At 37.4% G+C, this 56869-nt stretch overlaps 5 protein-coding genes across 5 annotated transcripts; 3 read left to right on the top strand and 2 right to left on the bottom strand.

The window, feature by feature from the left end:
• Positions 1–1682: 1682 nt before the first annotated feature.
• Positions 1683–3509, top strand: LOC128739800 (probable cytochrome P450 313a4). The gene is made up of 6 exons (XM_053835303.1): positions 1683–1971; positions 2036–2369; positions 2433–2559; positions 2613–2804; positions 2867–3287; positions 3343–3509. Exons 1-6 carry the CDS (start codon positions 1683–1685, stop codon positions 3507–3509), a joined length of 1530 nt encoding a protein of 509 aa, XP_053691278.1.
• A 2611-nt stretch (positions 3510–6120) lies between these two features.
• Positions 6121–7236, top strand: LOC128742421 (uncharacterized protein DDB_G0271670-like; the record flags this gene model as incomplete). The annotated part of the gene is made up of 1 exon (XM_053838777.1): positions 6121–7236. A coding segment is annotated over one exon (1116 nt), but the record flags the coding sequence as incomplete, so codon positions are not given.
• Positions 7237–9588: 2352 nt separating this feature from the next.
• On the bottom strand, positions 9589–12104 carry LOC128739801 (probable cytochrome P450 313a4). Its single transcript, XM_053835304.1, has 6 exons — positions 11927–12104; positions 11613–11865; positions 10583–10712; positions 10319–10507; positions 9833–10256; positions 9589–9771 (listed from the first exon to the last, which is right to left on the bottom strand). Exons 1-6 carry the CDS (start codon positions 12102–12104, stop codon positions 9593–9595), a joined length of 1353 nt encoding a protein of 450 aa, XP_053691279.1. The 3' UTR covers positions 9589–9592.
• A 9185-nt stretch (positions 12105–21289) lies between these two features.
• On the bottom strand, positions 21290–30078 carry LOC128739802 (probable cytochrome P450 313a2). The gene is made up of 5 exons (XM_053835305.1): positions 29730–30078; positions 29421–29673; positions 29235–29361; positions 21937–22125; positions 21290–21874 (listed from the first exon to the last, which is right to left on the bottom strand). Exons 1-5 carry the CDS (start codon positions 30076–30078, stop codon positions 21290–21292), a joined length of 1503 nt encoding a protein of 500 aa, XP_053691280.1.
• Positions 30079–44563: 14485 nt separating this feature from the next.
• On the top strand, positions 44564–54670 carry LOC128739803 (cytochrome P450 4c21-like). Its single transcript, XM_053835306.1, has 7 exons — positions 44564–44843; positions 44909–45161; positions 45216–45342; positions 45399–45572; positions 45633–46056; positions 46122–46293; positions 54457–54670. The coding sequence occupies exons 1-7, from the start codon at positions 44564–44566 to the stop codon at positions 54668–54670; spliced, it is 1644 nt and encodes a 547-aa protein (XP_053691281.1).
• The last annotated feature ends 2199 nt before the right edge of the window (positions 54671–56869 follow it).

The following is a 56869-nucleotide window of genomic DNA, read 5'->3' on the forward strand; positions in this document are numbered from 1 at the left end:
TTATCACGGAAGAACTCAAAAATTCCCCTCTGATATGTAAATATAAATCAATTTTCATTCACTAGCCGTTAGCAGCATTTTGTTTTTAATTCCAGCGTATGGTGCGTTACTTGCACTACTACCAATATATGTGCTGACATATCTGGTATTTGAGTAACAACTGGCGCTAGTGTATATGACCGATTCAGTGATACACTAGCGCCAGCAGCAAGCTGTTGTCAATGCAAAACTAATTATCTTCAATGAGCCCGGAATGTAGGCAATAGCGAGGAGTTATTTTTCGGTCTCTCTTTTCTTGTATCTTTTGGTCTGTTTTTGAAAAGCATTTAATCGCTGTGCTAGCTATTTCGGCCTGTCGGATTTAAAAAACACAGACACCACTATAGAAAATGGGCTCAATTTAGCCGCAGCGACTTCATCATTTTTCGCGACTATAACTCAAATTCAGTAGCGTTTTATTAAGACCAAAATACACGCCGATATTCAGTAAATATTATTCTATCAACTGGTATAAAAATCTTGTCTCGAATAAATATAGTTTCAACGTAGTTCTTGAATATTGTTCAGGCTACCGCTTAATGGGCTGGAAATACTCACCCGTACCCTAAGTCAAATCAGCATAAGAACTTTTGGAGTATTTATTAAATCCATCCAACAAATGATGAAAATTAGAATAGCTTTACTTATTACGACGCGAATTAGAAAAAAACCCTATCTCAAAATTTTCCATAACTGTTTACTGTTATTTTCGTGTTGATCACACAAAAATTTTGTGTCTTGTGTTGAATATGATCACATCGAGTCTTTTTTAGGGTGCGTGAATATGCGTTACGTGAGGCTGTATAGTCCAGTCACCTCCATTGTTAGTTATACAAAACTTCTAGCACCTTTTCTTTTTCACGTTAGATAACATTAGGTAACATTTTGAAGCTGTTTACAAAATTCTTTTGTTAATACACTATTTACGAATTATTATTTCACTAAGCGCTGTTAGAATGGACTCATTTAGCAGTTGCTTGGTTTGATCAACAGTTTCAGAATCATCGTCGTAAAAAGGGTTATTGCAAAGATGAATTGATCCGTCTTTTCAATTTGCATTTTGCTTTTTCTTCAGGAAATTTGCGCAAACCGAAAAAGCACTTTAAATTGAAGTATGAAACTACAAAATGGCATATGTCCCAACGAAAACAAAGCGAGTAAGAGTTTATTCTTCTTCGCTTCGTTTTCGTTTGCATATTTGCGCTTTTGTTGGATGATCAATCAACAAGAAAACGATTAAATGCAGCGCCGTTCACAATACTGGTTGCAGTTACGAGAAATAAGCTCTAAACTGAATGTGTAATCCATGGCTGCAATATTTCAAAAGCTGCAATGCTTTAAAAGCCTCGAAATTACCGCGAATTCAAATCTTACTAACAATTAGTACTAAAGTTGGCATCTAAACTAGGTTCTTAAGTGCATTTTTTAGAAACCTAAAATTATGCTAAATTATTTTTAAACAGTACAAGAGTTATAGTATTGGCAATAACGCACCATTTGGTGCCATAGTGCACCGCGTATGTTTTAATTAAAGCTCTAATTAGCAACTGTGGACCAAATCGCAACATTAGGCAATAACTTGGTTACGACCTACGACAAATTTAGTTGTCCGGTGTCGGTGGTTGAAATAGTTTGGTGGTGCAATGTGGCTTCTTCTGCTTTTGGTGATAATTTTGTTCGTTGCAATAGTCGCTATCATCGGCGGAGAATATTGGTCATTGTACGGCAAAAATGAAATTCGACGGTTCGGTGCAGTGGTCGGAATGTTCCGAAACTGCAGTCGGATGTTCCGGATCTGGCTTGGACCGTTTAGCGTTTTGTGTACGAACCATCCTGAAGTCATTCGACAAATACTTTCTAATCCAGACTGTATGGAAAAGCCGTTCTTTTATCGTTTTACTGGGCTGGAAAGTGGATTACTTAGTGCTGAACGTACGGATCAAACTATGCTTGATAAACCCCAAAAAATGATTTATGCAGGATCTTATTTTTATAGATCACGTATGGAGAAGTCAGAGAAAACTTTTAAACTCTACGTTCAACTTGAAGATTCTCAATAGTTTTATTCCTATATTCGAAACCTGCTGCAAGAAAATGATTCAGAATATAAACCAACTGGAAAATGGGTCCACAATTAACATTTTGAACTACGCTTCTAAATGCACGCTGGAGATGGTGTGCGGCACAACTATCGGAATGGATGATGGGTCCACAATTAACATTTTGAACTACGCTTCTAAATGCACGCTGGAGATGGTGTGCGGCACAACTATCGGAATGGATGTATTAGAAAGCAACAACAAAGAAGTGATGCTTGGTTATATTCAACGGTGGGTTTTAAAACCAATTAGCATATTGTGTAACATGAAGTATCCACTTTGATCATATTTCAGCCTATTTAATCTAGTCTCAAAAAGAATGTTAAATGTGCATTTGTATTTCGATTGGATCTATTGTTTTACCAGAAATTATTGGGAAGAGCGAATGCTTAGATCAGTTTGCATGCAGACAGCTGACCAGGTACGAATCGTTAGGGGCCCATAGTTTCAGTTTTTCCATTCCATTAATTTTAGTTGATCATCGAAAAAAGGCGATTCATTTCCGGCAGCACAAATTTGAACAAAAATATGACTAACAACATGTACCTAGAGATCCAACCCAAAATACCCAAAATATTTATTGAACAACTGTTGGAAGATTCGTTTAGCAGCAGAAAGTTTACCAGCAAGGAAATCTATCACAACGCATACACAATCATACTTGCGGTAACTATTTTCGGTATTCACCATGCCATTCCCAGTAATAAGTGCATAATTCACATCTCAAGGGCAATGATACATCAGCACTATCAGTAGCTTATGCTTGTCTTTTCTTAGCCATGTACCCTCACATTCAGGACAGAATTCACGCCGAAATTCAACACTTTTTGCCAAGTGAAGATACACCAATTACCCCCGAAAATCTAAAGCAATTGGAATATATGGATATGTTCGTCAAAGAAACATTACGACATTGTCCGGCTATTCCGGTAATTGCGAGGAAAGCCATCAAAAATGTTTCAATCGACAATCAAGTGATTCCGAAAAATAGTATTATTATAATGTCGCTCTACACGCTGCACCGGCGAAAGGATATCTGGGGTCCAAATGCAACTAACTTTGATCCGGAGAATTTCCATCCCGATCGGATAAAACTCCGTGATCAGTATGCTTATCTGCCGTTCAGCGGAGGTCCTCGTAATTGCATAGGTAACAGTTAAGATGGACACTGGTAATACAAACCATGATTGATCTTACTTTTCAGGTTGGCGATATGCGCTGATGAACATAAAAGTGATGCTTGTTTATTTGGTGCGCAATTTTAGTCTTCGTACCGACATAAAGCAAACGGATCTGCGTTTTAGGTTTGATCTAACGCTTAAATTGGCGTTTGAGCACCGGATTCAACTTGAAAAGCGACGAGTAGACTGACAGCTGGAAGAGTTGGTAAAATATTTGAATGAAAGTGCAAGATAAAAATCGATGATTATTGGCCGGGCCACGTGGGAAGCCAAGGTTGTGCCACCATAATTTTTAGTGCAAAAGTGTAATATTTGCTTGAGAACGTCAGTTACAGTAATACGCTTAGGAAATGGTGATCGCAGTAATATGTTTTTTCAAGATCTTCAAAATTTCGCAAAAATGTTATTAAAAATAAAATATTTGTACTTACACTGGCCAATTTTTTGGGGAATTCATTCCTTTCATGTCTCTATATAGCATTTTAATATACATTTCATCGACTTTCCGTGGAGGCCCAACTTGTACAACATGGCCCGACTCTGACTACATTTTGCTCTTCTTTATCATTTTTCAAGCAACAAGATCGAGAATTTTCAGAAATATACTTGCTTTATTCTTAGACCTTTACAACGACTTATCTAGATTTCCGAAATTCCTTTTGATACGGGAATTAAGGGTGAATGCCAAAAGATGGGCCAACCACAGCGTCATTCCGCTATTGTATTGGGTAGAAATAATTTGGTGACGTGCCAATGTATAATGCGGACCGGCGGAGAAGCCATTAAAATTTTTTAAGTCTTTCTTGTCAGCTTGCTATTGAAATATTTCACTCTAAGGAAATAATTGACAAAATTTTAATATAAACCGAATCTCCTCAAATAATGAATTTTGTTGAATGAATGAATTGTTATAGACTTGAAGCTCCAAGCGAACTGCAATGCAAGTGCAAGAGATTGATCTATTCGAGAGTGCTCTCGAAACGCGCACGTAGTGCATCACTCTCTCCAGCATATCTTTATTTAACCGCGTCAGTTTGTCCGGAAAACCGTCCACATGCATAGCTGTTCGCGCTCGACTGTATCGTATGCTGCCCTGAAATCCACGAAAATATGCTGCATGAGCACGTTGTACTTGCGATATTGCTGGAAGATTTGGCGAAGTGTGAAAATTTGATCCGTAATGGCACGGGCTGGCTGGTGGAGTACCTGGCAGGCGGCGGTGATCAGCGGAATGCCGAAGTAATTACAGCAACCGAGCTAATCGCCCTGTTGACGTAGCACTACGTCTTTGATTTCTGTATTGGGGTGCACTCTAGAAAAACGAAAAGTGGTCAGTCATCCCTCAATAGATTCTAGAGATATTGGTCAATCGTCAATCGATTGGAAATTTTTCTAAGAATCCATCACAATGCAGCAGATTATATTTCCCCGATAAACTTTCAAATAAATGAAAAATGGTAGGCATTGTCTAACTAAAAATCCACGCTCTGTGATTGGTCGGAATAAGTTGTGCTTATTTGCCGTAGCGATAATGATGTTTCCATAATACAAGCAGTATGGTTGTATACAACCTAACTTAAATTCACACTCATTCCAGTTTTTACGCTTGCATTTTATGGTTCTCGTTACATTTTTCCTTAATTTTTATGAAAAACAACGACAAAGCCCCTTCGCCCCACTGGTCGAAGATTTATTATGACATACCGACTTGTTTTAACTTGATATCTGTGCTTGGGAAGTGCGCCAGAAAGAGTGATAAAGTCCTCTCGTCCTAACAAAACTTCTTAGGACCGCTATAAACCTAGACCGATTTGATGTCTGTGTTAGTGAAGTGCTCCAGAAAAAGTGATAAGTCTCCTCATCCCAGCGAGAATTCTTCGGATCGCGATAAATCTGGTCCAATTTGATGTCCTGAAAGTACAAAGCTTCAAAAAGTGAATGACCAACCCTTCCTTTCGCCCGATTGTATCCATATACGGAAAGAATTTATTCAAAACGTGACGTGATGCAGCAATTTTCAGACTGAGGAAGAATCAGCGACTGTCTGATCCGAAAATGAGGTTTGGACGTTTAATGTGTTGCTTTAATTGATGTTATTTTAACTTGGCTTCTTGTATCAAATTTATAAGAATATTATAGTGCATTTATTACAATATAGTAAATGAAAAATTTGCGAGACAAGCATTTGCAAAATGCTGAGCCTGTGAGCCTCTCGTTCGTGGCTCTAGGCACAGACCCTCCTAATTTTTGTAGATGGGGTCTTATCTTCCGTTCACTCCTCTGGTAGTTTCTCCTACAGTAGTAGTAGTAGTAGTAGTAGTAGTAGTAGTAGTAGTAGTAGTAGTAGTAGTAGTAGTAGTAGTAGTAGTAGTAGTAGTAGTAGTAGTAGTAGTAGTAGTAGTAGTAGTAGTAGTAGTAGTAGTAGTAGTAGTAGTAGTAGTAGTAGTAGTAGTAGTAGTAGTAGTAGTAGTAGTAGTAGTAGTAGTAGTAGTAGTAGTAGTAGTAGTAGTAGTAGTAGTAGTAGTAGTAGTAGTAGTAGTAGTAGTAGTAGTAGTAGTAGTAGTAGTAGTAGTAGTAGTAGTAGTAGTAGTAGTAGTAGTAGTAGTAGTAGTAGTAGTAGTAGTAGTAGTAGTAGTAGTAGTAGTAGTAGTAGTAGTAGTAGTAGTAGTAGTAGTAGTAGTAGTAGTAGTAGTAGTAGTAGTAGTAGTAGTAGTAGTAGTAGTAGTAGTAGTAGTAGTAGTAGTAGTAGTAGTAGTAGTAGTAGTAGTAGTAGTAGTAGTAGTAGTAGTAGTAGTAGTAGTAGTAGTAGTAGTAGTAGTAGTAGTAGTAGTAGTAGTAGTAGTAGTAGTAGTAGTAGTAGTAGTAGTAGTAGTAGTAGTAGTAGTAGTAGTAGTAGTAGTAGTAGTAGTAGTAGTAGTAGTAGTAGTAGTAGTAGTAGTAGTAGTAGTAGTAGTAGTAGTAGTAGTAGTAGTAGTAGTAGTAGTAGTAGTAGTAGTAGTAGTAGTAGTAGTAGTAGTAGTAGTAGTAGTAGTAGTAGTAGTAGTAGTAGTAGTAGTAGTAGTAGTAGTAGTAGTAGTAGTAGTAGTAGTAGTAGTAGTAGTAGTAGTAGTAGTAGTAGTAGTAGTAGTAGTAGTAGTAGTAGTAGTAGTAGTAGTAGTAGTAGTAGTAGTAGTAGTAGTAGTAGTAGTAGTAGTAGTAGTAGTAGTAGTAGTAGTAGTAGTAGTAGTAGTAGTAGTAGTAGTAGTAGTAGTAGTAGTAGTAGTAGTAGTAGTAGTAGTAGTAGTAGTAGTAGTAGTAGTAGTAGTAGTAGTAGTAGTAGTAGTAGTAGTAGTAGTAGTAGTAGTAGTAGTAGTAGTAGTAGTAGTAGTAGTAGTAGTAGTAGTAGTAGTAGTAGTAGTAGTAGTAGTAGTAGTAGTAGTAGTAGTAGTAGTAGTAGTAGTAGTAGTAGTAGTAGTAGTAGTAGTAGTAGTAGTAGTAGTAGTAGTAGTAGTAGTAGTAGTAGTAGTAGTAGTAGTAGTAGTAGTAGTAGTAGTAGTAGTAGTAGTAGTAGTAGTAGTAGTAGTAGTAGTAGTAGTAGTAGTAGTAGTAGTAGTAGTAGTAGTAGTAGTAGTAGTAGTAGTAGTAGTAGTAGTAGTAGTAGTAGTAGTAGTAGTAGTAGTAGTAGTAGTAGTAGTAGTAGTAGTAGTAGTAGTAGTAGTAGTAGTAGTAGTAGTAGTAGTAGTAGTAGTAGTAGTAGTAGTAGTAGTAGTAGTAGTAGTAGTAGTAGTAGTAGTAGTAGTAGTAGTAGTAGTAGTAGTAGTAGTAGTAGTAGTAGTAGTAGTAGTAGTAGTAGTAGTAGTAGTAGTAGTAGTAGTAGTAGTAGTAGTAGTAGTAGTAGTAGTAGTAGTAGTAGTAGTAGTAGTAGTAGTAGTAGTAGTAGTAGTAGTAGTAGTAGTAGTAGTAGTAGTAGTAGTAGTAGTAGTAGTAGTAGTAGTAGTAGTAGTAGTAGTAGTAGTAGTAGTAGTAGTAGTAGTAGTAGTAGTAGTAGTAGTAGTATGTAATAATCAATTTCGCTGTACCAACTTTAACCCACGTGATGACTTGTTTATTTTGAAGGGTGGCAAACTACTCCATCATCCAGCCTTCCACATTTATATTATCAATAATAATATTATTAATAATTAAGATGAAGATGAAATATGATATATTTGGGTAAAAATAGTATAATCTCACCAGCAGTCCTTCGTATAATAGAGTAGCGTCCTTTGAGGCTCCATAGGTGCTTCTAATGATTAATTTTTTTTTTCATGTGCAGTAGGTAGATATTAAAACGAACGGTAGATATTAAGATATTGTTTTTTCAAGCCCTCTTTTCCTCTGCATTGCCTACTGGCATTGAAACCTCATTGACGGCATCCATCCGTCTTCACGTTTCGAAGCTCCTGGCTCCACAGAGGAATTTAATTTTTATTTAAGTTTCCATTCAAAGTGCATCTTGATCTACTTGTGTTATTTTTTGCTTAAAGTTTTGGCAATTTTTCGAATATGCTTCCGAAAACTGTAATTCGTGGTTGTTCAGCTTACTGTGCGGTTATGTATTAATTAGCACTTTTACCACTTCTCAGCAAGTAAATTAGGGAAAGCGGATTTTATAATGCAAATGTCCATGTAGATCAGTGGTGCCCAGACATAGGCGTGGTGCGGGCTAAATCAGCCCAAGTAACAATTCCAAGTTTTATTACGTTCATATAGCGGTTTTCATGACCAATTTCATAAAACCGCTAATAAAACTATGAGCTCCACCAGAACTTTCTGATGACCGATATAAAACTGCTTCCTGACCAAGTGGCCCACTCCTCAGAATGTTTTCATAACCGCTATAAGAATCAGGTTATAAACTCAAGTAGTCGTATCACGCTCTGCTAAAAGCAGCAATAAAACCGATTAAGCTTTCGCTGCTTGACAGCCATCGCCATAATTTAAAAAAGCTTTTCGTTTTTTGCTTTTCGCTTTTCTAGCAAACGCCTGATAAGTTCGCTAGCTTTGTCAACTTGAAAATATATCCGTGAGCAGAAAAGTTTTCGTTTTACTGACAGATCATTCTGAACGATTTGGTTTATAGCGACCAGAATAAAATATCCCATAGAATATTTATTAATTTTTAAGCAATTTCATTGGTTTGCACTATGTACGTATTTAATTTCATCGTGCATTTTGATATGATAGGTCGATAAAATCAGCACGCCACTGAAATTTTGCAATTTTCGAAAACTGGTTGTTTTAACAAATTGAAAATATTCAGTTAGTCAATCTCAATTTCTAGCAAAATCGTTTTAGTTGCTTCCTCTGACAGGAAACCCGATTGATAATAACCTTCTTTCTGCAAAATACTTTGCTTTGATGAATTTTTGTTTGCGAGCTAAAACAAAATACTACAATATGGCAATATGGCTTCGCATAAAAAAATGATTTTGGTGTTGAACTTTGGTATTCTTCATAATAGCTGCAAAAAAACTGTTTAGTTAGGGTGTTACCGTTTTAATAACTTTATAAAACTAACAGATTTATTGCGGTTTGACAAGTAACCGCGATAAGATCAATTTTGATTGGTGCGCCATTTTGTATTGCCACGCCACACTTATGGTAAGTATATAAGAGACGTGATGCAGCCAACAAGTTTTAACGTGGTAATATAAGCAACCTCAATAAATTTGCTTTATTAGCAGTTTTATTATGGTTTTCTAGCTAGCTATAAGTGTGTTTGGACTTGTATCCTCTTGGTATTGCGCAATACCACAATAAATCCAGAGGTAATGATTAATACCGCAATAAAACCTTTATAAAATTCAAGTAAAACCAAGTGACTTTAGAATTGTTACTTGGGAGATCGCCCCATGAGTACGCGGGCCGCAATGACCTCTGGCGATAGGCGGCAGCAAAAGTCGATTTTTAGGAATCGCCACAAGATTTTAACTGGAAAGCAATCAGATCTATAATATGCACGAGGTATTACGACTGATCTGAGTGACCTCTGTGTCACCAACAAAATTATTCATAAGTTTTCCATCCCTCAAACCAGTCCGCGGGCCGCAGTTTGCCCATCACTGATGTAGATTAACAGGCAACAAATAGTGCTGCACAATATGTTCACTATTACAGCTTGCTCAATTTCTAAACATCCACAGTTACTAGAATGAATGGATTTGATTTTATTTCAAGCACACTCATTATATCACTACAACAAATACTGTATGTTGACGATTTCAGATTATATTTACTGCGTACTAACATGTTTCAAGAATTATTCTCAATGGTGGTTCTTCGTTCTAGATTGATTGCCGGTTCGTTCGAAAGTTTGAGAAGACAATCAAATTTGAAAAGGACATCCTCGTATCTTAAATGTGTTTTCAGCTTAAAATTTCTCACCATATGAAGCACTATAACTTTCAAACTAATCATAGCGTACCGATATCCTAGGGTAGAACAAAAAATTAGTACAATTGGTGTTGCACTTCAACAAAACCGGGAGCTTACCAAGGCAATTACGGGCACCGGCACTGAATGGCATGAACGCGAACGGATGTCTTCCTTCGCTTCGTTCCGCAGAAAAATTTTCCGGATCAAACTTGTCGGCATTCGGACCCCAAATATCCTTTCTTCGGTGGGCGTTGTACATGCTAATGCACAGCATGGTGCCCTTCGGTATGTGCTTACCATCCAGTTCGACATCCTTCATTGGTGTTCGGAAAATGTGTGGAGCGACCGGGAAATGTCGGAGACACTCTTTCACAAACATTTCCGTGTACACTAACTGGCGCAGCGTTTCCGGATTGAGATCCATATCGGTTCCTGCAGGAAAGACCGACATAATTTCTTCGTAGATTTTTTCCTGCATCTCCGAGTGTATCGCAAGCATCAACGATATTATACCCAACTCCGTTCCAGACGTATCGCTACCCTAGAAAAATTGTAAAATTGAATGGAATTGAATAGCTATCCGTTTAGAGCTTTCAATCATACCGCCACTATAATCGTGTACACATTGTGAAGAATTTCGATGGTTTCCAGTTTGCTTCCGTCAAGCTCTTCCAGCAGCTGGTCAACGAAGTTATGTGATTTGCGGTAGCCGTCCTCGTCTTTGGCACTGCCTCCAGCGGCAGATTCTCGTGCTTGTCGAGCAGTTTTTCGATTGATGGCTTCTTGCAGAACCTGGAGAAATGGAAGGAAAGCAATAAAGAGGAACATTATTCACTATTAACGCAAAGGTTGCATTAAATAATTGACCTCATTTCCTATTTGGTAGGCTTCCTTTCTGAGCCTGCTATCCTCTCTGTATTCCTTCGAAAATAATCGATAAACCATTTCCGAGTGATAATGGATGCGAACGATTCTCCTCGAACACAAATGAACCAAACTGTTGGTATAACAAAAAGTTACAATTATTTCATTTCAACATTGGAAGATTTCAACAAATGTGGTCATCCTCTGCCTGACTGATCATTTACGTACGATAGAAATTTTATACGACTTATCAGTTGTCAAATTTGCTAAAATAAAAATGAAATCATTTTTCCTGACCGGTCCGAGAGTTTATTATTATTTTTTTTATTGGCAATACAAAGTTCATTTGAAGCAGCTTGCAGCACACTTTTCGCACTTATAGTTGCATAAACTTATTTATGACTGAAATCAGTAATGAATCGGTTGCCACAACTGGTTTGTAACAACTGTGCTAGTAGGGTTGTATGTATTGTAGTGGGCTTACCCTTCCTTCAAAGGGTACTATCTCCTGTTACAGCTGTTCCTGGCGAGTTCTGAGATTCCCTTATAATCATAACCCTTGTAACTATAAGAGTGACCCTTTTTGTACTGTCAAGAGGCTCTAACGAGGTAGGTTAGAATTCGGCTTGAAGGCAGGGCAATTGAAACCCCCCAATTATTAGAATTACCCCATGATTGAGTCACTTGACTTCGAATAGTATTGACCCTACTTCAGATTCAAACTCACAACGATTTGCTCGTCAATACAGACTCTGTAGCCATGCGGCTATGGAGCCCCCATAAAGCAGTTTTGAAGATATCTAAATTTAAATTTTATCGTTTTATCATTGCAGCGAGGCGTTGTTTTCGAATAAATTACAGAGCATAGCTTTCAATGGTTTGATAAATATTTGACTTCAATTAAAGAATAAATAGGTTACGATAACCACGGCGTTTTCAACTCATGCGTTCCAGAACAATTCAAATAAACTTAACTGACTGTAGTAAAATGCAAATAGTTAATTCAGATTATTCTTAAGATTTTGAAACTCACGTCATAATTAAGCCTATAAGTTTGTCCACGCTCGGATTTTGATTAACATCCACCCCAAGGGTAGTGGCACAAACCATTTCCAGTGTGCACCGTAACATGAAGAATGTCATTTGCACAGGTTCCTTGTCTGCGAAGACCGACAGTTTTCGAACTAAGTTTTGGGCACACCTGTCGAAGTCTGGAATATAGCTATCCAAAATTTTTTTGTTAAACGTTGGATTCAATGCCTTTCGCTGGTTTTTCCATATATGATCTGGAACGGAACGGTAGTACTTTAATCCACATGACTTATCCGCCTCTACCTGGATATTTACATTTTGCTGAAAAAAGTCCATAATCCAATTTAAAAAAATCGTACATGTATGGCTTATGCAAAAATTCCGGTTGAGTGCATATTTTCTGAATCATATTCGGATCGCTGGTGGAAACCACCGGAACTGGCCCAAACCACATTATGAAAAGTGTTGCAGGATGACTTAGAGCTTTAGCCATATTGGTAAATTGTTCCTCCTCACTTTTACCAAGAAACAACATTCCATTGCCAACAATCGGGTAGCAGGGCTCAACGAATGGTATGTTTTTAGCAAATATCAAACTTTGCTTATATTTAACAAATTTCATTATTGCTAATGCCAGCAACAACGGGATGAGCACAAGAACCAACATTACGAACACGGCAATGAAACTTGTAACACCTTTGAAAGTCACTGGATCTATGTGCGATCTAGAAACAAACTTGGCTGGTAAATCAACTCAGAGCACACATCTGATCGAAACGAAACTAGTTTGCAACCCGATTAGAATGTGATTGGCAGTTACACCAACCTTTGATCTATTTAGCAGCAATACAAATTACCTTAGCATTGGTATGGAAATATTCACAATTCGTGAGAAGAGAAAATAACCTGTTTACGACCAATTGTTACTTCCCTTACTGACGCAAGTCGTGAAAGCTTTTGTTCCGAATGAAATGTTACATCAGATAGTTACGCTGGCTTATTGCCAATTAGAATTTACGTCACATTCGTAGTGAAACCACAAATCTACACTTGTTTGTGTATAATGATTTATTTCAGCTATATATTTTCGAAACTATAATATTATTCCTTTCAAATCATTTTGCAATAATTTGCAGCACCGGTAGGTAATCGTTATTTGAAGGTTATGTACGGTTATGGTACAAATGTACCACAGATGATTATCCACTTAGGATGCCAAACGGAAGCCGATAGAATAAATCAATCCAGCTTGGTGCGCTGCTAGTAGCGTTATATAACATTTTCTTCCACATTGTTCGTAGCACTATTGATAATAATGGCCAATAACGTATCGTAGTACCTATACCTGCTCCACGCTCAGAACGCCTCAAATATTCAACACTATGCGATGAAATGATTAATGCAAATTATCGGTTGTAGTCGCCAATGGGTTCAGGTTCCGTTCATTTAGCTGGTAATGAATAATTTTTCAGTGGAAAGCGCGTACGCATAACGTTCCGGTTTCGACCGATTACAGGTCCCGAACATAAGAACCGAGTAAACCAAGTCTTAATTTAACCCATTAAACGCTAACGAAGCTTTTAGTAGGAGAATATTCCCATCACGCTACTAATTTCGGCATACATTACCTTTTATGGCTACACTTTCCCAAATAAAAACTTTGCCGCTATATAACAATACTGAAACGAATGTAGCACTCATAGGCTTTAATGTGTTATAACTATTTTCATAAAAATGTAAGTAGTTTGCTTAATTTTATTGAATAAATATCAAAACCACTGTTTTTCCACAAGTACATAACCAGGCTGAAAAAACTAGCAGCAATCGCTTACGGGTATCCGCTCTTGATGATGGTTTGGAAAACACACTATTGTGATCACGTTTACTTATTGTAGAAACTAAACAGCTGGGAATATGCTATCACAGAACAATTCTACTTCTTTTTATCACGGAAGAACACAAAAATTCCCCTCTGACATGAAAATATAAATCAATTTTCATTCACTAGCCATTAGCAGCATATTGTTTTTAATTCCAGCCTATGGTGCGTTATTTACACTACTACCAATATATGTGCTGACATATCTGGTATTTGAGTGACAACTGGCGCTAGTGTATATGAACGGTTCAGTGATACACTAGCGCCAGCAGCAAGCTGTTGTCACTGCAAAACTAATTATCTTCAATGAGCCCGGAATGTAGACAATAGCGAGAAGTTATCGATCGGTCTCTCTTTTCTTGTCTCTTTTGATCTGTTTTTGAAAAGCATTCAATCGCTGTGCTAGCTATTTCGGCCTGTTGGATTTAAAAAACACAGACACCACTATAGAAAATGGGCTCAATTTAGCCGCAGCGACTTCATCATTTCTCGCGACTATAACTCAAATTCAGTAGCGTTTTATTAAAACCAGAATTCACGCCGATATTCAGCAAATATTATTCTATCAACTGGTATAAAAATCTTGTCTCGAATAAATATAGTTTCAGCGTAGTTCCTGAATATTGTTCAGGCTACCGCTTAATGGGCTGGAAATACCCACGCGTACCCTATATCAACTGATAATTCCTCTAAAAAATACGACTGTAAAAAATAAAGACAGGGTTTTGGGCCGCAGGGTTTTGAAATTTCTAAAATATTTGTACAGCGTCGGTCATGCAAACGATATTGATATTTGAAAAATATTAAAGAGTTTCTATTGTTCCAGAAAACTCCAAGCGAAATTTTAAGATTTTCTCGGGCTTGCTTATTTAAGAACTCTTGAATCAAATCAAATTAGAATAATTTTCTTTATAAAAATATTAGCAAATTTTTCCAGCAATCCAGAAAAATATTATCTGGTAAAAGTTTTTACCATTTTTACCTTTGTTATACTATAACAAAGGTTTAAAAATTGGTCGAAAAACACGAAATTGATCCGAGGCCCGGAGGGCCAAGTCACATATACCAATCGATAGGGTTCGACGATTTGAGCAATGTCTGTGTGTGTGTGTGTGTGTGTGTGTATGTAATGATTTTTTCTATCGCCTGTTTCTCAGAGATGGCTGAACCGAATCGTTCGCTATTACTTTTGTTTGAAAGGTATTATTGTCTAGTAGATCACTATTGAGTTGTTTCGTGATACGAAGTTTCGTTTAAAAGTTATAAGCAAAAATGTGAAAAATACGTGACACGGGTTTCTCCGGAACTACATGACCGATTCCAACGATCTTAGTATCAAATGAAAGCCCTTATTAAATCAAAATTGTTCAGGATTTTTTTATTGAAAACAAACAAGTAGTTTAGAAGTTAGCCTTAAAAAACCTGTTTTGACAAGGTAATAATTATCGCCTGTTTCTTAGAGATGGCCAAACCGATTTATGCGCTATTAGTCTCATTTGAAAGGTAATATATCCTAATAGATCACTATTGAATGATTTTTTGATTGGACGTTTAATTTGAAAGTTATGAGCAACCGTATACACCACACCAAAATTAACAATAATTTAGAATGATTTTAACGAAGAAAATTTACCTAATTTCAATTATTTTAATATCAAACGAGAGGTTTTCACATTACGAATATATATGCAAAATTTCATAAGAATTGGTTTTACCGGTCAAAAGATATTAACCCTCGAACACTCGCGCCAACTTTTGTAATACAGTTACTCGCGCGCAAAATAGTCCCAAACCAAAGAAAACGTGTGCAAGGGAGTTTTGACTGGGAAAACTTGGTTTTAAGTTTATTAAACCATTGTAAGAGTTTCTTGAAATTGAAAGCTCTATCGTCTGGTAGAATTTAAATTTTGATTAATCCCCCTAAAAGTGAAATAAAAAATTTATTTTTCTTCAGTGTCAATATAACACATTGATGTGTTCTGCAAAGTTATAGAACATATTATTACAAGAAATTTTGTTGAAGACTGTAACCTTCTATCTCTGCAGCGAAGATAGAAAAATTTTATTTATTGTATGTGAATTTGTAAAATCAGTTTTTCTATTTTTGCTCTTTTTGTAATTGTTGTATAACTTTTATATGTACTACAAAATTGTACAAATAATAAAAATACACAACTTTGCTAAAACTAGTATACCTGTATGTTTGCTTGTTTAGGAACTGTAGAACTTTGATTATAAAGAATGCCCCAATTTTGACTCCGAATTACTCGACTACCAGCAGACGGATACATTTTAAACATTTTACATTTGCTGATAGTTTTGCTGCATACATTTTCCCAACAGTTTAAATTATTAATGCATTGAATAATTATGACATTTTGCGCACAATAAGTTTGTTGAAGAATATACGTTAGTTAAACATCGTTTTGTAACTTTATAACAATATGGCGTTGGAAAACCTACACGTGTTGTATCAAATACAACAGCGTGAGTAACCGAAGGTTAATAAAAATTGATTACAATTATACAAGAAAACTCTACTGATGTGATTCAAATAGAATAGCCACAGAGAACAGACATCCAAGCAAAAGGTCCCCACTTGGATAAAACTTATGTCAAATTAGTTGGGAAACTATAGTGATGATGTCGCTGAAGGCGCATAAAATTCTACACTAAACTCACAACAGCTAGCTTCTGGCGCTAGCATAACGCGTATAGTCCATATAAACTAGCGCCAGAGGAGCCAAAGGTTGTCAGTGTGCAAATCAAAAGAATCATTTAGTTGGGAAACTATAGTGGTGGTGACGCTAGCATATTAGGTGATTTTAATTTGAAATTTTATCCAACAATTCCCAAAAAATTTGTTCGTGAATGGATGTCTGTTCTCTGTGGAATAGCATTACAGGAAACTATGCATAGTTCAAAAACCTATAAACTAGACCTTTACTAAACAATGTGTATGTTAAAGAATAAGATTTCCTCTTACAACTTACTTTTATTTGCACTTACTCAGATTAATAACAACAGATTAATAATAACTTACTTATCCTTACTCAGCAATTTCATGAAAAAAGGATCTATCAAAATTTAAGTGTTCTTATTTTGATCAAATTTTGTAAACTTATTCAATTTTCAAAAATTTTATGTAAACCAACGCACTGCGTAACGATAACCAATAGATGAATTATGTTCCGAAGCCGTGTCGATTTCTATCTCAAATAGCAAGTAAGACCGTATAACAAAGGTTCCTTTCACCACTAGGTGGATTAAATCGGGTTTTATCTTTATTTTCACCTTTATCTTTATCTTTATCTCTATCTTTATCTTTATTTTCACCTTTATCTTTATCTTTATCTCTATCTCTATCTCTATCTCTATCTCTATCTCTATCTCTATCTCTATCTCTATCTCTATCTCTATCTCTATCTCTATCTCTATCTCTATCTCTATCTCTATCTCTATCTCTATCTCTATCTCTATCTTTATCTTTATCTCTATCTCTATCTCTATCTCTATCTCTATCTTTATCATCTTTATCTTTATCTTTATCTTTATCTTTATCTTTAGCTTTATCTTTATCTTTATCTTTATCTTTATCTTTATCTTTATCTTTATCTTTATCTTTATCTTTATCTTTATCTTTATCTTTATCTTTATCTTTATCTTTATCTTTATCTTTATCTTTATCTTTATCTTTATCTTTATCTTTATCTTTATCTTTATCTTTATCTTTATCTTTATCTTTATCTTTATCTTTATCTTTATCTTTATCTTTATCTTTATCTTTATCTTTATCTTTATCTTTATCTTTATCTTTATCTTTATCTTTATCTTTATCTTTATCTTTATCTTTATCTTTATCTTTATCTTTATCTTTATCTTTATCTTTATCTTTATCTTTATCTTTATCTTTATCTTTATCTTTATCTTTATCTTTATCTTTATCTTTATCTTTATCTTTATCTTTATCTTTATCTTTATCTTTATCTTTATCTTTATCTTTACCTTTATCTTTATCTTTATCTTTATCTTTATCTTTATCTTTATCTTTATCTTTATCTTTATCTTTATCTTTATCTTTATCTTTATCTTTATCTTTATCTTTATCTTTATCTTTATCTTTATCTTTATCTTTATCTTTATCTTTATCTTTATCTTTATCTTTATCTTTATCTTTATCTTTATCTTTATCTTTATCTTTATCTTTATCTTTATCTTTATCTTTATCTTTATCTTTATCTTTATCTTTATCTTTATCTTTATCTTTATCTTTATCTTTATCTTTATCTTTATCTTTATCTTTATCTTTATCTTTATCTTTATCTTTATCTTTATCTTTATCTTTATCTTTATCTTTATCTTTATCTTTATCTTTATCTTTATCTTTATCTTTATCTTTATCTTTATCTTTATCTTTATCTTTATCTTTATCTTTATCTTTATCTTTATCTTTATCTTTATCTTTATCTTTATCTTTATCTTTATCTGTCCCCATAATGAGGGGAGGCTTCCATACAAATGAAATACAAATTTCCTCATAACCCGAGAACTAATCAAGCAAATGGAAGCAAATTGGGCATGTGAGGGATTTTGGAGTCTTGAATTTATTTTATGATGGTTAGAGACCTCTCACCCCTGTGTTAGGGGGATAAGGACTCTCATACAAATAAAACAAAATTTTTTACGTAACTCAAAAACTAATCGAACTCGAGAAATTCAAGTCCATAAGTTCAAGTCCTCTATAAAAGTTCAGTTGTGTCCGAACGAGCGACAGCGAGTAAGGAGAGGATCACCCCTGCGCAATGGTGTTTTCCACGAAAAAGTTTTCCATGAAATGGTACATTCCGCTTAAGATTTTTCGCGAAATGGTATTCGGCGAAATGTTGTACAACCATGGCGAATATTGCTATCCGCTTTCTGGCTAAGCAATGAAGGGAGTTGTTTCTTACTTTACTGTGAGGAAAAAATGCAAATTTGTATATTAAACTACCCATCCCAGGTAACCAATAAGTATGAACATAAGCAGCAAATCAGCATAACTGGCATTTTATACTGCACGTTGTTGTATATTAGCTTTTTGACTAAAGGTGTTGTAAATTGGCATCCAAAATTCTATTCAAATTCTTCGTGTCGGTAATTAGCTGTAAATTAGTATTGTCTGCACTATAAGAAGGTTAGCAGTAAAGTAGCTGTATACTTTGCCGAAATAGCATTTAAGTAGCATTTAAGGCGACTTACTAATAGCTCAAACAATAATAAATAGTTCAAAAAACGTAAACACGTAAATTTTTTTTGAAAAAAACATGTTTCGATATAAGACAACTTCCATATAAGACAACTCTTTAAAATTAGAATTTTTTTTATATCGAGGTATCTCTGTAGTTGCCTTTTGGACAGCATAGTCTAGGCGAGCAGTCCAGTTCAGTTCATGATCCCAGAAAACACCCAGATATTTAACTTCATTGCTGAGGAGTAGTCTGACGCTACTCAGTGTAGGGAGATTCAGAGTATGTCTCCTCCGCTTAGTAAATGGTATCACGACTGTTTTGGTGGGATTTGTATTAAACCTGTATCGTAAACACCACGAAATACTGGTATTTAGAGCTCATTGCATACGAGATACGACTAGACAGCACTGCGTCAAATTGAGCTCTGATAATAAGTACTACGTCGTCGGTTTACGCAATGAACTCATAAACATGCTGTGATAGCTTGTGCAGGGGTGCGTCGACTACCAGTGACCATTGGCGTAGCTAGGAAATTTCCCTGGAGGGGGCCTAGGGGGTGCCTTCCAAAAAATTTTCATATGATCTTGTTACTCCGGCTGTCACCGATAGTACAAAGTTTTGTAGAGAAATACCAGGCGGGTTTCATGAAGGCCAGCGCAATTACGGACCACATGTTTACCATCCGACAGATCTTGCAGAAATGTCGGGAGTAGAACGTGTCCACGTATCACATCTTTATTGATTTCAAAGCAACAGACGATACAGTCGATCGAGACTAGCTATGGCAGATAATGCACGAACACGGTTTTCCTCTACTGATCAGAGCTACACTGGTTTGAGTGATATGTTACGTGTGCATCTCGGGGACACTTTCGAGGTTCTTTGAGACGCGGCGAAAGTTGAGACACGGTTGAGACATCGCTCTTGAGGGGGTGATCCGACGAAAGCGGAGTCAAGGAAAATTGCGCTAAACATAAATGCATCGAAGGCCAAATACATAAAAGAAACAAACTCAGGAAACAAACGCGTGCCTACCGCGGACGGTAACTGTTGACGGCGACGAACTTGCAGTAGCAGATGAGTTTGTGTATTTGGGAACGCTGGAGACCCTGGACATCAACACTAGGGGAAGGGGATCCAGCGGCGCATTTAAGCTGGAAATCGGGCCTACTTTGCCCTTCGCAAAACGCTACGATCCAGAAGCATACGCCACTACGCCGATATTTGGCGGAGTACAAACTTAAAGCGGAGAGTGGTGGAGACGTATGAATCACGAGCTACAAGCACTGTTTGGAGAGATTGCCATCGTCATCTACGAAAGTCAATATGCTATTGTGCGACGAAAACAGTTCTCTTCAACAACTCCACCAGCATCAGGAACAGGGAGGCTCCACGTACAAGATGGCTCGACCAGGTCGAAAGTGATTTGCGACTTCTGAGACCGCGAAATTGGCGACGAGTGGCTCAAGATGGTGTAGAATGGAGAAGACTGCTTGAAACAGCATGAACCGGGGCGGCTACTAGGCTACTGACGACTACAACTACTTGTTTGCGATGCCTAGTGAAAAAGAAAATATCTACGCAGCGGGAACATATGCACTGATTTTTTACCAGTTTTTAAATTCCAATGGGGAAAATTTCTGGAGGGAGCCTGTAGAATTCTGGAGGGGGCCTGGTACTCCAGGCACCCCCTCTAGCTACGCCAATGCCAGTGACCAAAGCAAGGGGAGAGATATTCTTCTTGAGGACATCCTTGGATCGCTGAGATCGTGATCGACAAAGCTAACTGGGCGGCTTTAGGTCGTCAACGTTTTGTATAATGTGATACAGTTTGAAGTCATCAGCATAAGATAATTCCTGACACTTGAGTGGTAAATGAATATCATTGAGGTATAGCAGAAATAAGAAAGGACCTAGATGGCTTCGTCGTGGAACTCCAGATGTTGCTGCAAAAAATGTCGATTGCGAGTCGGCAATTTTTACTGCCATCTTGCGGTCATCCAGGTAGGAGTGTAACCAATTCAGTAAGGAACCAGAGAATCCAAGACATTCAAGTTTGGCAATTGTAATTTTATGCTTTAGTTTTGGGCAGCGAAAGTAAATATAAAACGACAGACAAAAGACTAATTTAACTTTGTGATCAAAATACAATTTATACTGAATGAATGTTTTAATAAAATACTACACCATAATATGATTTAGACGACAATTTATTTATTATATGGGGTTATAAATACTATTAAGAAAAATGGTTAATGTAACATGATAATTTATAACTCATAACAAACGTTCCTAGGTGAATTCCATTGCGATCGTATAAGCTATATAATGTGCATTATAATAAACTATATACATATGTATAATATGTATGTTAACAGAACAACTCAACTATGGAGTTGTATACAATGGCAATAAATAACTAGCTCACTTATTAGAAGTGATGCAAATTGATCTTTTGATCCTACAGCTTTGAGCCGTAATAAAGAGATGCAGAACGCATGCAATGAAAGGTATATAGTTAATTATTCAGTTAGAAGTTTGAATTTCCGCTTATGATTCATGAAAGTCGCATTATATTCTACGTTCCAAACAAAACTCCGGCTCACCAGCAAGCTTGAGCAGAGAATCAAACTCGAACCGAATGTCCTCAAGTGTCCAGTTTGTTTTAAATCGGAAATTCCGTAGCAGATGCACCAGCATAACCTTTATGCTCATCATCGCGTACCGGCTGCCGATGCAATTACGAGGTCCTCCGCTGAACGGAAGAAATGCAAACGGATGTCGTCCTTCGCTACGTTCCGGGGAGAAATTTTCCGGATCAAACTTATCAGCATTTGGACCCCAAACATCCTTTCTTCGATGAATCTGATATATGCTTACGCACAGCATAGTACCTTTGGGTATAGTTGTACCGTCCAATTCTATGTCCTGCATAGACTCTCGAAAGAGATGCGGTCCTATTGGGAAATGTCGAAGACACTCTTTGATAAACATTTCGGTGTACTGCAGCTGCCGCAGAGTTTCTGGGTTAAGTGTTAATTCCGTCTCCGTTGGGAATACGCTCATAATTTCATTGTACACTTTCTGCTGTAGCTCCGGATATATGGCTAACATCAGACAAATGTAGCCCATCTGGGTCCCGGAAGTATCACTTCCCTGTGAAAATATATATGGTTTTCAGGTCGTGTGAGAATTCCAAGTATCGAGATTATACCTACAGCCACGATCATTGTGTACACGTTGTGCAGAATCTCAATGCGTTCGAATTTTTTACCATTCTTTTGGTCAATCAGCTGATCGATGAAGATTTGTGGCTTACGAAAGCAATCGCTTTCCGGAGCGTTGTTTGCGGGAACTGTTCCCGGAGTGGTTTCTTTGGCGTTACGTTCGATGGCACCTTGAAGAATCTGATAGAAAAATTGGTTGAAAATTCAGTTTAAGGACGTTCTCAAGCATTTTTATCAAAGGTAATAGTGTAATTATACTGGTATGAACAGTAAGTGGTAAGTATCGTACGGTAAAAGTATAGTTTAGCTATTAAGTGCACACGTAACAGAAGCCAAAGCATTATATTTACAAAATTATTCTATATACATTTCGAGGAGTATATTTGAGTTACTTTCGTAAATGTATGAAAAATAAATATTTAAAGATCGGAAAGCAATCGATTTTTTTTTAGCAAACACAAAGTAATTGCTGACGACAAGTTGGTAAGTATGTGAATTGTTGGATTTCCCAGTACCTATTCACTTTTAAATATACGTTACTAGAAGATAAATATGCAGTAGCGCCGTTTATGGCGACTTAACTGTACAGAAGCACACGTGGAGATTTCGAACAAAAGTTAAAATTTAAAGTAGGTGTAATCTGTGCAACAATGTTGACATTAAAATAAATTGTCGGATTCGTTACTGAAAGTAACATTGTTTTTCATGATACTCATTTGAATTCCGAAGCTCGGCTCTGTTAATAAATCCGATCAAGTCTTACAATATGAATTTTATTTTGAATATTTTGTTCTAGCGAAAGAAAAACAGATAATTTACTTATTTGTGCAACTTTTTGTAACAATAGAAATTATTTTTTTATATGGATTCGCACGTGCTTCTGTTTTGCCATTATAAAAGACAAATATGTTAAATACTTGTGGTGTGGTATCTCAATTCTTTGAAATTGAACAAATTATATGTTTACAGTGCAGTACGTTCATTAATCAGCACATTATTATTCAACATTGAAAGTTGCTTGATGCTTGATATATAAAAAATAATCACAGCTGACTCTCCCGATTGGAAATTTTAAACCTGTTTGTCACAAAGTGTTCCATGAGTAAGATAAGTAAAAAACGCAAGTTGGAAGTATTTTTTTTTTGTAAACAGTCATTTTGCTGGCATGGAATATCAAGTCAAAATTGCAGTTTAAGTGCTCGTATTTATTACTTGCTAAGAAGGAATTTATAATCTCAAACACAGGAAACTATGACTGAAGTTTTTGAAGCGTCTTAGTAGAATACGAAACCTAAAAATAAAAAATAAGAAAACTTATCCCATTTAATTCTACTATATGTATTTTATTCACAACAGATACGTATTTCGCCTACGACTTGCAGGCTTCCTCAGTGTCTCAGTTCGAAAACAGACACTGAGGAAGCCTGCAAGTCGTAGGCGAAATACATATCTGTCGTGAATAAAATACACATAGTAGAATTAAATTGGATAAGTTTTCTTATTTTTCATTTTTAGGTACAGGAAACTATATTGTTTGGATTTTCGTATTTAGAATTTTATACCAGTTGATAGAATAATATTTACTGAATATCGGCGTGTATTTTGATCTTAGTGAAACGCAACTGAATTTGAGTTATAGTCGCGAGAAATGATGAAGTCGCTGCGACTAAATTAAGCCCATTTTCTATAGTGGTGTCTGTGTTTTTTTAAATCCAACCGGCCGAAATAGCCAGCATAGGGATTAAATGCTTTTCAAAAACAGATCAAAAGAGAGACCGATGGATAACGTTTCGGTATTGCCTATATACCGGTTCTTCGAAGATAACTAGTTTTGCAGTGACAACAGCTTGCTGCTGGCGCTAGTGTATCATTGAATCGTGTATATACATTAGCACCAGAAGCAAGTGGTTGTCACTCAAATACTAGCTATGTCAACACGATAGAATAATTTCACACACATTGGTAGTAGTGTAAATAGAGCACCATATGCTGAAATTGAAAACAAAATGCTGCAAGTGCTAGTGAATGAAAATTGCTCTATATCTTCATATCAGAAGGGAATTTTTGTGTTCTTCCGTGATAAAAAGAAGTAGAATTGTTCTGTGATACCATATCACATCAGTTTAGTTGCTAGTATAAGTAAACGTGATCATAAAAAAAAGCAAAGTCATGGGCTTAAACCGTCATTAGACATTACCCTTCTTTATCGACAGACTTCGCAGCCGGCTGTTTTAGAGTACAGGAAAATTACGAGGCCAGTGTAACGATCCTACTGACTCTATCAAGCAAGCACCGTCTAACCGAGATTCGAACATGCGACGACTGGCTTGTTAGACCAGCATCGTACCTCGAAGCTAAGTAGGCGGTGCAAACGTGATCATAATTGTGTGTTTTCCAAACCATCATCAAGAGCGGATACGCGTAAGCGGTTGCTGCTGGTTTTTTCAGCTTGATTACGTGAAATGGGGAAATTAAGGCTGAGGCAGCGCGAACGAGAAAGATAGCATTTGGAGAATCTTGATTATTTCTTAAATAACGCTACAGAATAGTTTTTCGAATACACCATTGTGTGTAAAACCTGTATCTGATATGATATGTCATTACAGTTGAGTATTCAAAACCATCTAATAAAAGCGCACTCTCATTGAAAGTTTTGCTTCGTCTTTTTTTCTCTCTCTAGTGCGCTGGCTTGGCCTTAAAGCAGACAAAAGTGATTGAGAATTGTAAAATACAGATTAGTAAACAGATTAAAATAGATTAAAATAGAACTTTGAAAATTAGATTCGAAAATATATACATAATAGTATGTAGCAATAGAATATGACTGCCAGTAAAAGTCAACTGACAAACGGCAAATGTAAAATGAGTTCGAAAACTAAAGAACAGGAACTAGAAAAAAGCAGCAGGAGGAAGCGAAAAATACAAAACAAAAATATGAAACAAAAAACATGAAACCAGACATAGAAAATAGAAAATAGAAAATAGAAAATAGAAAATAGAAAATAGAAAATAGAAAATAGAAAATAGAAAATAGAAAATAGAAAATAGAAAATAGAAAATAGAAAATAGAAAATAGAAAATAGAAAATAGAAAATAGAAAATAGAAAATAGAAAATAGAAAATAGAAAATAGAAAATAGAAAATAGAAAATAGAAAATAGAAAATAGAAAATAGAAAATAGAAAATAGAAAATAGAAAATAGAAAATAAAAAATAGAAAATCGAAAATAGAAAATAGAAAATAGAAAATGGAAAATAGAAAATAGAAAATAGAAAATAGAAAATAGAAAATAGAATTTATTATATACGTTAGGCCATTGCAAATCATTTCAAAAGTTTTTGAGTTTACGCTTCTAGCATGAAATAGAAATGGAAATTCAAACAGCGGAATTTCCGAAAATCGGCCAAAAAAATTTTCTATCGTTTTTGTCTGTTTTTCGTAGATTTTTGCATGGAAATTAACAAAGTATATATTAAAAGCAAGAATAGATTTGGTTTTCACGTTTAAACTTAAAATAAAAATGCCTTAATTCCATATTTTTTTGCTCGATTAAAAAATTCTCTTTGTTTTTCTTTTGCCCCCCCCCCCCCTTCAGTGGCCCAACACCGGAGGGACAAAAACTTTTTTAAATATTTGTAATGGCCTTATTATTTTCCATGCAAAAATCTACAAAAAGAGACAAAAACGGAAGAAAATTTTTTTGGTCAATTTTCGGAAATTTCACTGTTTGAATTTTCATTTCTATTTTGTGTCAACTCGTACACTCATTTCTCGAGTTTTTCAGGCTGTAGAGCCCACAGACAATTGATTTCATAAAAAAAATTTAACTCGTATCCTAAAAATTATTTTTTAATCAAGCCAATTTCCAAGGGGGGTAACAAAAATTTTGAAAATAATTTGCAATGGCCTTATTATTTTTATAAAATCAATTGCCTGAAACAGCCTGAAAAAACACGAAACAGAAATGGAAATTCATGCATTGGAATTTCTGAGAATCGGCAAAATAATTTTCTTTCATTTTTGACTTTTTTTTTCGTAGGTTTTTGCATGGAAAATAATAACTTGTATATAAACAGAAAGAATAGGTTTGGGTTTCACGTTTAAACTTTAAGTAGAAACGCTTAAAACACTTTTTCGCTCGATTAAAAAAATCTCTTTGTTTTTTTCGCTCCCCCTTCAGTAGCTCAACACCGGAAGGACAAAAACTTTATAAAATATTTGTATTAGGCCATTAAAAAGACAAAATCAGAAATAGGAAACAACTCAACAAACAATACAAAATGGCGGATGGGTAACATATAGTAAAGAGTCATTAACAACAGTAAAAGATTATTTAATTAAAAATTACTTGTGCTGTCATGGACAATTCATGACTTTTTTTTCAGAAAAAGAAATCTATATATATAAAAGTGAACGTAAGTTAATGCATTTGAATGTTTGTATTCACATTAGGGTTATTTGTATGTTTGTATTTATATTAGGGTCCACACCGTCCGTTTGGTGGTGGAATACGAACGCTATGAACACAACCAGCAGTTCACTCCGTCATACCTCCGATTGTACAGCAGAACGAATGCGTTCCGACCTGTTTTTACGTTTTCGTTTCGATCAAGTTTCTTTTACTGTTTGGAGCAGCGAATGACTTTAAAACAGTCAATTGGCTAGCAGTCACCACACTAACGAAAAGTAACCGCACTAACAAATGACTCAATACCATAAAAAACAATCACTACATGTGCATGGAAGAAGTCGGTCGGACGCCGTGCAACACTAACGAACATTTTGCTTGCGTCGGACCGACTCCGGGCGACAAACTTTTGCTGTGGATAGTGGCGGCAGTGGCGCAAGCGATTGATTGGCTGGATTCAAAAGTCAGTCATCTAATCGTCTTCAAAGCGTAAGTTTAATGCAGAAAGCGTACGCATTCACGCACTCACAGTCAACTTGCGATCCTTTTTCAAGCTGTTGTCACGGGTTGCTTTCAAAAATATTTATTTTAGGTTTACAACCGACGCTTCGAAAAATATTCGTTCATCTTCAGGGCACTAAATAAACGAAAAAGAAATATTTGTGTACGTTTTGTCCTGAACATGAAGGGGTATTTTTTGTAAACCAACAATAAATATTTTTGAACGCAACCCGTGACCAAAAGCCAATCCAAACTTGAAGCAAAAACAAGCGGTCGTTTTTCTCTATCATGCATGTTTGTATGTATGTATGTTCCACCATAACTCCAGAACGCTTTGATCGTTGTCCATCAAACTTGACACATATATTCTTTAACGTAAGGCTAATAGCACTGGAGGGTTGACAAAATGGGGGTAGTTCGTAATAAGCGGGGGAATTCCAATATACAAAATAGGTTGCGTTTCTCTTGCATTTAGACACCTCTCTGGCACTCTGACAAATCGCGATGAATGACGGTCGTAAGTTTTATGTTGTACTTTGTACATGTGCTATCACTCTACCATCACAGCCATACTAACATCATTGTATGACATCGTACATCAACATCACACGCATACATTCTTTCAGATGGGTACGATCACTAACACTTATAAGCAGTAGCAGTGGGATAAGGGATGGCGTTAGTAGTGTCATCCTTTGCTGTGTATATGAGAACCTCCTTCTATGCCCAGTCTTGAGTTCTGGAGTCTTCGATTTAAACCAATTGCAGTTGCGCAAGTGGCTTCGCGACAAGAAGGGGGAGTAGGTAAAATAAAAAAGGTTTTTTTCTCTCCGTTGTAGGGATTTTCTGAGAGCAAACGGATGCATAATCGCCTACGTGACGGAACGGTGTGCTAATTGGGAGAGAGCCAACCATTGGCTTAGCTAGGAAATTTCCCTGGAGGGGGCCTAGGGGGTGCATTCCAAAAAATTTTTGTTTATGATCTTGTTAGTCTGGCAGTCACCGATAGGACAAGGTTTTGTAGGGAAATGCCAGGCGGGCTTGATGAGGGTCCGCGCAATTACCATAAATGTCGGGAGTACAATCTGTCCGCGCACGAACACGGTTTTCCGAATAAACTGACGCAACTGAGCAGTGATACATTGGAGAGAGTGTTGTGTTTCGTGTGCATCTCGGGGATACTTTCGAGTTACTTTGAGACGCGGCGAAAGTTGGGGCAAGGTGACGTCTTATTTTGCATGCTATTCAACATCGCACTTGAAGGGGTTATCCGACGAAATCGGAATCTAGGACGAATGTTCTTAACATAAATGCGGCCAAGACTAAATACTCAAAGGAAACAAACGCGTGCCTCTCGCGGACGGTAACTGTTGATGGCGACGAACTAGAAGTGGCAGATGGGTTCATGTATTTGGGATTGCTGGTGCACGCAGACAACAACACTAGTAAGGGGATCTAGTTGCGCATTTAAGCGGGAAATTAGGCTTCCTTTGCCCTTCGCAAAACGCTAGACATACGCTATGTTCGGGCGGAAGGTACTGGGGACGATATTTGGCAAAGTACAAACTGAAAGCGGAGAGTAACGGAGACGTATGAATCATGAGCTTCAAGCACTGTTTGGAAGATTGCCATCGTCATCTGGCGAAAGTCAGTAAGCTACAGTGCGACGAAAACAGTTCTCTTTAACAACTGCACCAGCATCAGGAACAGGGAGGCTCAACGTGCAAGATGGCTTGACCAGGTCGAAAGCGATTTGCGACTTCTGTGACTGGGAGATTTGCGACGAGTGGCCCAAGATGTAGTTGAATGGAGGCGAATGCTTGAAACAGCATGAGCCGGGGTGGCTACTAAGCTACTGACGACGACGACAACTACGCTTTTGCGATTCCTAGTGAAAAAGAAAATATCTACACAGCGGGAACATATACACTGAGTTTTTTCCCGGTTTCCAATTTCAACGAGGAAAATTTCGGGAGGGGGCCTGGTACCCCAGGCACCCCCTCTAGCTACGCCAATGGAGCCAACAGGCGGAAAGGGGGGAGGGGCGGTATGACAAGGAATGTGAGCAAGAAAACGGGTGGCCATTGACAAGGGGGAGGTTCAAAAACGTAAAAATGGTTTTGCCTCACTTTATAGGGATTATCGAACTGAAGACAGATTTACAAGTGGCTAGTGTACAACCGGAGAGGAGAGCTGATAAAGGAAGTAGACACATTCAAATGAAGAGAAAGGGTTTTGTTTCTTGCGTTCCGAGAATTTTTGTTGCAATAACAGATGTACAAGTGACTTAGAAACAAAGGGGCCGCGAGTTAGCTCGGGTAATTAGCTAGTGACTAATAATTTTGAGCGAAACTTTAAAAATGGTTGAGTATCAACTTACCGCATTTGCAATTGAGTAGGCTTCCTCTCTCAACTTGGTTTCCTCTCGGTAATTTTTTGAAAATCTGTACACCAAATCCGAATGATAGTGCAATTTAAGAATCCGCTGAGATGATAAATGAAATATTCTTCCGAAGTAATCATTGATGTGTTAGTTATATTGTAAATGTTTTGTCTACTTTCTTACCTTTGGATCATATTCATAATCGCTGCCCATTCAGGGTTCTTTTCCATATCCACCCCGAAGGTAGTTCCACATACCATTTCCAAAGTGCATTGAAGAAAACATGGAATGATTTTTATTGATTTGCCGTCAGCTGCAGTGAACAGTTTTCTTACTAAACTCCGGGAACACCTATCAAATATTGGAATAAATTCGTTTAAAATCTTCACGTTGAAGGTTGGATTCAAAGCTTTCCGTTGTCCTTTCCAAATACAATCTAAAATAAAATACATTTTAGAGGTGGTGGCTTTCACCGTTTGGTGGTAATCTCACGTCTTGATGAAAATAAACCGTAATCTAGTTTGAAGAACTTATACATATATGACTTTTCCTGGCATTCTGGGTGGCTCAAAATCTTCTGTGCCATATCTGGATCATTTGTTGCAACAATCGGTAGAACCGCGAGCCACACCAAAAACAGTCTGGCCGGCTTCCTAGTGGCCTCGACAAAGTTGATAAACTGTTGTTCTTTACTTTTTCCGAGAAACATTAGACCATTACCGATGATCGGATAACATGGTAAAACTGATGGCAAAAGGTTCGTAAAGGAGAGCTGCTGCCTGTACTTCACATATTTTACCACTGCTAACATTAGCACGATTGTTAACAACACAGAAATCATTATCAACTAGCAGCAGTAGTAACGTGGATCGAATTTGCGCGGATTATCCGAATCTGCTTCTCAAACTGATCGACTGAATATGTGCTCTCAGCGACTTTTATTGTGTTCCATCCTAATCATAGTGATCACTTAGGCAAGGGCGTGTTAGTACCACTTTGCAGGAAGGAACTTAAGCTGGTTTCATAACTGAAATGTACAGTAGATTGATGGTACAAATTACGATTATAGTAATAATTCGGTAATTCTTATGTGAAAGATATTTTTTCTTATAGTCACTGAACATACAATTGCCTATTTGTGAGACGAGTTCTAATACCTCTGTACCAGCTAGCGCCCATTGCTTGCGCAGGGTGTAATTAAGGAAGCCTATGGTGTTGCATTAACTGCCACAGTTCTGTCACCAGCTTAAGCCTGGTAGGCGGTTCCAGCTTGGGACACTGGGTTTCTTAGAATCATTTCGCCAGTGACTGGAAAATGCATTACACGTTTGTGGTACGCTGATTGTGAAAATTAATAAGTTCTTAGAAAAAAAAACTCCTAAGCCAAAAAATCCTCTTACTGGCTTTTTAATTTAAACTGTTAAACTTTAGTTTAACTCTAATTCTGGATCATCGTAATAAATAAATAAATAAATAAATAAATTAAGTATAACTGTGTTGTAAAGTTATATAATAAGTTATTAACTGTGCCAAAAACATGGCATATGTTTTGTTTGATTAATTGATTTGATTAATAAACAAAAGTTGATAACAGTAAATAACAACTTTACTTTACTAACTTTTCTATTGAAACTAAATTAAAAAATTACGTAAAAGCTCTTAGCTAGGAGCGATACTTTGCATCCCACTTATTCTGCACACGCGCATTCACCGATTTGTAGCAGCACGTATAAGCTAATAAGTAGTTTCCACTCCAGGCTCTTGGATAATCGGAACACGTCGTTATACCAGAGGTTAAATGCTATACATCGATTAGAATAGAGAACAGAAATGAGTAACCATAGAAGTATTCCATTGTTTATTTATGTGCATTTTAAAATATATTTACGTATTTTGCTAGCGATACACGCACTCTGGCTAGCACAATCGAGTTTATGGACTATTTTCAAAAACTGGGATCTCGCTTCAAAACTACTATTACATACAGCATTTTAGGAGGATCGACCAATCGTGTAGATTCACGTGTCAGTAATGGGATTGTAATACCATATAACTATTCTGCACACGAGAAAACGGTTACAAAATTGACCTTACGGATTCATCACGTAATAAGTATTTTACACAACGATCCAAATACGGGCTCCGAATTAGAACGGCAACTGTAGTAAGTTGATAAAATAAATATATACTATCCTACGCCACTCTTTCATACATCTCACGTTAATGAACATAATGAAGTACTCTAATTTGGTTTAGTTCAACAATTCTCTAAATAATTGTTTTATACATTAATAATGTTGAATAAATATTTACGTCAAAAGTTAAAATTAGAAAAGTTTGATTAATAAGTACAGGTCTATTCCAATCGCATCATCAATAGCACTTGAATTAGAACGACTATTAGCAGATCTCCAATACATAAGACACAATTCTGCACTGGTTACAACAGTTAAAATGGAAACTAACGCTAGACTTGTAATTTTCAGAGCGGCTGGCTAGACCTTTATACTTCTTTTACCGATAGTTGAATGTTTTTCTTCGATTAAATTACCACTCACAATTTTGTTTTTACTAGTCAAACGCAAAATTTCCTAATACACAAGATTTATTAATTCAATTAAACACTGTATAGAAGAATATAACGCATTCACAGTCAACGGATTATTGCTACTGAACGTTGAAGACAGTTTTACTTTGATCGATTTCGATATTTTTATAGCAATTGGCTGCTATTGTTATCGGTTATCGGCTATCAACTACTTGGATCGACTGTCAGCTCCCGCATTCTTATGATGAAGCCATGATGAGATCGATTATTCATATATTATTGCGAGTATTCTATTACCATAATTAATACTAGAATTAATAGTTATGTACAAAACGCTTTAGATTAGACATTTTACAAAACCATATAAATAAAATGTTTTGATGTGCTTTGTCCCATGTAAATCTCGTAGGAGAAACGCCACATAGGGTAAATTGTCCATTGTTGCACTGCTAACTCGTTTATAGCAATTTGATGATTTTGAACAAATAAAGCAGATTTTTTTTTTGCAAAACCACTTACTATGCCGATTGAATAATATAAAATAGGTTCCTATAGCCATCTGTGTACAATTCCTAAAAACCGCATAAAATACGTTTTTTGCATAGCAACTCTGCACCGAATTATTGCACACCAAAATAACATTCAAATCTTATCATTGCATACCTAACGCTCAATTGTTGCACAGCTTTTGTTTTTACTTTTCCTCATTAGGCCATTGCAAATCATTTTCAAAGTTTTTGTCACCCACCCTTGGAAATTGGCTTGAAAAATGGGGGGACAAAAAAAAAATTTGTAGGATATGAGTTAAATTTTATTTATAAAATCAATTGTCTGTGGGTTCTACAGCCTGAAAAACTCGAAAAATGAGTGTACGAGTTGAGTTAACGCTTCTAGCACGAAATAGAAATGGAAGTTCAAACAGTGGAATTTCCGAAAATCGGCCAAAAAAATTTTCTTTCGTTTTTGTCTTTTTGTTCGTAGATTTTTGGATAAAAATAACAACGTATTTATTCAATGCAAGAATAGCTTTGGTTTTCACGTTTAAACTTTAAGTAAAAATGCCTAAAATTCATATTTTTTTGTTCGATTAAAAAAATCTCTTTGTTTTTTCTCGACCCCCCCCCCCCCTTCAGTGACCTAACTCCGGAGAGACGAAAACTTTTTTGTTATTAGGGTGAAGTGGTGCAGAACATACCGCTTAAGCAAAACATCATTTGGCAGAGCAACGGTGTGTTTGTTCCACGTTTTTCAACTTCAAGAAGACTGTGGAATCTTTTTTACACTTACTCCTGGTGAAATTTCCTAATAAAAACCGGTATTTTTTGTTATTTTTGACGATTTTTAGCAAGAGTCAAAATCATTATGTGGGGCAAAACGCCAAAACCCGTGGGCAAAACGCACCAAGTTTGCACAGCCAGGCGTTAAACGCAACCAGCAAATTTACATATAATCACGTGTTGTATAAACTCCTAAAACTAGGCTTCCAAAATGGCGGAAGCGTTTGTTATAGCGTTTGTCCATACGTTTGTTTGCTGGGATATAATGGGTTCATATCTCAACATAATTGGCAATAAAATGTATTCATTTATTTTTCTCCAACTGATGTGTGATGAAATACTGTAAGTTAAACAAAGTACAATTAGGTTTAAGGCAAATTCTAAGTCCTATACAATATATAATATTGCTACATTTTTAATGAATAATCTGAAACAAAACATGTACTGCAAATTAAAAATATTTTATAACTGTTCGATCCCGCTGTGGTGCATTCTACCCCTGTTCTGTATTTTGAAGTTTTTTGCAAATAATGTGAAAAACATGCCTAGTTAATGCCGTTTTTGTGATGAATCATCGAGTATGACAGTACATCCATAGACTAACAGACGTAACACTGAAGCCTCATTCCATCTCCAATAAAAACGATCATTTCAAATGTTCACTTAAGCCAAGACTTAAACAACAGTCGCTACGCGAGAACGCCGCTCTCTTGCGCTAGCGCTGTTGTCCGATAATATACAAGTAAATTTATAGCATTGCAAAATTTATAGCAAGCTGCTTTGCATAGCGCGAAGACTGTACCAGGAGCTGCTAGTGTTTTTTCTAAGTTTTAGGGATGTCATTGAAACGACGTTTTGTTAGAAAATTTTTTCGAAGTGTTAGTCTGTGGTACATCAATTAGATCGACTGTATTTATTATGAAATTTGCATACCGACTAGTGGAGAAAGCTTAAGAGAAAACCGTGATTTCTTACATGTGGAATGAGATCGCGGATAATCGCTTTATTTTATGGGTTGTGACTATGTTTGATGCTTTTACATGCTACACAATTATGAATTAGCTTGTTTTACACCAAAATAAAATGCGCATTCATAATTTTACAAAATAGTTTCCGCGTTTTGAAACAATTAATAGCATGGGCAATTCGGGAAAAATCGCGATACAAAAAACTACGGCTCCCACTGCTTGCGTTGATAAACAAAAAGCAAAACCTCAGAGAAGTGAACTGTCAAACGTGCGTTGCAGAAAAACAGTGGTTAGGACAAAAAAACAGGTGCGCAATAAAACTGGAAGGAGAGTAGTATGTTGTTCCAATTATTGAATTTATCGGCAATTTGTGTTATAAAGATTCAATTTTATTTACTTGAGTATAGTAAATTTCTATCAATGCTGCGAAACCCATAGAACATGTTTATTTACATCTAACGTTCGGTGAAAGCTTATTTTGTAAATCAACTTTCTTAATGATTTTGACAAGAAAATCGTTTGGTGAAGGCGAAACTGGGACACACGGCAGAAAATTTATTATTACGCTTAAAAATCATGAAGATTTACAGGAAAAAATCGTAACATTTGATGGATGATGAAATTGTATAGCCGATGTTGTTGCTAAATTACATTTAACATATTACAATAAACCGTCGAGAAAAGGTGCAAACACTACGAAGCGCGCAAAAATTGGGTGGTGTGCAATTAGGCCATTGCATTAGGCCATTTCCATTAGGCCTAAATTTTTATTATAAAATCAATTGTCTGTGAGCTCAACAGCCTGAAAAAACTGAACAGCCTGAAATGACTGTACGAGTTGAGTTATCGATTCTAGCACGAAACACACTGAGAAAACTTTTCGTATAGTTTCTATGTGTTTCACACATAGATTTTTTCCATGTGCCCAGTAAATGAACTTTATGTGCCAAACAGTTACCATTTATGTGTTTTTAAAATTTACGTTTAAAATTTGCACATACTATTCATATGCATAATTTTCATGTGTACTACTGGGCGGATTGTGTTTATATGTGGCACATAATATGGAAATTTTCCATTAGTTATGTGCGGATTAATTTCAGGGTGTCGACTCAAATCCAAAAATAAAATTCCCTGACTTTCCCTGATTTTCCCTGATGCTTTAAATATTTTTCCCTGACCCTCAAAACTCGAATATCAAGCTTATTTGGGCGATTTCTGGCTTAAGTTTTTAACCCTTTAGCATGGTTTATGCGAGCTGCTGAAAACTAAAGCTAGATTTCTTCATGTTTTAAGAACACATATCAAAGATTCTTAACCTATTTCTTACCAGCGTTTCGAAAACGCCCTCTTCTATCGAGTCAGTTATGTTTGACGTATCAACTTGAATCCAAAGAAACAAAGATTGAGAAACAAACTAATCGACCTGTTTTTGCACAAAGCTTAGATGTTACATACAACAAAATTCCAGCCCTGTAAACATAACAAATCTTGCTAATTTTCAGTCAGCTCAAACTAGTAACTTTACCGCTGGAAGGTGGACACATGTCTGCGGGTTTTCAGTTAAACTAAAACAAAACTTTCCTGGAAGTTTCAGCTTGTTATCTTTGCTGCAAAATGTATGGGGTTAAAGAGATGATTCCTCAAAGATTGGTACAAAAATGTGCGTTTTGCTGGCTTCGAGGTACGGCAAAACTTTAGCTAGATGTATTGTTAGAAAATGTCGAAATGGCAAATATTTCAACCCTCAATGGTGGACAGTATGCGAAGTTAAGACTAAAGCTGTGTGTCATGATTTCGGATTGCAACTATCGAGGCTTGAGAGCTTGTTGACTCGAAGGTAGTTCGGTGGCCGGCCGTTCGGTTCGATGACCGTATATGGGTATTGAGAATTAAGGCAAATTCTTCAACTACAGCTTAATCAACGTATAGTCACCAACAAATCATAAATTCGATGATACCAGGGACGAATTGAACCGCCCAGTTAGCTTCGAGGTACGATGCTGATCTAACAAGCCAGTTGTGTTCGACTCTCGGCTAGCCGGTTTTTGTTAGATAGAATCAGTAGGATCGTTGCACTGACCCCGTAATTTTCCTGTACTCTAACAGCCGGCTTCGAAGTCTGTCGATAAAGAAGGATAATGTCTAGTGACGGTTAATGCTCAAGAATTTGCTTTGCTTTGCTAGGGACGATTTCTATGACAGGTTCGAAAGGATTTTTGGGGTTCGCACAACTTGAAAATTCAAGACTCTAGCTCCCAGATCGATCCTGTCAAGGTCCAGGTCAATACTTTTTGGAAGTCACAATATACAGTCTTTTCTTAGCGACTTTGACCACTATCTCGTCGTAAGATCCACGCAAGGTTATCGAAATCGGCGAAGGCTCGCACTGAGAGGATGTTGCATTTCAACATCTAGCGGTTTACGGCATATGACGTTGCAGTGGAGTACACCAGAAAGCTTGATCAACGAATCGCAGAACAGCAGGACGACAGGGAATAAGACTTAAGTCTAAGTAGGCTGTGGAGGATCCGTCATGGCGCCAACAACTACGAGGGAAGTGATAGGCACGACGTGGGGAAGACAATCACCCTTATTCTGCGAGTCACGTGACTCAATACGACAATTGTCACTCGCCGCGACTCGCCAGGAGACAAAGCGAGTCTCCTAGGTGACAATTGTCACCTCATTCGCGATGACTCCAAATTAGTTACGTCACTCGCCTCGCAGAATAAGGGTGAGTGTAACAGCTTGTTTGATGTCGAATGCCAGAAAATGACAGTTGAGAAGAACCAGGCCAAAAGTCGCTTGCTCACTGCGGATCACGTCAGAACAGAGAAACATGTAAGCTTTCTGCGCTGCGTAATGCGCTGAACCCAGCTGAACCAGTCCCGAAGGTTGCCAACTCGCATAAACGCAAATTCTACAGAACGTTAATGCTCCCGGTAACCCTTAACGGACATGAATCATGGACACTGAAGGAAGATGATCAATGCTTGGGGCTTCTGAGTGTAAAATTCTGCAATTGGTGAAAACGCTGTAGATTGCGTGTAAATAACAGTATGTATCCCGCTTTGTACTCTTGATGTCTGCACCGTGAAGTGCGTGAGGCCTGCCATTGCTGATTTCGAGCACTACAGCGAGTGAAGTCTGACAATTGTACGGCGCAAAACAAATAAAAAATTTACGGCAAACTGAAAGATAATCGAATCGCCACTAGACATGTAACAAGTTTTAATTCAACCGATCAATCTGCGTGTATTTTACACGAAAATTGATTTCATTCCAAAGTTGATGTACAATATTGCCGAGTGAACAAAATTTCCCTGATTGAATTTCGAAATTCCCTGATATTCCCTGATTTCCCTGATCCAAAAATGAATTCCCTGATATTCCCTGATTTTCCAGGTTTTTCCAGGAAATCGACACCCTGAATTTGAGTGCAGAAATGGAAATTCGAAATAGCGTTTCGAACAATGGAATTTTCAAAAAACGGCCAAAAAAAATTTCTTTCGTTTTTGTCTCTTTTTTGTAGATTTTTGCATGGAAAATAATAACGTCACTCAAAAAAATCGACACGTCGTATCCACGTGAAAATTCATGTAAACTTCTGTACAGCAACTTACGTGAACTTCATGTACTAATTAATGGGAAAATTGATAAAATTTACCGGGATCGCACGTAGACTGGTTAGAGTGAGTGCGAGTTACCAACAATTCACGTGAATGTTACATGAAAAGTTTGATGGATGAGAATACGTAAACTTGACGTGTGGATTTTTTTGAGTGTATATATTAAAAGCAAGAATAGATTTGGTTTTCACGTTTAAACATTAAGCAAAAATGTCCTAAATCCATTTCTTTTTCTCGATTAAAAAAATCTCTTTGATTTTTTTCGACTCCCCCTTCAGTGGCCCAACACCGGAAGGACAAAAACTTTATAAAATATTTGTAATGGCCTTATTACCCTACTTGTTGACGTAGGACTACCTCTTTGTTTTCTATATTGGAAAGGGGTGCACTTTGTGAAAACGAAAATAGAAGTGTAACGTTAGAATGAAAGATTTCAAATGCTAATAACTACTAAACTACTGAACGAAATTGAACAATTTATATGTCGTTCGATGGATAAAATTACCAGCAATTTTATGGGAGGTAAAAGAGCAATTTTAAGAAGGGCGTAAGAGGGGAGGCTTCTATACAAATGAAACATTAATTTCCTCAAAACTCGAAAACTAATCAAGCAAATGGAACCAAATTAGGTATCTGGGGGTTTCAGAGGGCAGGATTTTTTTTCTATGGTGAATTGAAACCCCTCCCCTCTAGGAGAAGGGGGAAGGCTTCCATATAAATGAAATACAAATATCTTTATAACTCGCGAACTAATCAAGCAAATGAAACCTAATTTGGTATGTGGGGTTTTCTGGAGGATTGTATTTATTTTATGATGGTTTGAGACCCCTCCCCCTGTGGTAGGAGGATAAGGACTCTCATACAAATAAAACAAATTTTTGCGTATGTGCCATATTTTCTACTATGTAACAAGCGGTGAAAGTAAACTAGTAAAACTTTGTCGAATCAAAAGAGAGTGAATCGACACCGCTAACTTACGTGCCTGTTGCCATTCATGTCAAAAGAGAAGGGCACTCGAATGGCACGTCACATTTGCGATGAACGTGCTTTGGCTTTAATGTTATTTGTAACCAATGGCCCTTTTAAAGGCCACTAGCGAGTTAAAGTAAGATTATTGAAACATGTCAAGCTTCGCATAATCATATTTAATAAAATAATCTGTGGGCTGGTCCTTCATTACTATTTCAACCTTTATGATGCACACAAGTGATTTTTAAAAGAAATCTTTATGTCTCAATGGTTGCAGGCGTTGTACTTGTGCACCCCCCGTCCACGTATTTTCAAAGCCTCTATTGCATTCAATGAAGAATTGAATCTGAATCTTTTGAACATTCACTTAAACAATGGCACTCAAAGCAAAGCAAAGCAAAGCGTAGGTGCTACATTCCGTTATCGAAACTTGACCTTCTGTTTTTATACAACGGACTTCGCAGTCAGCTGTTATAGTGCGGGACAATTGCTGGGCCAGTATGCTATGATCCTATTGACTCTAACAGCCTCTCCCAGTAGAGATTCGAACACACGATGATCTGCTTATTCGGCCTGCGTCATACCTCGAAGCCAACTGGGAGACACTCACAGATTCTTATAAACATACATATACCAGAAATACAGTTTACATTAGTCTTTGATCTAATGATCTGATACAGTCCTACGTCACACTTTCGTACAACCCTTAGGGCTGTATACTTTGCAGTTTTTTTACAACGAAGTTGGTCGACATGTTGAAGCTTTCGTTCGCCCGCAATAATCACCAGCTTCATTGCTGATCACAAGAATGCGGGAGCTGCCACTCGGTCAAACTAGTTGATAACTGATAACCGATAACAAAAGGTGCCAATTTATAGTAATATCGAAATCGATTAAAGTAAAACTGTCTTCAACCATCAGTATTAATAATCCGCGGACTATAAACGGTGTTTAACTAAATTAATAAAATTTGTGCATTGGGGAACTCTGCTTTTGACTAGTAAAAACGTAATTGTGATCAGTGAACAATGGTCCATAATCCGAAAATAACGATCTGGCGATTGGCAATTGGGTATTTTAGCGGTATTTAAATTCTCGCATATTATGATAAGATATGATGTCACTGTAAAGTCACATGAAGACTTTTCCAAATATGACGAGTGAAAGTAATAAAAAAAAGCATTTTTTTCATCAAAAAACATTTTTTGGAATTAGACGATAGCTTATAAGTAAACCATTTTTCTTCTCAACTCGCCTTAGACTACACAGTGGGTAGATAAACTATGATCATCAGACGATACAAGTTTCATATGGGAGCTGTCAAAAGCTCGGTCAAAATGAAAAGCTCTATCAGAAAGATAGAAGAGAGGAAGAGAACTTTTGACATCATTTCAATCAATCGGCTTGGTTGATATCTGTCAAACAGCAAATCATTCTATTTTTGATTTTTATTAATTTTTTCATTTTTTCAAATATTGACTCAATTGAAATAAAAAAGAACTGTTAGATTCAAAAAACGACGGGCTATCAAATAAGGTAAAAAAGCAGCTTTTTTGGAAAAATTAAAATACCCAATTGGGTAAAAATGCGTAATATTTTCAAGGGTGGTGCCTTTTGAGAAATTTATTAATAAAATATAACGAATTGTTCTGCATTGTTAGGGTGACCGAGAATTCACCTATTAGGGTGATATAAACTTTTGTTTTTTGAATTAGTTGAAAAAAATGTCTTCCAAAAAGTTTCAGAACATAATAAAATAAGTAACTTTGCTCAATGTAGCCTCCCAGTTGGCCTCGAGGTATGATGCAGGCGTACTAAGCCAGTCGTCGTAGGTTCGAATCTCGGGTGGAAAAGGTTGTTGGAATCAATAGGATCGTAGCAATTGTCCTGTATTCTAACAGCTGGCTGCGAAGCCTGTCGTATAAAAACAGTAGGTCAAGTTTCGATAACGAAATATAGCACCTAGGGTTTCGCTTTGCTTTTTTTTGCTGAATGTAGTAACTGTCTATCTTTTTCTGGTTGCGATATCTAATAATGTGCCTTAAAAGAGCACTTAAAAATCAATTATGCTCAATAACTTTGCACAGGATTTTTTGTACTGCTTTCAAATAATCTACAAAGTTATTTAATATGTTAAAATACACATTTTTTCTGAAGACTGTTTGTCGCTAGTGAAAGTAGTGTATTTTGTTTATGCAAATTAAACATCTCTCAGGAGATCTTCAAGTCCAAAGGAATCTCAGAAAAAAAAATCAATTGAAAAATGTGTTATTTTTTTGATGGATTTTTTACAGCTCGTTAAGGGAAAGAGATAACGAGTGACAACTAAAATTTCTAAAATTTTGGAATTTGTTTCTCAAACTGTCGAAAAATGAAAAAGATACATGAAGAACATCTGATTTACCGAAAAGAAAGATACATTGTCCATTGTTGAAAAAAAAATTAGTGTACATTTAAAAATGGTCCGTAATCGGCTGTTCGTGAAAGCTTTCGTTTGATGTCAGAAGTTCTGACTCAGAACAGGTGCCTTGTACGGCCGTCATGTCAACTTTGCGAATGCATCTCTTGATTCTACCAATCAACTTTTTGCAATTCGTGGCTCTCTAGTTATTTTTGTACAACTAGGAGCTCAAAATCCCGACGCAATCTTCGATAGGGCGACACTGAGGCAGATTTGTTGGGTCGTGGTTTTTGGGTACAAATAGGATCGAATGGGCATTCAGGAACGATTGTGTTTTTTGGACTAATGCGATGATGCTCTATCCGGCCAAAACACTGCATTTGCATGGTGTTTTTGTAGTTAGAAACGGGATCAAAATTTTCTTCAAACATTCATCTGGTGCACATTTTAAATAATAGCCAAACCAGAGGGCTTGTTGTTGAAGACACGAGAAAGAGAACGATGTCCTTCTGCGTCCATAATTTTGGTTGGTCTTCCGCTAACTTGCTTGCGAATATATTTTGGGCATCTTAGGGTATGGTAAACAGTCGAAGCCGCAACATATTTGCTTTTTAAACGTTGTGCCTTTTTGCCGAGATCCCTCTGGTAGTTCGTAGAAGTGTACAATGCGCTACAGAAATGCTTCTTCCTACCTACATATTTATCTAACTTAAAACTAAAGCAGAGAAACCTCTTATGAATGGAGATGATCCACCAATAATTTCCCCTCTCTTTGGATTGGCAAAAAAGTGAGATCAAGTTAACAATTTCTCCCGCTCTTCGACGTGGATACAACCAGATAAACAATGCGTAATCAGTTGGACATCGGCATCGTCCTGATGATAGGCATAGAATGCCTGAAACCGGTCGACTCGTAGGTAAAAATAATTTTTGTTAATATTGTTTTTATCTTTAAATGTTGTAAGAGTGATACGTGTTTGTGTCTTGTCCACCAATTTTATTATTAAAACTAAAGCCTTAACCTAATGAATCCAAACCTTGAATTATTTCATGTACTGAGCGGGAACATCTCTCTTCATATTTTAGCTATGCATCAAACTTAGTTTCCAGGATATCCATACCAGCGAGCTCATGCACTTCGCCTGTTCTCGTCCTGGGGGGCAGGTTCAGGATCATCTTTAGGCATTTATTTTAAAACTCCCTTTTTCCAAACTCCCCCCAGACGAAAATTTGTTCTGCACTTTGAAGCTTGAAATTTTTGCTACCAATTGCTTAGAGCACAGGAAAATTTACGGGACCAGTTGTACGATCCTCGTTGTCGTCGTTAGTAGCAGAGACCTCGTGCTGTTCAACGAGTCGACTGTATGCAACTCAATCTTGGGTTACTCGTCGCCTATTTTCCAGGCGTTTCAGAAGGCACTAACCGCAAGACCAAGTTGAGCCATCTCGCACGTAGAGCCCCTCTGTTCTGGGTGCCCGTGGGGTTGTTAAACAGAACCATTTTTCTTATCTGTCTGATCCACCGTAGTTTACCGTATGCTTCACCAGATGTCCGATGGTAAAGGAAGGGACCCGATCCTATTGACTCTAATAGTCTCTCCCAGCCAAGATTTGAATATACAACGTCTCACGATGTCAACTGGTCGGTGTTAAGTCAGACCGAACCAAATGACAGAATTCTGATTTAGACAAATTCAAACATTTCAAAGTTTGCTACTCTGTATGGTTTATAGCTATTAATCGTTCGAAATCATCTCATAACTCTGCATGTTAGCTATATTTATGTAATCGGATTAGAGTAAAATGTAGCTTAGAAAATTCTTGATCGTTTGCTGTGATTAATTAATTTTATTTTAATTTTGCGACTTGATCCGGTCTGAACCGGTATTGAACCGACCAACTGGGTGGCGCAATTTCAACATTTACGTTCTTTTATGTCAATTCGATTTTTTTTTGTCAAATGAAGAACCCGAAATATAAACCAAAATAGCTTATGATGATTGAAAATAATTCCCCATTTCCTGAATAAAATCCTTAAGGCTAGGCTATGTTAATTTTTTTTGTAAAACCCTCCCTAAGCAAAATTTCTGGCTACGCCCCTGGTACCATTGCTTTAGATCGACTTCTAAAACAGCTTAGAGAGGGCAGTGAGCAAGCTGATGGGCCGATAGCTCTTGGAAACAGCAGGCACGGTGTTCAAAATACCGGTATTAAAAAATAAAATAGGCCATTTAAACGAAAAATGCCAGTGGTTTGTATTGTCATCCTTTTTAAAAAAATCGATCGATGAATTTTTGAGTTACGCCCTTTTGAAGTTCTAAAGGGCAGATTGCTCATATAAAGTAAATAAAAATCTTTAATGACACTTCCAAAATGAACGTAAATCACAGCCGGTATTGATTTTTTATGCAACATGTGCCCATTGCCGATCATTTTAGGAGTTTTACCCTGCATTGGTACTAACCGGAAATGTTCCGGATTAAGTTATTGCTGTGGAAAATAGCCAGTATCGAATATGAACAAATACTTATCATGCGACACCTCAAATTACGCCAGAATTTAAAAACTAGATCACTGGCAGTAAGATCAACTACCTAGCACCACGTTGGTTATATCTGGTTATAAGTTCCGGGGACTTCCGGGCACACCCAGACGAGTGGCCAAACAAACTTTTTTTTTGTTTTGTTGGTTGGAGTTTGGCAAAGACTTTTATAATTTTTGAGTTTTGTAAACAAAACACATCTTGCAAAAAAAGAAAAAGAAGACAAATTTTATTTTTATAGCCATTTTTTCTTCTTCTTTTTCGTTTTCCTCAAGCTGTATTTCGTTTACAAAACTCAAAAACTCAAAAGTCTTTGCCAAGCTCCAACCAACAAAACAAAAAAAAGTTTGTTCCAATACGTCGTGTAGTTTCTGAGAAAAAGGTACATAAAGTTTGAAAGTCGTGGTTTTTCAGGAGCGGCGTTTTATTCCGTCGTGGTTGTTCCACGTCGCACTAGAATGCTTATGTGTATGATCGTTTTTCGGCCACTTCCAATTAGTGCTATATAAGATTTGGACCACATTGAGGTTTTCCGAAATTAAGTTTATGTGCTGATGCTAACAGATGCGTTAGTACTGAGTGAGAACATCCGCCTGCTGAACCGAAAGAAAGATTTATCTGTCGTTCAATTTCACATTTAACATTTTTAACTTGACTTGTTATTACATATTGTTATAACATAGTATCATTACTACGATGTTTTTATCGCATTGATTACTTCAACGAAATGATTCCAGGAAATTGATGTTATTAAGTTCGACGTATCTTCAATATTATTATTATTAGATATTAGATAGTAGATATTCGTTAACCTAAAATGAAACGATAAAAGTTACTGTCCATTATCTTCCATCGATCAGTCGTCCGTGGAACTTCATGTGGCTACCCTTGTGGAGTCGTCGTATTAATCCTCAACGATGATTGTTGAAATACTTGTGCTAGTGCTGTTAGTTGTATCTATAATATCATATACGAATTTTCGCAAAAGGATGTCTTTCGCAAAGAATTTACCAACCGTGCAGCCATACTATCCACTCGTCGGAAACGCATTGTCGGTACTGTGGAAAACCAACGAGGAGCAGTTCGATTACCTATATAATGCGTTGAGTCATCCTGCCAAACTGTTTACTATTTGGTTAGGCGTTTTTCCGTTCATTAGCACCAATGATCCGGTTATTATTCAGAAAATACTCACACATCCGCATGGTATACAGAAGCCATACTTTTTCGATTTCTTCAAGTTAGAATTTAGTGTTCTTATAGCACAACGTAAGTGCTTTTTAGTTTTCGGTGAAATGAAAATCTTTTACACGTATATTTAATTTTAATCATAGCTAGTCTGTGGAAAACTCAGCGTAAAGCACTAAATCCGTCATTCAACCAAAAGATTTTAAACGGATTCATTCCCATTTTTGACCGCTGCGCACAAAGCTTAGTTAAAGATCTATTGCAGAGTCCGGAAGGTGAACAAATCCTAGTAACAAATTTAATGACTCGGTGTGCCCTGGCGATGGTTTGTGCCACTACAATTGGTTCTGACATCAATGAAGACCCAGATGCAGAAAAATTTGCTTACTTGATGAATGGGTAGGTTTCGTATTTAATTTCAATATCCAATTAAAGAATAACTCTGAGATGTAGTATAATAGAGTTCGCATCGAAACGTTTTCTGAATCTTGTTTTATACATTGAATCTATCTACCGACTGACGAAGGATTTTAAAATGGAAGAAGCCATGCGAGAAGAAGCTTTAAAATTTATCGATAAGGTAGCTTGCTAAATGTCAGTGTTAGAATCAAAATATTAATTTAAAACTTTTGACAGGTGTTTCAGAATGCCTTGATTAAGAGAGCGGAACGTTCAAAGATCTTTGAGGGTGGCGACCAGGACGATTATCGGAAACCAAAAATTTTTATAGACCAATTGTTAGATCTTCACGATCAGCAGATTCTTAGTGACATTGAGCTACATCATAATGTTTGCATAATGATTATTGTGGTATTTTCAGCAGCGCTCTCATCTTATATTAGATAATGCTTATATTTAATTTTCCTACAGGGTAGTGACACTACTGGAACTACAATGGGATTCATCGCACAGTTGTTTGGTATTTACCCACATCTTCAAGAAAAAGTATACCAGGAAATTAAAGGGACATTTCCGTCGGATAGCGAACTTGACTTTACTCCCGAGAGATTGGCACAGCTGCAATACACAGAAATGTTTATTAAAGAAAGCCTTAGACATTTTCCAGTAGCCCCGATTATGTTGCGACAAACAACGGGCGATATCGAACTGGATGATACCACAATTCCCACTGGTACCTTACTTCAAATGAGTATTTATAATTTGCATCGACGAAAGGATCTTTGGGGACCTGATGCGGAAGATTTTAATCCGGAAAATTTCTCTGAAAAATGCATCAAGGGTCGGCGTCCATTTGCATATATTCCATTTGGTGGCGGTAACCGGAACTGTATCGGTAGGTTTGAAATGTAAAGCATAGTTTTGGAATGCTGAGTAACTATTTTGATTTATTTATTCTAGGCAATCGATACGCTATGATTAGCATGAAAATAATGGTCGTGCACTTGCTGATAAACTTTAGATTTAAAAGTGACTTGTGTCTTAAGGACTTGCGATTGAAGTTCAATGCTATGCTGAAATTTTCTAAAGAACCGGGCTTACTTTTGGAACGTCGTGTAACACTGCCGGTATTGTAACTACGATGGTATACATCACTGATTCAAGAACCTATTGCCATTCAGCACAAAGAATGAAGATGGTGAAATTTTGAATAAAGAACGAGCATCTTTAGGAAATATTGGCTATTAGCTTCAAAATGTATGATTAAATGCAGAATTCATACTTAATCTATTACATAAATACACTTGAACATCCAAAACAATTTCTTTATTCCTTTTTTTTCGGAACGAATTTGTTAGTTTAGGAGGATAATACAGAGTATTTATAGATATGTTTACATTAAAATTATTTGCTAACAAAATTGATCATTTAAACATCGATATTTAGTCTAGTTTGAATATAGATTCAAGATTTTTCTGAAAGTGAAATCGGTGATTTAGTGAAAATTCAATATTTTCCAAAAACTGTTCAGCTTTGGTGGATGCTCCGGAAAAAGTCCCTCAGCAATAACTCTTAGCTTGTCCGGGCACATTTTAGAAAGCGTGGTCGAACCTTTTATCACCGCTCGATAAGCGTCGCCCCAAGGGTTGGTATTAATACTCTTATAGAGTTCCTTAAAACAAGCCGATTTGCTCCGTTTTATTTCCCGCTTCAGTATAGTTCAGTGCAATTCGGAAAGTTTCTTTTCGTGCTTCTTGCGTCTTTGTCTGTTCTTGCTCTCTGGATGAGCGTCCTGGCCCTAAGACAGCTTTCACGGAACATGCCAATCGTCTTGTTCCACCAGTAAGCAGGACGCCGATTGTTTCTTTGCTCCAGATTTCTAGGCATGGTCATGTCACATGTCCTCGATAATAATTCTGTCAATTTGTCCGTGTTTAGCACCGCAAAACCACTAACCATTCGTAGTGCTTCCACGAAGAGACCCTTATTGAAGACTTTTGTCTTCCTTTTCGACCCCAAGTTCGTATCCTAGTTGTTGCCGTTGAGTTTGGTTGGCCAACGCTATACCGAATCGCCGCTATGGGAATGGTCGCTATGGGTGTAGCCCCCGCAAACACTCCAGTTCCATTGGTGGTTAATACCAATGGCGGACTGCAAAAGGTTATGTCAATGATGGATTTCGCCCGTCTTTGCGAAAAGTACTGACAACCTTCGTTAGATAGTTCAACATCAAATTTTCACCGAAAGTCGCATCGATGCGGTCTGTGTACCGCCGTGTGATTTTCTCATTCGGATTGCTACTGGCACATCTCCAACCATTGTGCCTTCAGTTCAACTCTCAATTCCTCTTCTGTGGCTACCTCAACAAGAGTTTTACACTCGATGGCAGACTGTTGAGATAGTGCCTTTACCTTCGCCTTTTCGACTAATGATTTCTCGACAAGCATCTTGTTTTCACCACATTTTCCCAAATCGTGGTTTTCCCAAAAGCACCAAATCGCACAACAATGGACGAAAATCATCGTAAATATCGTTTGACAAATTCGATACGGTTCACTCGAGGCATAAGATATCATGTTTTTCATGACCATTCTCTCAGAACGAACAAACAGCCAACCTCTGACCAATCGATAAATTTTTATTGATAGTGCAGCCACGCGCGACGCACGATCTTTGACCCACGTTTTAGGTCTAGAAATTATTCACAGCGCAAACCAACTCCCGATTTCTGAACGCTTTCAATGCATTACAGCTTATTAGAACCATAGGCATGAGCTCGGATGTAATCAGACATAGACTCAGTTTATTCTTTAGAGGCCATGTTCGGGCAAGACTCCGAATTTAAATGAAATAAGGCTTGTTCGCGACAAAATTTGGACACCCCTAAACACACACAGCTTCGGAAATACATTAGCAATCAGTGAAATATTTTGCAGAGTGGTAGACGTAGGGTATGTTGCTGCTTCGTCGTAATTGCCTATTCCCGTCCTATCCAATACAAATTATTAAAAATATTAGCGATTTTTATGAATGCAAAATTAGTTATTCCCTAATATTCTAGTTTGTTGACTATCATACGCGATCAATCAAAGTGAGATGAGATTTATTTAAATGCCATTTTCCATTAAAGAATTCCTAGCAACCAAATTTCCTACGTTTTTTCGTGTGACGAAGAAGAAAAAGTCGACTAATCGTTTCAATTTCCGTCATTCATAAAATGAAAATAACTCACGCAACGCATTGTCGTTATTCTGCAGTCGGAAAAACTTGCATGACCTGCAGAAATTTTGCAGAATAACGTTTGTCATGCCGTCCTACACAAATACATGTGCGCTAGCTTCGTGAACATTATTGTGATTTTTAGTTCGGACGATGAAAAATTTTGATGGACGGATTTTAAATCGGTACGACGAATTTAAGATATAAAGTCAGTTGCGTAATTTGAATAAAATGCTTTAATAATCGCTTTTGAGTGAATTCAAAGGGCACGGATCGGAAGGTAAGTGTGTTTGAGTGAAATCAGCAGCAGAACTTTTGGAATATTCATTAAATCCACCTAAAAATGATGAAAATTAAAGTGACTTTCCTTACTACGACGGGAATTAGAAATAAACCCTGTCTGTTCTTGCTGAAAATATAACACTTGTTTATATTACAAGCGCTCATCGTAAAATGGCGTCGAAAGAAGAGCAGGTGCGAAAAGCAATTGTGTGCGGTTGCAATGAAAATCCGGAACTCTCGTTAAGAAAACTTGCCAAAAAGCTTGGATTTCCTCCAAGCACTGTTCACAGTGTTTTAAAATCGTTCGATACTCGCTTGAAAACAGCTAGGAAGAAGGGAAGTGGAACAAAACGGATCTGGGGAATCACCACAAGGATGCGAAGGTAAAACAAATATTACGGAGGAGACCAGATCTTTCTGTACGTACCATTGCTCGTAAAATAAAAATGTCGCCTACATTCGTGCACACTTCGAAGCAACGACAAGGCATGAAGTCTTTCAAGGTGAGGACTGTGCCAAACCGTAATGATAAACAAAATACGACAGCCAAAACACGCGCTCGTAAGCTTTATCGCGAATAGTTAACGAAGTTTCCATGCGTTATAATGGACGATGAAACGTATGTCCTAGAAGACTTCAAACAGCTTCCTGGTATGTTTTTTTACACTGCCATGAAACGGAATGGCGTTGCAGAGCATTTTAGGACAAAGAAGAAAGCCAAGTTCCCCAAAAAATATTTAGTATGGCCATATGCAGCTGTGGTCGAGCAAGCAAAAGTTACATCACTACGGGAACGGTTAACAACAAAACATACCGTGAAGAATGCCTGCAGAAACGATTGTTACCGTTCCTACACAACACAGCCATGATGTACCCTCGCTGATTTGGCCTGATTTGGCATCCTGTCACTACGTAAAAGTTGTTTTGGAATGGTATGAAGCTAATGGAGTCCATATTGTACTGAAGGAGGCGAATCCACCTAACTGTCTAGAGTTACGCCCCATCGAGCGGTATTGGGCTTTGGTGAAGAGAGAGCTGTTTCAGAACAAACAACAAGTAACAACAATAGATGAATTTCGAAAATCTTGGACAAACGCAGCTAAATTGGTTGCCAACAAGATTGCACTGACCCTCATGGCAAGGGTAAACTCCAAAGTTCACCAATTTTTCATGCAAACCAAATAAGACTGTTTAGACTATTGTGATAATAATTTAATGAAACATTCCACATTTTGCACTGTTCATCTGACACTAGAGTGGCTTTTAATTTAATCAACTTATGAGTTTTACTTCTTTTTCCTTCTTGGCCTTCTTTTTCACTTCATTTTTCTTGAGCGAAATCGTGTGCGAGATTGGACTGTGATAATCGTGTAAATCGGGGTAGTCTAAATAAGGTGCAACCCGGGGCAGTTGGAACCGGAACGTCATGCAAAAGTGAGCGGATGGCTTAAGCGCCACTCCCGAAAGAGACCATCCACCTTGTTGGGTTTGCCCAGCTAAATGAGCACTCCTACGGGCGGGTTCAGTTTGTTTCTGACTTTCGGTTCGAAGACGGTTCAACTGTACCGGAAACTACCTCAGCAATCCACCAAAGACTCTAAAAAAAAACTCGGCGGCGTCAGCCGACCGTTACTCAAAAAAAAAACTATCAGGGGGGCTAAGTAAACTTACTTGCCAATTATCATCACAGGGCCTGTTCCCTGTCCACTTACTCATCGAACGCTTCAGAAAACGCGACACTGTAGGCTGAAGACTCCAAGTCAGCCCAGCTCGCAACAACAACCAAAAAAAATATAATCTGAAAACGGTAACCGAAGGGCAAAATCATTTAACTTAGTAAAAACTCGAAAATAGCTTCCTAATAGACTTTTTAATACTTCCGTTTCATTTACAGGTTTTATTCATTGCGCAAAAAACAATTCGTAACATATCGTTTCGACGGGTCTCGAACCCAGGCCTACCTACTGACAACCCTAGCGAAAATATGGTTCACTTTGGTACCGGTGCTTTTTCTCTCGCGGCTATCCGCTCACTACGCTAAGCGTTTGTTTAGGGCCTATCTCGAGTTACAGCTCGTTTTTGCGTGGGATTGAGTGCGTGAGGCAACGGTTACTCAGCGACAGCATCGCTGACCTAGGATTTTGGCATAAAAAGTACGTTTGTCACTGGGGGTGGTGGTCTCGAACTCTCGTCTCTCACTTTATGAGTTAGCAGGGATTTTCCGAGACGGTCAGTGCTCTTAGCGACGCCGGGCGAATATATGCGGAGGGGGAAATCTTGTACATGCGCATGACAAAAAGAATTAAATCGTACTCACTACCATGGTTTTACGTGATACCTCCTGTGAATGCTGCGATCCGCGTGGAATGCTCGGTGTCCCGCGAAGGCGGGAACGTGCTGACCCGAGCGCGGCTTCCAGGTAACGCGCGTGGTTTTTGGCGAACGGCGTTCTTCTGGTCGTGGTTGACGGATGACCAGGAAACTCTGACACTAGACGTGGTATAACGGCGTGGCTTACAGCTGAACGGGAACGGTCGATGGAGCTCGGATCGATGGCGTCTGTAGCACTTTCTACCTGCACAAAAGATACGGCCAACATCGTAATGTCGGAATTAACCTCACGCACTTGCACTCTTCCTATTTAACGCTGAACTATACCTTTTACAGGAATTCGGATTACCCGATATTCCGACTTGAAAAACTCTGCACTAAACTGCTGCCACCAGACGAATTAACGAGCTAATCTATCTAAAAGAAAAACTATATTGAGAATCGCTAATTAAACTGTTTTACCCTTACATGTGATACCTTTGGATCACTACGCGGCGCGAAGCAAGAAAACTTTAAACACTGCCGACCGTGGAAGACCACGGTCTAGAACAAAGTGGCAGAGTAACAGTTTGCTGTCCCTCAGATCAGCGAGGCATCGTAAAATACACCTTAACCGGAACTACGTAATCATTTACGAAAGTCCGTTTTTCCGAAGTTATTTGTTAACGACGGAGATACCGCGAAGCAATTTAAGGTATTGGTTTCTTGCATCCGAAGTTTCGGATCCAACCGAACCGTTTCTCTTGAAGCCAGGAACGAACCCGAGTCCTCCTTCTTTCTTTGGGCAAATTGCCGAACAAGGGTTAACTCATCTTGGGGAGGTGCGTACTCGTCGCCACCACCCACTCCCACATAACTTTCCAACCTATCCCGAGTTCCAGTGGGCAAACAACTCAGTGGCAACTCAAAGTACTCACATCTACTAAACGTACCACAAGTTGGTACTCTTTCTCACTTCCACTCAACTAGCATAATTCGGAGCAGACCGTCGAAACGAGGGGCTGCTCAATCTAAATTTTACTTAACTAGGTGTAATGCTACAAGGGGCAAATGTCGCAATATTAACGATACACACATAAATGATATAAAATTGTTTCATGGATTAAATTTCTAGCAAATTTATTGGTGAATGACCCATCGGTTAAACCACTCTATAATTAACTAAAACTTCTAGCAAATTTGTTTTATTGCAAAACTGAGGTGTCCAGATTTTGTCGCGAACAAGCCTTAATTGTTGTTTATTATCTAATTAAAATGTGTTTAATATCTACATACATACTACACTGAAGTCGCTTTTTACGCGGTTTTTTTACGTGACTATTTTTACGTGAATTTCGGATTTTACGCGGTTTTTTTTACGCGAATTTCGGAATTTTGGCGGTTTTTTACGCGAATTTCGGAATTTACGCGGTTTTTTACGCGGTTTTGATTTACGCGGGACGTATCCTTCGCGTAAAATGCGACTTGAGTGTACTTATATCTACATTAATGCTAATTAAAAACTAAAATTTACAACTATCGCACATTGAATCACCAGTATAGGCTAGTTACCCCAAATGGGATCTAAAACTCATTATGACATTATATAAAATCATTACAATAGATGTAGATCGATATAAGGCATACGCTCATCAGTAGAATAATATAGATAGTCAGTATCACTTATCGCAAACGGTCGTATAGTTTGTTCGAGTTGAATTAGTGTACTAAAGCCTACACTAGAAACGGTTCCCCCGTGTGCGTTGTCTAGTTGTTAAGTAGCTTACGTTTGCCGAAAACCAATCTACTTTCCACGTTGAAGACCGGAATTAGAATTTCCTGTGGCTGTGCAATAAGTTAGCTGTTAGCTACTGTCGCAATCGGCATTTCATGCATAGTCAGGCCAATTACGCTAATGTTAATACCAGAGCCGGCGTTACAGCATGCGAGGCCCTTTATGCCAAAAGTGCATTGAGTTAAAAGGTCACTGTGATAGTCTTCATGATCGTCTTTTGGGGCAGGCTTCGATTGCTGTCTGAGTTGACGAACTGTTCATACTCATTGATGAGGTTGAGCTAGATACTTGTAATTCCGTGCCTCAATTCTGCACTGAATGGCTAGTAAATTTAACGACCTTTTAAGATTTTGGTTATATACTCGGTATGGAGGAAGAAGGAAACTTACGAAGAAGTTATACCTAGATAAAGCAAGAGCTTCAAATTGCAGAGGAGATGCGCTGAACTTTCAACTTCAGAGTTACAAAAGCGGCACTGGTGTGTATCATCCCATATTCTTTAAATGGTGAAGAGCGGAAATATGTCTACTTGAGAATCCCGTGATTGTGCGCAGCTCACTGTTCAACTGCTTTCTTAACAGCATAATTTAGCTGGACAGCCAAGCTTAGGTTTTTATGCAGAATTATTCCGAGGAGTTTGAGGATTTTTGAAAGAGAGCCATAAAAATCGAAATGCAGGATGTGTTATCGAAAGCGCTTTCAATATCAAGGAAAACACAAAGTGCCATCTTTTGATATCTGAACGATTTCTCGATTGACGCCACAGCGCAACATAGTGCAGTACAGCTTTCATATAGACTTACCGTGTTGGTATGCATATTGATTTCCATGCAACGGAGCGTTCTTTAAAAACTCATTGTGGATATAGTTATCTGCGATTTGCTCTATCCACTTGAGAAGCATTGATGTCAGACTTATTGGCTTTTGCAATGTCTTTTTTTTTATCTGCCTTACATATGCCTTTTGGTATCTGCCTACTTTCCGCCAACTCTCCGGGATATGTCTCAAAGTAAAACTGGCTCGAAAAATGTTGATATGCTCGGTAATAACGCTGTCCATTTTCTGTAAGAAAATAGGTAGAATACTATCTGGATCTGAAGATTTTATTGGTTTAAAAGAGCTCGATGTGCCGAGTCGTGGAATATTATGTAACGACACATTCCAAATCTCTCCAGAACTGATTTCATCTCTTTGTTCTGCCGGACCGGCGGACATGGACACATAAGTAAAGTAAGTACACATTCCAAAGTAGCGAGGCCTATATTCATCGATTTTTTCCTAATACTATACACTCTACATTTATATAAAAGAGAAAAGGAAACAATGGAAATCATGCAAATATTTCAGAACAGTCAATTGTGTTGTATACAGCCAGGCATTGTCCAGTAGAATTTTTAACATTTTTCTCCAGTCCTCACCAAGCGCGAGGCTCCGTTCAATTTCACGGGTTTGCCGACCGCCGGCTCTGTCGAGTATGTATAGTGATGTGGTTGTCTTAGAATTGTGCTAATTTACTTTATAAAATTTCGTAAAATAGGTTTTAGTAAAAGTGCATAGAATTGAAGTGTGCGAAATTTGGAGTGTGCCAAAAGTTAGCAGGTAACATGTGCTCAAATACCATTGACCCGAGCACGCGCTAATGAGAATGACCCTTGTACAATAGCCGTACGGCTACAATTTCATCCACAGCACAACGAACGAGAAGAGAAAAGGACAGCGAATGACGCATCGACACAATTCGGACGAAATTCTCCCGGCGCACGCTATCCTGCCGGTCGACACGTGGATCGCCCAACATCCACATACTGAAGCATCGGACGGACCGGAGTCCTCCGGTGAGGCTAGTGGCCGTTCCCGGTTGAGTATTCCCGGAAAGCAGCTAAAAAATCATCCAGCATCGTAAAATATTCCAGCCTGAAAAATTCATCTAGCATCGCATCGTAGAGCGATCCCGTATCCTGGTCACATAATACGGGCACAGTAGCTACAGATGGCGTAGCTAGTTGATCCACAGCTGCCAGCACCGCCGGCTCTAGAAGCTGCTGAAAAAGCTAAGCTAACCGAAACAAACAGTGACTAAAACCACGACGAGAAGTAGGTATATTGAAATGAGTAAATAGAAACTGGAAATATTTTTTTATTCCAAAAAATCGAAAACTGGAGAATGATAGGTTTAGAGCGTTAATAGCTTAGCGGTTTCCCGATCGATTTTCAATATTTTCCGTCGATCGATCGGAAAATTTTCTACCACAATAAAGAAACCTATTGATTTCAAAGTACGCACTATTGAAAAATTGAAAATAATGAAGCATTGACCAACTAAAAATCGTCGCTTCGTGATAGGTTGGAAAAGACACTAACATAGTTTTAACGTGTTTCCAAAAAAGTGACAAAATCTCCCTGTTCTAACAGATCGGAGATTCTTTGCAACGATTGAATCTAGACCAATTTGATATATGTGCACTTGGAAAGTATACCAAAACAAATGACAAAATCTCCTCGTTTCAACAAAATTTCATACGAACGCGACCTAGACCAATTTGATGTCTGTGTTAGGGTAGTGTGCCAGAAAAAATGACAAATGTTTCTTACGCAAAAGCGACAAATGCAACCCGGTAACAATGTGACAGCTCCCATACTAATCAAACGTACCTAAAACTGCTGGTTCATGGTTCACGACAGATGTTTGAAAGCGGCGTAAATATCGAAGAAAGAGTTTATTATCATTTGTTTTGCCAAAAAATCCCTTGTGCATATAAGATCTGAATTGGTTTATTATATCAATAGAGTATTTTACGAACTGACAACATTATGTCAAGTATCAAAACGTTTCCGTGGTAATGACAATAGCAGCATAACTGGTTCTTCTGTCATAATAACATGCTCTATTTGGTTCTGTAATGTAACAGAGTGTATTTTGTACAACTGCAACGATCTCTATTGCTTGGATTTACTCTTGAATTTTGCTTAACTTGTTCTGTTAACGACAAAATCGATCCAGCAATCATGAAAGAGCATTTAATTTTGAATTGCGCAGCGGATAACTTTCAATGAAACACGCAATATTTAAATACTTTACAGCAGACAACTCGTACACAAGAGTGACAATCTTGTAATAAGGCCATTACAAATATTTTAAAAAGTTTTTGTCCTTCCGGTGTTGGACCACTGAAGGGGGGGCGAAAAAAAAACAAGGTGAATTTTTTAATCAAGCAAAAAAAATATGGATTTTAGGCATTTTTATTTTTAGTTTAAACGTGAAAACCAAATCTATTCTTGCTTTTAATATATACGTTGTTAATTTCCATGCAAAAATCTACGAAAAAAAGACAAAAACAAAAGAAAATTTTTTTGGCCGATTTTCGGAAATTCCGCTGTTTGAATTTCCATTTCTATTTCATGCTAGAAGTGTTAACTCAACTCGTACACTCATTTTTCAAGTTTTTGAGGCTGTAGAGCCCACAGACAATTGATTTTATAAAAAAAAATTTAACTCATATCCTACAAATTATTTTTTGCCCCCCGATTTTTCAAGCCAATTTTCAAGGGGGGTGACAAAATTTTTAAATTGATTTGCAATGGCCTAAATACCGCTTTTTATCTTGTAAACAAATCAATCAAACAACCCACCAAGAATTCAAACAGTTTTATCGAAAACATGAAACAATGCTGAAATAATCAATACGCACTTTTCAAATCGTTGTCCAGACAGCTTTTTGCGTTCACATTTAACGTAACAAAAATTAACATTTCCTTTGGAAATCGAAGGTGCGTCAATTTTGAACGGCACGTAAAAACGATCGTCGCGACATTTTTGACACTGGCGGGTGTTATGGGAAACTGCTAATAACTGTCACTTTGTTACGGGGTAGGACAAATGCGCTGGACAAGCGTGGACATTTTGATACCCTCCACCCCTTCCACGCGGTATATGGATGGCCCCTTACGTCGTTCAGTGTCCAATGTCCATATTACGAAAGCGTTTTCAAGGATCGGTCTAACGAGGGAACAATATAAAGCCTTCAGGCAATGCGGATCCGTTAAGCCCTTGACAGTTTTGGAGATGAAGCCAAGTTGTCAATTAGAATACCAAGATCCGTTA

This window comes from Sabethes cyaneus, chromosome 3, assembly GCF_943734655.1.
Source record: "Sabethes cyaneus chromosome 3, idSabCyanKW18_F2, whole genome shotgun sequence".
In the NCBI taxonomy this organism is placed as follows: domain Eukaryota; kingdom Metazoa; phylum Arthropoda; class Insecta; order Diptera; family Culicidae; genus Sabethes; species Sabethes cyaneus.

Coding starts and splice junctions, on each gene's coding strand:
- LOC128739801 (XM_053835304.1), bottom strand. CDS start 12,104: ATGGCTAAAGCTCTAAGTCATCCTGCAACACTTTTCATAATGTGGTTT. Junction 11,866..11,926: donor TGGACTTTTTTCAGCAAAAT/GTAAATATCCAG, acceptor GTTCCGTTCCAG/ATCATATATGGAAAAACCAG. Junction 9,772..9,832: donor CGGTGCCCGTAATTGCCTTG/GTAAGCTCCCGG, acceptor GTTCTACCCTAG/GATATCGGTACGCTATGATT.
- LOC128739802 (XM_053835305.1), bottom strand. CDS start 30,078: ATGATTTCTGTGTTGTTAACAATCGTGCTAATGTTAGCAGTGGTAAAA. Junction 29,674..29,729: donor CGGTTTATTTTCATCAAGAC/GTGAGATTACCA, acceptor ATTTTATTTTAG/ATTGTATTTGGAAAGGACAA. Junction 22,126..29,234: donor CCTACTCAATTGCAAATGCG/GTAAGTTGATAC, acceptor TTTTTCTATCAG/ATTCTTCAAGGTGCCATCGA.
- LOC128739800 (XM_053835303.1), top strand. CDS start 1,683: ATGTGGCTTCTTCTGCTTTTGGTGATAATTTTGTTCGTTGCAATAGTC. Junction 2,560..2,612: donor GCATGCAGACAGCTGACCAG/GTACGAATCGTT, acceptor CATTAATTTTAG/TTGATCATCGAAAAAAGGCG. Junction 2,805..2,866: donor CATACACAATCATACTTGCG/GTAACTATTTTC, acceptor TCACATCTCAAG/GGCAATGATACATCAGCACT.
- LOC128739803 (XM_053835306.1), top strand. CDS start 44,564: ATGTCTTTCGCAAAGAATTTACCAACCGTGCAGCCATACTATCCACTC. Junction 45,573..45,632: donor TTTGCATAATGATTATTGTG/GTATTTTCAGCA, acceptor ATTTTCCTACAG/GGTAGTGACACTACTGGAAC. Junction 46,294..54,456: donor CGTGTAACACTGCCGGTATT/GTAACTACGATG, acceptor TTTCATCCACAG/CACAACGAACGAGAAGAGAA.